This window comes from Callospermophilus lateralis, chromosome 14, assembly GCF_048772815.1.
Source record: "Callospermophilus lateralis isolate mCalLat2 chromosome 14, mCalLat2.hap1, whole genome shotgun sequence".
NCBI classification, from domain to species: Eukaryota; Metazoa; Chordata; class Mammalia; order Rodentia; family Sciuridae; genus Callospermophilus; species Callospermophilus lateralis.
In genome coordinates this window covers 20136645-20207153 of record NC_135318.1, presented here as the reverse complement: position 1 = coordinate 20207153, position 70509 = coordinate 20136645, and the positions used below count along the sequence as shown (strand labels likewise).

Below are 70509 nucleotides of genomic sequence, written 5' to 3'. Positions count from 1 at the left end.
TTTTGCTCATTTTTTAATAGTCTAAAGAAGTTAAGACTATTAAAAATTAGTAACTGGTGTGTGCTAACACAGTAAAAAATTATGCCAACACTCATCTATATTCACCCATACCCTGGAAGCTGCCTCCAGATTCCTTTATATTTCCAAGTCTAGGGCAACAGAAACTGCCCAATATAAATGGAATACCATAGGGAAAAGCAGTCCCTTAATGCCCTCAAGCACCTTTGGGAACAGAACTGTGAAACTTACGTAGTAAGAGGATGGATCACTTTAAGCATCCACTTAAATCAAAACACCTTAGGAGTTATTAAAATGCTCAGAAGTTATCCAATCGCAAAAACATCTGCGTATTTGACAGTGGGGCATTTGAAATAGGGAACGATCCATTCTGGGTGGGATGGCATTTTGAGAACGGACACATAATGTCTCAGGTGTGAGTCTAGCCATATGTATCTATAGTAAGTCAGGTGACCTACCAGCCTTTCCTGTTCAGAAAACCGAAGCTATGGACTACACACACAAACACACACACACACACACACACGGAAACTTGCTTTCACAGACTTACAAAATAATAAGACAGTTTAGAAATGAGGTGTATTATTTTTAGGTCCACACAACTGTTGGCAATCACTAGAGATGATACTCAAAATGCCCTACTGCCTACTAAGGTGTCAGTATCATTCAGAGAGGCTGTGGGGACTCCTATAATCTAAATTGATTAAAAAAATGTTGCCCTCAAGGGCTAGTTTCAGAAATGACATGAATCTTATAAGGTAAACCTAGTACATACATTAGAAGCCAGCACAGCACTTGTAACATTGTGAGGTGCTAAATTCAAAGAACTCAGCCCAGGAGCCTTAGACTGGTTATCATGGTAGGGAATGCTAACTTGTCTTGTGATGTCGCTGACCCAGCCTCCCAGTCCAACTTACCTTGAATACAGCTAGTTACAAGCACTTCCTATTCTTAGGGAATCTGTTTGTGCCTTATTGAGGAAATACCCAAGGTTCTGGGGCTCTTGAACAATCCAGCCCAGCAGGCCTACACCTTGGTTGGCCCTTTGCTGGGTAATGTTTCTCTTCTCTGGGAAAAATGGTCATGGCTAACTGTCACTAGGTAAGTAAGGAATATGCCTCACACGGGTTGTTTGCTTCCCAAGAGAAGAGGTAATTAAAGCATATAGTGCTATAGTCTTCATGACCTCACTTTGGGTCAAGCATTTGCACATTTGCTATAATCTCACTGTGGGAAAAGCAAGGGTATCTAAACACCACAAGGTGCCAGGGAAGCAGAAATCATCCTGTGAAGTTAGAATGGCATCCCTAAGAACTACTTAGATTTGAGACATTGAGGAAAGAAACCTGGGTAAGAACTGAACATGGGCCTGATTTTTATTTATGTCTCAAACAAAAACTAGAAAGGGACTTTGGTGATAAGTCCTGGGTTTGTCTCTTGGAGTCATTATCTTTCACTCACTTTCACATAAAACATTCAAGCTATTGAGGCAAATCTTGGAACGTGAATCACAGTAACAAGTCAGACAATATAGTTAGGGTAACAAGAGGAAGGGTGTCTAGCTTCTGTTGAACGATGGATGTAGACTTTCCCTGCCTGAAGCTCAAATACAATCAGTGGCTACAATCCTCAGGAGGGCAGGGGACTACTATTTTGTTGTCCTTCCCATAACTAAAATTTCTGTACAAGAACACAGAGGAAAGCTAGAAATCAAACCTGTGTCCTTTATTCCACCTAGTAGGCACACCTAGGAGCCATATGTGGACTTCTGTCTCAACAGGCTAATGGAAGGTTCCTGGGGCCCAAGGCACACAACTATCTGGGCTCTGCTTTCCAGGTGGATAGTAGGGTGGGTAGTGGAGAAACTGAACTTTGAGGCAGAGCCCCCAGCACTGAAGTGGTATGGAGAGTTGATGTTAGGTAGGACTCTGATGGGAGCGGGTAGTGATGGACCTCAAAGGGCCTTCTGGGTGTTCTGAGGTAAGATGCATTTCCACCAGGCCCCCAGATCCACTGTCAGCACATGCAGGATGCAGGCAGAGGTGAAGCTGCTGTTGCCCACTGTGCTGCTCGATCAGTCTGGAAGCCCCTAGTCTTTTTCTGTTGTAACTAAGGTTGAGACTGATAATAAAAAGAGAGGCTGTGAAACTTGCTGAGAGTCTCATCTTTTTGGAGATGAATTGTGAGATGGAGGGCAGTGGAGAGCAGGAGGCAAGAGAGTAGCATAGGTTACCAGCCCAAGGATGAAGGCCCATTGCACAGCTCCCACGAAGCTCTGTGGGTCCTCCCATGGACTTGTGGGCAGATTGAGAGATCTCAGGCCCAGCCCCTACTAAAGATGGAGGAACTGGGCCAGAAGCAACTGGCTACTTTGCCTAGGAGACAGAACTCAGGCACCAAATTAAAAGAGTCACCTTCTACCCTCCAGCAGTCTCAGATGGCCTGCCCATGACAGAACCAGTGGTCAGGAAGGCAGGGCCTATTGCTGGGATATCATGGCAAGTCCCCAGTCCAAGAAAGCTACTGTGATGTCCTGTAGGCAGAGCCAGGTCCAGTAGACAGCCTCGTTGAGCTGTGTCCTCAGGCAGTCCCAGGTCACCTCACCTCTGGGAAAAAAGCAGAATATTTTAGGGGCAGGGGTATGTGTGCATGCAGCTTTGTCAAATTACAGGGCTGTAGCTTAAACCCACAACCTTCATTCCAGAGTGGCCTGGGTGTGTAAGGGGCAGGGCAGCATGAGACTGAATAATGTCCCCGGGGACAGAAAGTAGGCCCATTAGGAGGGCCTTCCCAAGCTCTGGGTGAAGGTCTTACCTGCACACCTCATGGCAGTACTCCTGGGCCCGGGAAAGGGCCTCAAGCAGCATATGCCAAATAGGCAGCAGCACACTCTGGTAGAGAAGCAGGAACAGCTCCCTCAGATAATGGAGCAGCTGGTGCAGGGTGTCAGGAAGCTGGATCTGTAGCTAAACAACGGGGAACGGTTGGGGTCAGGGCACCCAGGGCAATGCATTCTGGCCTAAGGATCCTATCCACATTGGGCTATATCTTCCAAAGATCTCTTGGGAAGACCAGCCTGTCTCTTTTCATGCTTACCCTCTGAGAGAGGCTGGTGAGGCTGTCACTGAACCAGGCAAGGTGGGAGGCACAGTGGGCAGAAAGGAAGCTGACTGTGGCATTGGTGTGGGCCCAGGCCTGTTGCAAACTGGGTTGTACCACGGTAAGCAGGTGGGAGCCACAGGCTGGCAATGTCTCCTCTAGCCAGCTGTGGAGAAGACAGAGGACATGAAAGGGTTCTTAGCTCCTGCAGGCCAGATCAGCTCCTCAAAAATTGCTAGGGAAAGGGAGGCCTTGAGAAAGGAAGACCACAGCACCTCCTGTTGATTGCAATGCCCACATAGCCACCTGTACCACCCTGAACCCCAAACCTTCCCTCTTACACTCCTCTATCCTCCCTGGGAGCAGCTCACCTGTAGCCTTGCAGGCTGTAGGAGTAAAGTCTGGCATATACTTGCTGGCCAGCAGGCAAGAAACCAGATGACTGAAGCAACCTGCCAGTGAGGGAGGCTGAGAAAAGGAGGCCCTGGTGAGCTGGGAGTTGAGAGGGGCAGGGACTTGGATGACAGACACTACAGTCCCTGGGCAGGCAAAGTGAGGTGGGGCAGTGGGGCAGAACTTTGTGTGCTCAAGGGTTGAAAAGCTGACTTCAGTTATCTGGAGCAGGCTTGGAGGGAGGCATGTGAGCCTAGGAGGCTGAATCTTCTCTTGGGTCAGGTGAACAGGAGGAATAGGCATAAGGTGGAGTCCTGGACTTGGGTGTCAGGAAGCCTCAGGTCTGAGCATTTGCCCTTCTATTTACTAGCTGTGATTTTATTTATTTATTTATTTATTTTAGGCAGTATTGGGGATTGAACCCAGGGGTGCTCTATCACTGGACTATTCCTGACCCCTTATTTTTTATGTTGAGATAGGGTCTTGTTAAGTTGCTGAGGCTGGCCTTAAACTTGCAATCCCCTTGCCTCAGCCTTACAAGTAATTATTAGCACAGGTGTATGCCACTGTGTGCTAGCTATGATATTAAGCTAATAGTTAAATATTTCTGAGCCTCAATTTCCTCAGGAATTAAAAGGAGGTTAATACTTAATTTTTCTATGCTGCAAGTACCAGTGCACTCTGAAGTGGTAATGTCACATTTTTAGACAGAAAACAGAAAATTCTGTCTGAAAAATGTTCATTTGGTGGCATTGAGAATACATCAGGACAAATGTAGGTACTGGGGTGCTACACCTAGCTCTGTGCCCACCACCTTCTCTCTTTCTCGATTGCCAATCACCGCTTACCATGAAAAGAGTTGTGTGACCGGATGTCATGACACAGGAAACCTATGGCAAAGACCAGCAGCAATAGCAATAGCCGGGTCCAGGGTGGCCGAGGGCCCCGTGCCTGTTGCAACAAGCCCTGGTAGGAGACGGGGAAGAAACAGTGGTCAGAAGGGAGAGTCTGGTCCTTGCCTCTAGGCAGGCCTCTTCTAGGAGAAAGGCCTGCACATTAGCCCCAAGTCAGGGGTGAGGTGGGGGCAAGACACGTGGGGCAGGGGTATGATCCAGGCCCAACCCGGAGAATACTGAGAGATGTAGGACCATTAGTTGGTTGGAGAAGCTGAGTGCTAGCACCTTGCAGGCCACATCACAGGTGACAACATGCTGGTTGTTACTGCTGCCCTTCTTTAGTAGCTCCTGGTTGGTAAGCTTGAAGGACTGAATGGTTTCTTGCAGAGGCTTCTGTACCTTTAAGACAACAAAAGCTGGATTGAGAACATGAGATCTAGCCCATTAGAGAATCCTGAGCCTCCACCCTGTTTCACTTTTCATGCCAAGAACATAGGGAAAGGAAGACAGTGGCTGAAGGGCACGAACTCAGAACCCAGGTGAGGCCCAGCCTGCTATATCCTCTTAGCTCCTTACCTTCTTGGGAATCCGCTCCCAGGACTTGAGCAAGTGCTCCAACAGCAGGCTGTGGGGAAAACACACCCTTGTATTTAGGTGGCTGCTCAGCCTTCCCACCTTCTTATAACCCCCTGTGGCCCTGGCTCCTTCAGGATAAAAGACCTTCCACCCCCTATCCACAGAGAAGCAGCTCCCTAGAGGCCACTCCAACAAAACTCCTACTGAAGCTGGGTGGTATGAGCTAACAGAACAAAGACCAATGTTCCCCCTGCTTCTAGAATAAGGATGGGCCAGTCACAGGCTGGGGAGCATGAACTGGGAGGCTTCTCTGTGGATCAGAGCCCTACCCCCACCTGCCTGGATTGTGACAGGTGTTTGATGTACAGCTGCCTCCAGATGCTGGTGCTGAGGGGGTCCACTGTCAGGCACTGGGTCAGGCTGCCCAGGAGCTGCAGAAGAGGACACAAGAGAGATTGCTGGGGGTTGGGGCTGATAGAGAGGGAAAACACCCAGAGGCCACCTGGGCAGCACATCCACCCCACAGGTGTAGAAATACAATCAAGATTCCTGTAAGCTCTGAGAGGCGCTATCAGGGAGAAGAGGGGCTCCTGAGCTAGAGACTGAACTCAAAGATCGCTCATTTCTAAGGCACAGGACATCAAAGATGTCCCAGGCCTGAATATGCTACTCTTTAACAACTGTGCTCCTAAAGGCAGGTGTGAGGGAGTAGACAGGTGGCTGTGGGAGTGAACTAAGGAAATACTGGGATACAGGCTCCAAGAAGACAGGACCTTTGTCAGCAGACGGAGCTACCACAGCTGAACTGGGCAAGTGACAAGCCTGACGCCAGTTCCTCACCTCTTTCTTCATCCCAGACGGACAGTTAGGGGTGGCCCTGGACAGGAAGGAAGGGAAGTAGGTGTGCAGGGTAGATTCCGGCTTTGCTCCAAATGCCAGCACCTTCAGTCGGGGGTAGAGCTTACACAGCTGTTCCTGCAGACTGCAGAGGGGTGGGAGAAGGTCCAGGCACAGCTGTAAAAGGAGCTATGCCACTGAGCCTTTTGCCTGCCTCACAGCCCATGCCCTGGCTGAGGGGAGAGTCACTAAAGACCTTGTGATGACTCTGAATATTTTAAATCAGGACTCCTTGGAAAATCTGTTGAAAGACACAGGCCCTCTCCTTATGGAAATATCCATGTGCTAATCACATTCAAGGGTTATATAATTTTGGGGATTCACTGATTCCTTGAAATCCACCCTTGAACTTCTAGACTGTGAACCTCAGATCTTGGGCAGCTGGGGGAGAAGGGATGGAAATATAGTGCCTGGGCCTGACCTTGAACTAGGATCCCTTCACAGCAGGGCTGAGCAGGGCAGACCTACCTGGGGGACAAGGAGTTGTTGGGCATATAGGCAAAGTCCAAAAGTGGGAAGAAGTCCTTGGGGCCAATCATGCCAAAGCCCTTAGTGAGGTTGGGATGCATCCTTGAGGACAGGGGGAGGAAGAAATAGGCTTGTTGGAGACCCCTACTCAGGCCAGCTGTTTGGCCACGACCCTAGTTAGGACAATATACAGGAAAAAGGGCATAAACACTACCCCTCCCCCAGCCCTTAATGGTTCCCTCCCTTTCCTTCCTCACCATCACATTTGGAGGTGGGAGGAGCTGTCCTGATTTTCCTCGCATCTATGGAGACCAGGATCACAGCATCCCATTTTGCCGAAACAGCATCCTGTGGACACCCTGGGCCTTCCCCTTGCTGTCCCCCCATTACTCACAGGAGCAGTCGATCCAGGTATGCGATGGCAAAGGGAGACAGAGACTTGATGCCCAGCACAGGCAGCATGATCCCCAGCCACACTACAGAGACAAAGGTCAGGGAGAAGGCTTCAGCCTGTCCACTGGGCACACCAAGGGGAGTGCCCGGGCTCCAAGACTTTCCCTTTCTTCCTCACTTCCTTGTTACCTTTCAGTCCCTCGGTGAGGTTGGCAAAACCTGCTTGTCCCAGGGCCCACATGATGGTCAAGCACTTTGCTGGCCGGTTCTGGTGGGACCTCAGCAGTTCCAGGAACTGAGAAGGGATGGGGGGTTGGGACAAGAGAGATCACCAGGGCAGGGCAGAGTAAGGTGGGAAGACAGATGTCGACTGGGAGAAAAGGAGTCAGCCAAGTGACAGTGGAGCCCTATAGCAGTGTGGTGTACTGATTCACGGCATGGGCTTCACCCATACTTTGTACTTTCTGGTTGGCTAGACCTAGGAGAGCTGCAGAACCCTCTGTGCCAAATCTTCCACTGTCAGGAAGGGGTCAATAGTGCATTCTCATGCATATCAGAGAGAGTTCACAGCATCATGCACCATTCCTGGTGTTACAGGGTCTCCCTCTATCTCACTACATAGTCCAACAATTAGATTCTGAAGAGCCTCCCCAGTCCTGGCCCTGGTGACCCCAACACCATCCAAAGCTTACCTTGCTCAGATTCATGGTGGCAATCTTGGGCTTGTCTTGTAGAATGGCCTGGATGCAGATGCGGTAACCATGTAATGACTCCCCTGGAGAGACACACGTTTTAAACTGTTATACTACTTGGCTTCCCAAACCTGAAATCTCCCCTTCTGGGAGCTGTAAGCCCAGAAGCTGGACCCACTGAGTCTTAATCTCCTCCCTTTCCAAAAAGTGTCAAAATCGGCACATTTCTCTGCTGGGCCCCTCTCACCTGGTGTCTTATCGAGTTCTTGCAACATGGTGAACAGACAATGGTCAAAAAAGAGGTCCAGAGACCCTGCTGCCTTTGCCAGGAGCCCTCGGATGATCCCGCGCAGCTCTCGGCTCACCAGGCTGTAGGGATAATCTGGGGCCCGTTGGCCTCTACGTGAGTACTGGGACCAAATGCCCTGCCAGTCTGAGAATGCTGGTGCTCTCCCTTGAGAACAGTGAGTGGGGGCAAGGTCCCTGAGGCTGGTGTTCCTCCCTCTCCCAAGGAAGCCCACACACTTGCACAGCCAAGTATGAATCAGGATGGTGGGGGCACTGAGCTCGTTATGAACAAATAGCCTTTCTAGAATTTTCTTGATTTTGTCTGAGCTAAGGGTGTTGGGAAGACTAACCATGAGTATGCTGGCTAAGTGTGGGTTCACTCTGAGGAGCCTGGAGCTTGTAGTTGAGGTAGCTGGCCAGGTCCTTCAACCACACAGAGGGGTTTCCAACGAACACACTCTGGCTCTTGTCCAGTTCCTTCTGCAGAGCTGCCACATCCAGCTGCCAAAGATAAACGCCTCCATGGTGAGTTGGGAGTGAGTGGAAGGAAAGAAGGGTGGTGGTGGGGGGAATGGACAAATGATGTGGTAGTAGGAAGCAATAAGGTTTCTGTTTTTAACATAAGTATGTAGAATGTCATCGTTATGTTACATGCACAAAAAGTGTGGACGAGGACAGCTGAAGATGCTGATCTCATGGCCCTGTGCTCTTAAGCCATAAAGAGGAAAAAAACAAGGACAAGATGGAAAGTATAAGATTACTGCTTCCGTGGGAGAGGGAACCAGAATCAGCTTCTCTATCCCCTCCCTGGTACACCCTACAGATTTCCCATTTCCCTTCCATTCTTGAGCGCAAATATTCCATCTCCTTGGGGTTTTTATCTTTTCCTGAACTCCTCCTAATCAATAGAATCCCAAATCCCACAGGTCCCTAAACTGCCTGTCCCCATCTTCTCTGCTCTTCAAGCCCCTGAATCTTTCTACACCTCATGTCTAGGGATACTCACAGCTCTCATGGCCTCCTCTAGGCTGCGGAAGCGGCCCTGCTTCTGGTTTTGGTTGTTGACAGTTGCCACCTTCTTAGGCTGCTTCTTGTTGGCAGGTTTCTTAGGATCCACAGCAGGGGGTGGAACCTGTTCCTTATTTTGCCTCTTCATGATTTTCTCAAAGCCCCGTTCATAAAGGGTGCTTGTGGTCTGGATTGGAGCTGGGGTGAAAACAGGCAGAGAAAGGGGGCCACACTTAAGTCCCTAGGACCTCACAGGAATGGTGGTCTCCTCCACCATACCAGCACCTAATTCATCTGCAAGGAGGAGGTCTCCTCAACTCCTTCTTGCTGGTTGCTTAGGAGCAGGGCAGGGAGCCCTCCTGGTGGCTGCTTTTGGTCATCACAACGCCAGTCCAAGGCTCTTGAACAGAGGCCAGGCAGTTCTTCATTAGACAAATTAGAGTGTATGGGAACTGGTAGAGGCGTGGATACAGAGGATTGGCCTCTTTGGTGCGTGTTACTAGAGCTCAGTTTTTTTCCTTCTTGGTTCTGAGGTGACAAGTCTATAATCAACAAGTAACAAGAGTTCTCCACCCCTCGGATGCACTCCTGGTGGGTGCTGAGTGTGTGGCGGGTCGTCATTTCTCTCACTAGTGGGCCTCCCGATCGTCCCTCCTGGACTTGCTGGTTACTTAAGGGGTGAGGGAGCACAGTGCTGGATCCAGGAAGCCTCCGGGAGGCATTCAGACACCTGCCGACAGGCCAGCGAAGGCCGGGACAGCTGGGAGTGTTGTGTGCAGAGACCTGAGGGGCTGAAGACCGAAACCCAGTCCCCCTCGACACGGGAACCTGGACCAGCTGTCGACTCCGCTGGGCCTCGGTTTTCCCATCTATGCAGTGAAGACAGCCATCTCCCCTTGAGCCATCTGGTAGGGTGGCCTTGGGGTCAGCCCGCGGGCTCCCGATCCGAGAGCCCGCCAGAATTTGGTGCCCGGGCTCGGGGAGCTGCCCCTGCGCCCTTGCCCGGTAGGCCGGGGGCGGTGGTGGTGGGCGGGTACTCACGGGTCAGGTCGTATTTCCACACTCCGTTCGCCTCCCCGAGCGCCCGGCGGTCCCCGCCGCCGCCTCGACCACCGCCGCCGGCCGTCGGCCGCCGGCCCTTCTTCACCACCTCCCAGCGCCCCCCGCCCGCCGCCCTGGCCGCCATGGCTCCGGCCCTCCGCCTGACCACCTCCCGGCTTTCCGGCCGGTGCGGGCGCGCGCGGTGCCACGTCTGCCGCCGCCGGCGCCGCGAGGCAGCCTGGGACTCGTAGTCCCCGCCGGCGCCGCGCCGCGCCGCACCCCGTCCCCACGCCGGACGCTCGAGCCCCGGGACACCTGCAGCGCGGAGGGCCACCTGCGCTGGCTGAGCTGGAAACGGACTCTTCTTTTTTCTTGATTTTTCCAGTGGCGCTCGAAGGATGGTATTTCTCACCTGGGGAGAGTTTGAAAATTAAATGCTTTTTTGTTTTTCATTCTAGCATTCCTGTGCTAGTGATTAACTTTGGGTTTAATGGGCAAAGACTGTGGAAGAACAAAGGAGAGCGTGGGCTGGAGGGAGGGGCCGAGTGTGGGGAGAGCCCCAGGTGGAGAGGGCCCCAGGAGGAGAGGGCCCCTGGAGGAGAGGGCCCCTGGAGGAGAGGGACCCAGGAGGAGAGGGGCCCAGGAGGAGAGGGGCCCAGGTGGAGAGGGGCCCAGGTGGAGAGGGGCCCTGGGAGGAGAGGGGCCCAGGTGGGGAGGGGTCCAGGTGGAGAGGGCCCCCGGGAAGAGAGGGGCCCGGGAGGAGAGGGGCCCCGGGAGGAGAGGGGCTCAGGAGGAGAGGGGCCCAGGTGGAGAGGGGGCCCAGGTGGAGAGGGGCCCCGGGAGGAGAGGGCCCCCAGGTGGAGAGGGGCCCCGGGAGGAGAGGGCCCCAGGTGGAGAGGGGCCCCGGGAGGAGAGGGGCCCCGGGAGGAGAGGGGCCCAGGTGGGGAGGGGTCCAGGTGGAGAGGGCCTCGGGGAGGAGAGGGGCCCCGGGAGGAGAGGGGCCTCGGCAGGAGGGGGCCTCGGCAGGAGAGGGGCCCAGGTGGAGAGGGGCCCAGGTGGAGAGGGGCCCAGGTGGAGAGGGCTCCAGGTGGAGAGGGCTCCAGGTGGAGAGGCCTGGAAAACTCTGGTGGAAATCCCGCCTTTCCTTGGCTCTGGGAAACTGAGTTAGCTAGCGCCAGGCTTCCCCTTCCAGGAAATGAGAACGAGCAGGCTCTTGCTTCTGCCACCAGAGTCCATTCCAGGTTACAGATGTGGCAGGAAAGGGAGGACCAGGAGTAGTAAAAATGTGCTCATTTTGTGTACACCTGTGTTTGAAGATGAGACGCATACTTGCCATGCTGAGGTGGAGTATATAGTCTATGATAGACTATACCTTTCAACAGGATACACAACTGAGGGACTGATGAGCTCCTTAGGAAGGAGATGGCACTTGAGATGGGTCCTGAGGAATGGGAGAATTTTCAGGGTTGGGGATCAGGGTAGGTGGAGAGAACACTCCAATTGTATGAGTCCTTTGTTAATTGGTTTGAGACAGGAACTCACTGTGTTCAAAGCTGACCTTTAACTCCTAGCCTGAAGTGATTCTCCTGCCCCAGCCTTCTGTGTAACTCCGACTATAAGCACCCAGGTGTGCACCACTGTACCAGGCTAAGTCACTTTATTTATTTTTTAATTTGTTCTAACTAGTTATACATGACAGTAGAATGTATTTTGGCAGTTGTACACAAATGGAGTACAGTTTCTCCTTCCTCAGGCTCTACATGGTGCAGAGTCACACTGGTAGTGTAATCATACATGTATAAAGGGTGATGTCTGTCTCATTCCACCATCCTTCTCATCCCCTCACCCCCTCCCCTCACTGTGTCTCCCCTCTACACAATCCAAAATTCCTTCACTCTTCCCCACTCACCCCCACACACCTGATAAGCATCTGCTTATCAGAGAAAACATTTGGCCTTTGGTTTTTTGGGTTTGGCTTATTTTGCTTAGCATGGTATTCTCCAGCTCCATCCATTTACCTGCAAATGTCATAATTTCATTCTTCTTTAAGGCTGAGTAATATTCCATTGTGTATATGTAACACATTTTCTTTATCCATTCATCTATTGAAGGGCATCTAGGTTGGTTCCATAGTTCTAGTTATTGTGAATTGAGCTACTATAAACATTGATGTGGCTATAGTATGCTGATTTTAAGTTCTCTGTATAAACCAAGGAGTGGGATAACTGGGTCAAATGGTGGTTCCATTCCATTCATACTGCTTTCCATAGTGGTTGTACCAATTTGCCATTAAGTCAGTTAATTTAAGCAAAGTATAGAGGGTGGGAAGCTAGAAGAAAATTCAGTGTGACGATACTTAATGGGACTTTGGAAGTGATGAGGTTGGAAAGAGATTTGAAGCCATTATGCCAAGGGCCTTCCCTGCCGAATGTGGACTTTATCCTTCAGGTCCTGGGAATCCAGTGGGAAGGTGGCATGCTCTACTGTTTTGGAAAGCAAAGTGGCTGTGTGGAGGGGGAAAGCAGGTGGGAAATGCCAAGCTCTTGAACCTCCTCGTTTTGCCTCAAGGGGCTCTGACTTGAAATGCTTTTGTCAAGGAACCCAGTTGGGCTGATCATTATTAATCAATTCGTTTTTCAGATCAGTGGTTTACCTCTACTTACAAGACAACAATAACGCCCCCTCTTTGTTCAATTCCTTCAGTGAGAAAGAATATCAATGGTCAGTCTTATTCAGACACAGGAACCACACCTGGTTCATGAGCACTGGCATGGCCTATTTCCAGTGTAGAAGACCTTGAGGCTGTCTGTGGGAACACTTCCAGCCAACTCCTTTGTCCCAGATGTGGAAAACTCAAGGTGGGGTGAACCCAGATGGAAGTTATATGAAGGAAGGTGGGGGTGAACTTGGATGGAAAGGAGGACTATAGCCTTATACTTTACAATGCGTGCTATTTAACATACATGTTGCTCCATGCTCTGCCCAGAACTATATATAAACTCCTAAGCTGGCACATTAAAATGGATTTTTCTGCTATCAGGCCCTCTCCTGCATCGTGGGAGTCCTAGCTCTTCTTGCTTAAATAAATCCTGCTCCATTTACTCTTCCCTTTGGTGATTGCGTGTGGATTTTATTCTTTTTGTGTGTGTGGGGGGGTACTGCAGATTAAACTCAGGGGCACCTGACCACTGAGCCACATCCCCAGCCCTGTTTTTTATTTTATTTAGAGATAGGGTCTCACTGAGTTGCTTAGCACCTCGCTTTTGCTGGGGTTGGCTTTGAACTCTTGATTCTCCTGTCTCAGCCTCCTGAACTGTTGGAATTATAGGCAAGTGCCCCTGCGCCTGCATTGGAGTTTATTCATGAAAATTTGTGAGACAGGAACCCAGAGGAATTTTTTTTTGTATGTATATCTGAACCCAGGGCCTTGTGCATGCAAGACAAGCACTCTACCAACTGAGCTATATCTCCAGCACCTGCAGAGGAAATTGGTGAAGCGGGAAATCTAGTCTCATCTCAAAACTCCGGTTTCAACAGAAGAGGCCCTATTTTGGGAAGAGAAGCAGAACTGGTTTTCTTTAGATGCAAAGGAGAAGCTGCTCCATGGCAGAAACCTAAGGGTAGGGGAGGGATTTTCTTTTCTATCGCTCATCAAAATGTCTGGCAGGTTATCTGTTGGAACATGGCACTTAGGGAATAGAATCCATGCCTTTACTTATCCTGCAACATTTCCTTCTGGGTTAGGCCCTGTGCTAGGTGTGGAGCTGTGCGATAATACACCTGTGCTCATGAGGAACTTGAAGCCTGTATGGGAGACTAATGTATGAACAGAAAATTACATTTACTATCTTAAGTGTCCCAGAGGAAAGACACCTTGGTGTGGGGTAGTGGGAGGACATGGGGAAAAAGTGACTTTACATCCCTGAGCTCTAGATGTTTGAAGGGCAGCCTTAGACATTACTACAGAGGCGAGCTTGTAGGTAGGTCCTGCATGAGGTTTCAATGTCCAGAAGATGTTATGCTAAAGAGGTTAGGTGGTGTTCAGTGTAGGGACAAGAAGAATGAGGTCACTGAGCATCGTTTGCCTGTCACAGTGGTCCATTTTACCTTTTGAATATAGCCCTTGCTACTTATTTTAAAAGGAACACGTTTTCTTTTCTTCTTCTCTCTCTCTCCCTCCATAACCTGGGGGTGGGGAACAAGATTACCTTGAGTTATCTGTTCTCCAGAAGAACTAGGAGTGACTATTTCCCAAATTAACAAGTGAATTTCAACACACTATCAGGGTGCACCTAGGACCCCTTGCCAGGGTACACTTGGATGTAGCCTTGGAAGAGCTTCTTTCTTTCTTTTTAAAGATCTGAAACTTTATTTATTTATTTATTTGCATTACAATTGTTAATATACCATTATACAATAATTTATCATATCTCTGATTATATATATAAGGTATGTTGACACCAAATTCACATCTCCATATATGTATTTTGTATAATGATGAGGGTCTCCTTTCACCATCCATGCTATTCCCCTTTTCCCTCCCTTTCCCTCCCACCCCTATTTCCTATCTAGAGGCAATCTTCCTCCCTTGCTCTCCCTCCCAACCCCATTTTGAGTCACCCCCCTTATATCAGAGAAGACATTCGGCATTTTTTTTTTTTTGATTTGCTAACTTCACTTAGCATATCTTTTCTAATGCCATCCATTTCCCTGCAAATGCCATGATCTTATTCTTTTTTATTGCTGAGTAATATTCCATTGTGTATAAATGCCATATTTTTTTATCCATTCATCCACTGAAGGACTTCTAGGTTGGCTCCACAGTTTAGCTATTGTGAATTCGCTGCTATAAACATTGATATGGTTGTGTCCCTGTAATATGCTGTTTTTAGCTCCTTTGGGTATAGTCTGAGAAGAGGAATAGCTAGGTCAAATGGTGGTTCCATTCCCAGTTTTCCAAGGAATCTCCATACTGCTTTCCAAATTGACCACACCAATTTGCAGTCCCATCAGCAGTGTATGAGTGTACCTTTTTCCCCACATCCTTGCCAGCACTTGTTGTTTGTCTTCATAATTGCTGCCACTCTTACTGGAGTGAGATGGTATCTTAGAGTAGTTTTAATTTGCATTTCTCTGATTGCTAGAAATGATGAGCATTTTTTTTTTTTATATTTGTTGATTGATTGTATATCCTCTTCTGAGAGGTGTCTGTTCAGGTCCTTGGCCCATTTATTGATTGGATTATTTGGTTTTTTTGGTGCTTATCTTGTTCAGCTCTTTATATACCCTAGAGATTAGAGCTCTATCTGATGTGTTAGGGGAAAAAAATTGTTCCCAGGATGTAGGCTCCCTATTCACCTCACATATTATTTCTTTTGCTGAGAAAAAACTTTTTAGTTTGAATCTATCCCATTTGTTGATTCTTGGTTTTAATTCTTGGAAGAGCTTCTTTAAAAGCTCTCTGTTTTCCCTGCTGGGCAGAGCCACAGCCACTGGGACTGGAGTCTCCCCGTGTTTCTTCTTTGCTAGCAAAACAATAAACCTTCCTTTTGCTTTTACTCAAAATCATGTCCTCATTATTAAGTTGGCATGAATTGGCATTGGGAACAAGGATCAGGCTTTTAGTAACATACCCATTGCATTAGTTTCTCCTTACTTCTGTAACTGTCACAAAGCTAGTGCTTAAAACAACACAAATTTATCATTTTAGGATTCTGGAGGACAGAAGTCTGGGTCAAATTTCCCTGGACTAAAGTGGAAGTTGTAACAGGGTCCTCTTTCTGTTTTAAATATAGCCCTTGCTGCTCTGACACTGCAACTTGTTTTTTTTTTTTGAACTGGGGATTAAACTCAGGGGTACTCGACTGCTGAGCCATATCCCCAGGCCTTTTTTGTGTTTTATTTAGAGACAGGGTCTCACTGAGTTGCTTAGCCCCTCGCCATTCTGAGGCTGGCTTTGAACTCGCAATCCTCTTGCCTCAGCCTCCTGAGCCACTGGGATTATAGGCATGCACCACCACGCCTGGTTTGCAACTTATTTTTAAAATGGACGTGTTTCTTTCTCTTCCTCTCTCCCTGCTCCTCTCTAATCTTAGGGGAGACAGGATTGCCTTTTTTCCCCATCTTAAGCAGATTTATCTCTCCTTGAGTGCACTTCTGCCATGGGAATGAAGTAATCCAGACTTTGAGAAAGGTACCAGAAGATCTTAGAAATGACTTTCCCCCAAATTAACAAGTGAATTACAATTCCAGACAGAGAACACATGGAATGTAGCCTTTGAATCACTTCCTTAAAAGCCCCCTGTTCCTGTTGATGGGCAGAATCACAGCCTCTGGGATAGAAGTCCCCTGTGTTTCTCCTTTGTAGAAAAGCAATAAACTTTCTTTTTTCCTTTTTCTCAAAACTGTGTCCTCGTTATTGGATTGGCATTGGGGATTAGAAAGGAGCTTTCAGCCACAAGATGACTGTAGGGGTGTGTCCTTGGAGGCGCCAGGGTAGAAGGCAGTTCTGCTTTCCCAGATGTTCCAGGCTGCCTTCACTCATGGCCCCTTCGATCTTCAAAGCCAGCAAGAGTTGGTTGAGTGACTTTCACATGATATCATTCTGACCTTTTCTACCTTCCTTTTCTACCCTTATGATACTTTTGATTATATTGGGCCCCCTGGGTAATCCAGGAATCTCTATACTAAGGTTGTTCAGTTGTACATAGTCTCAAATCCATCTGTAATCTTAATCGCCTTTGCCATGTAATCTTGAATATCCGCAGGCCCTGGGGATTATGATGTGGGCATCTTGCTGTCTACCACATACATTCACTTTATGATCAGGGTGATCTTGGCCTGAAGATGAACATTGGATAGTGAAGAATGACCCTACCTTTTTATAGCATCTACTAGAATAATGGAGGGAAAGCCTTTTAATATTAGGGAAGGGGATTAAGCATCATCAAGACAAATAAAAGCAAGCAAGGAACTTGTTGGAGAAGAAAAAGAACAAATCCAGAATTATCTATGTATGTGGGAATGGGAGTCAGAAGGTAAAGGAATGAGGAATGAACAGATGGGAATGGCTTATTTATGGCTCTATTGGGATCATTAGAGGAAAGACGGTGGTCTGGGAGGAGGGGCTTGGGGCAGAGCACTGAAGAGACTGCCCAACTACATTTTGGTCATGGGCATACTAATGATGTCGAGGAGATATCTGCCAGGGCTGACCTGAAACTGGAGGAGCTTCTGGCCCACCTCTGTGGCTCTGAGGATGAGCACTGTGCCATGAGTCAAGAGTTCTGAATTGTAGTCTGTTTCTACTACCTCGTTCAAGTTGTGTCACCTGTGGGCCTCAGACCTCAGAGCTGGTTTGGGTAGCTCCAAAGTGCTCACATTGACATCAGCACCGTTGGTCCCTGTTGGGTTTCCAGGCCCTTGGCTGTGATGGCCCTGGGCTGGGCACACCCTGGGGCCATGTGGATGCTGTGGCAGTGTCCTGACTCCCTCTCTTCCCATTACTGCTTGTTTCTGTAAAGGAACCACTGGGACATTGCTGTCTTCCTGGGTTTTAGTGCTCAGACTAAAACTGCTTATTCTCTATACCCTTCTAGCTCTGTCACATGAGTCCCTGTCCTCAGCTGCATCACTGTTGTGAGGTGTGTGAGCTTTGACAGGTGCAGGGGGCCCACATGCAATCCAATTTTGCCCAAAGGAGACTGGAACAAAGCACTTCTTGACCAGCTCCCCACCACTTGATGGGGCTGCCATCATCAGCCATGGCTCCAGACTTTGTTCCTCCTCAGGGAAAAGGGCTTGGGCCCCCATGTCTTCCCTTAGAAGTCTGTCACCAGTATTGAGAGTTGGGCCTGGGTCACAGCCCAGTGCCAGTGGTGGTTTCTTTTTCTTTTTCTTCTTCTTTTTTTTTTTTTTGGTGGGGGGAGGGTACCAGGGATTGAATTCAGGTGCACTCAACCACTGAGCCACATCCCCAGCCCTATTTTGTATTTTATTTAGAGACAGGGTCTCACTGAATTGCGTAGTGCTTTGCTGTTGCTGAGGATGGCTTTGAACTTGCAATCCTCCTGCCTCAGTTGCTGGGATTTCAGGTGTGCTCCACCACACCAGGCTGCCAGTGGTGGCTTCTGATGGCAGTGAAGCTATGCTGCATGATCGTCACTTCTAGAGAGGAGGGGTAGCTGGAAGGTGACAAGCCCTGAGACCCAGGCTGTGGCTGGGTTGAAGGAGACATGGGACAGACTTTTTACCACACGAGTTTATTTAAATAAAAGTGAACACATATGCAGGCTGGTGCCCGAGGGGCAGGGAAGGGGAGGCTGGCGGGTGGGCGGCAGACGTACAGTGAGGGCCAGGCAGAGTCTGTGTGGTGTGAACCAGGCTGCAGGAGGGAGTAGCTGAGGGCCTTGGGGCAGTACTGGGCTTTGGTGCTGGAACAGAGGTCTTGGGTGAGTGAGCCCAGTGCCAGGAAGTCACTGCTGTCCCTCGCATGCTCCCCTCCCTCTCCCTGACCCCTGGGGCCACAGCACTGCCTCCTCAGTCCCCTCCTTCTCCTCACATCAGCCTTCCCCCTCAACTATTGGGAAGTCAAAAGACAAAATAAATAAGAATCAGTGAGTCCTGCCCCGGACTGGGCCAAGGGGAAGGGGAGCCAAGCCAGGCATGCTGCCCCCAGCCCCACTGTCAGCCCTGGAAAAGAACAGGTAAAGTGCAAGGACAATCCAGTAAGTAAAAATATACCAATGACTTTGTCAAATATACAGCTGCTGGCTGTTGGGGGAGCAGGTGGCTGGCTGGGTGGGTGGCGGCAGCACCCTGGGAAGTGTTGGCCAACACAGCATAGAGACAACGGAAATAAATAGGGGTGGGGAGTGGGCAGGGGTCCTGCTCCCTGGGCCAGTGCCACTGGGGACCAGGACAAGGCCTCTGCCCGCTCACCTGCCCCATCCCCCAACCCCCCTCGCCGGGCTCCCCAATGCTGCGGCACTGACACAAAGCACCCGGCCGGCTGACTGGCTGGAGGGAAAGAATTATAATGTAGGGGTGGGCATGGGGGGAGGCACGGAGCCGTGCAGTCAGCCAGGGCTGGAGCCGCCCTCAGTACTCGTCCTGGTCTTCTTGTTGGTGTTCTTCAATCTCATCATCCTCAGGGGGTGCAAATCCTTCCTGGAGAGGGCAAGGAAGAGAGCTAATGATCCAGGCAGGTCAGGCTGAGGTGTCAGGTTTGATATGGTGGCGTAGGAGATGGGGCTGAGCACCCAGAAGCCCCGAATTATAGTCCTGCTTTTCCTGCTACTGGCTGTATGTGACTCTGGGCTAGTGACTTCATCTCTCTCCTTATTAGTAAATGTTCTCCAACGTCCCTTCTGGTTCTACCATGCTTCTGGTCTTAGGGTGGCCCACAGGCCCGGGCCAGTAGTAGGCGAAGGAGCACTCACCTCAGTGGCATACAGAATGCCAATGATGCCTGAAATGACAGGGCTGTTTTCACTCTCGTGTTCCTGGCAGATGAGCTCGATGTCACGCAGTTTGCTGAAGTAGAAGTCTCGCTCCTTTTCCAGCCCGTCCACTGTCAACTTCAAGTCCAGGAGCTGCTCAGGTGGAAGGTGGTGTTCAAGCTAGAGTCCCTGCTTCAGACTCCCCTGCCCACCCCTTCTTGACCTCCTGATGCCCAATGTCTTGGCCTTTGTACCAGGGCTATCTCAGCTACCCTTTCCCATACCACTTACCTGTTGGTTGAGTTCAAGAATTTGGGCATCAGTCTCATGGCCACCATTTCGGGCTGATGGGGGATTCTTCCGGAGGATGCAGGGTGGGGCCACATTGCTCAGTCGGCCAGAGGTCTGCATGTTCTTGGGGCCTGTGGGGGATGTCCTCTGTGGAACTGCCCAGAGGAAAAGAGTCAGATGTGGCCACAGGAGCCCATAGTTCACATGGCACAAGACAGCGAGGTGTGAGGACTGCGGGGGCAGACCCATGCGACAGGCAGACACACCCCACTCAGGAAGGGCATCTACATCTAGGCTTCCAGCCTCGGCCACACATGACACTACAGCAGCTAGGCAGCCCTTTGACAAGCCTGGGAGAGCAGGGACCACAGGGAACTAAAGGAAGGTGTGAGAAGTCAGGGCACAAAGAGAGCTGGCCTGAGGGAGGACCGAGGTGCTGGGGCTGTGAATCAGGGAAGTGGAGCTGGGAGAGTTCAAGGCCCTCTTAAACTGACAGCAGGAACCCAAGAGAAAGCAGTTGGCTCAGGGTTCCCCCTAACACAAGCAACTAGCCCAAAGCCACCCTCCCTGTGAAACCTGTCCCACACCTCCTGGGTCCCTGTCTTACGATGGGCTCTGTTGCCCTCTGCTGGGCTGGACCCTCTAGCCACACAGCTGGGCAGGGACCCCAGCTCCTCAGAGCATAGCCTGCATGCTATGGCCACTAGCTTTCTAGCCACTTCACCTCCCTAGATAGAGCAGCTGCTTCTAATGCAAAGCAAGCAGGTGAGTGGGGACAGGCCCAGGCGGGACAGCAGCGCAAACAGAGGAGGCGGCTCTGCTATGACGGGTCAGATGTAGGCTGGGGCTGCTCCTCTCTCTTCCTCCCCAACCTTGCCGTCCCCCCAAAGGCCCTATTGCTTCTTCCCCTGCCCCTTTAGCACCCAGACAAAGGCTCGTTCTAGAGGTTCATCTCTTGAGGACTTCGCGCTAAGGGCCTTGGAATGGGGGGAGATAGGATCCAGCTTGGCAAACTCCTGCCCCTGGGTATACAAAGGGCAGGGACAGGAAGGGACTATGGTGCTGGTATAAGGCCTTGGCCTAATGAACTTGGACAGAGAAATCATGCCACTTTGCTGCTTGTGATCTTGAAAGCAAACAAGTTAGCTCATACTAGGATAGGAAACAAAGTCCCCTGGGCCTCAGGTGCCACTGTGCTGGTGCAGGTGGCTTTCAGAGTGGGTTTTAGAGCCCTCTCACCCCTTCCTGAGATTCCCAACAAGCAGGCAGCAGGTGGCGACATCTGAACTCCGTGATAACAGTCTCCTCCAGGCTGGTAAGGCCAGGCCGGCGGCCCTGGGGGCACTCCTGGCTGTTGAGTCCTGCCGGCCTGGCCCCCCAAACTCCCTCCCCCAGCTCGGGCACGTTACCTGCTGTGCCAATGAGTTTCTTGGATTTGTTGAAGATCTGATCACCTGGGTTAGGAGGTGGTGCTACGTCCTGGCCCTGCCGCGCCAGCAGAGGGTTGTAATCCTTTCCATCATAGTTTGCGTCAAAGAATTTCTTAAACCACTGAATAAACTCAAAATTATCTTGGAATTTTCCTTTCACTAATTTTTCTACAGGAATGATCTGAAATAGACCACATAAGCAGAGCACTTTAGCCACCTGCTGCGCAGGGCCGCCTTCCTCTGTGAGAGGACCGCTGCTCTCAGGAAAGCCAGCCCTGGGCTGCAGCATTGCCCACCTTCTCCACCTGCCCCCCTCCCATGGCACCAGAACAGACAGGCAGGCTTGCAGGCCGGCCAGTGATCCAGAAGCCATCCTTCTCCCATCGGCTCAGGAAGGACTGTGTATGGATGTCTCTTGGTTCTGCTGCCTGCACATGAGCTGAAAGCTCAAGACCCCACAGCCCTGGGACTATTGAGGTGGGAAAGTGAGCAAGGAGATTTCTGCAGCCCTCCAGAGACACACAATAGGAGTGGTGTACAGTGCCTGAGTATTTAGGGGTGTGGGGTCTGTGGAGGAGAAAGGGATGGCAAGTGGTGGTGGGTCCCACTGTGCTTTGGGCTGGGGAAGCATTTCCTTTGGAGAGTTGGGTGGAGAAGGGAGTGGACACACACACACACACACACACTGGAGTGACCCAGGCAGCCCATCACTCCAGCTGGGGGGCCATCTTCTTCCCTGGGTACACAGCTCCTCAGGGCCCCAGAGTGGCAGGCACCTACTTTGTCAACACCCATCTTCTTGAAAGCTGCTTGCAGCACCTTGAAGTTGTGGATGTATTCATGTTCTAGTTTGGCCTGGAACTTGACCTTCCTCAAGTGCACACAGCCAGGGAAGAGCATGTCCATGAACTGGCAGTAGGCTGCCCCTGTGGAGAGGCATGGCTGACTGAGGCAGGTCCCAGCTGCTCCCCTTCAGCTGCTCTCTCACCCCCACAGGCCCTGTGCTGGTCTACTCCCCTGACCTGGACCCTCATCTCCTTGTCATGGGGTGAGGCCAATCATACTACTTACCAGTTAGACACAGCCAATTTCCCCCCAGCTTTCTAAGAATATGCCTATTTGTTACTATTGCTGCATACTGTATGCCACCACCATTCTGAACACAGTGTAAATGTGGCTCAAACCTAACAGTGACCCTAGGTAGATAGCTGATGGGATTGCCACTGTACAGATGAGAAAAATGAAACCTTGAGAGATGTAATGATGTTCCTAGAGCTGCACCAGCAGTATAGGAGCTGAGAGTTGGACACACAGCAGCTACACTGACCCTGTGCTGTTAACCTGTGGCCTGTTTTTTGACCCCCCCATGGGCGCCTCTCTGCCTCTTCACTTTTTCTGCTTGTTTCCTGGCTTTAGCTTCAAGCAGTGTGACTACTTTGGCTCTCCAGCTCTTCTTCATACTAATGACAAGAAACTTTATTTGCTGTACTCTTCTGCCTTCACACCCTGGCTTCCTTTCCCTGCAGCCGGGCTGCTCCCCATCCCCACCTCCTACCTGAACAGAGCTGTTCTATCTTGGTATAGTTGAGGTGCAGGGAGTCATTGACCCATGCAAGCATATCATGGCGACTCAGATTTTCACTGGTCACAGATGTGGAGTACACATTGACGGCCATACCCCAGCTGCAAAGAAAGAACAGAGGTGAGGTCAGACCTGGGGCCCATGCTGTCCTTCAGCAGCAGACAGAGGAGGAGCTGGATGCCCCCTGGGGAAATGAGAAAACACACTGCCTTCAGACCAGCTTTGCAGTTCACCCTCCTAGAGAAGGGGCACTTATTCTTTAAACATTTAACTAGTGTCTTCTATACACCAGATCTGTGCTAGGATGTGGTACAAAGTTAAGATGTGGTCTCTGCCTTCCAGGAGTTTAGATGGGCAAATTCCTTCAGCAGGGAGAGATGGGGCAGTAAAAGAAGCATATAAAAATTCAAGAATGGCACAAACAAGGGTGTGCTCACTTCTGCTTGGCAGGGTCAGTTAAAGGTTCAGAGTAGAGATGTTGGAATCTGACGGGAGTAGGAAGTTTCCAGACACTCAAAAGGATGTGGTAGAAAGGCATCGCAGGCCTAAGGACTAACAAGAACAAAGACACAGCTTATTCCTGGAACTTAGAGTTGTTCAGCAGGCCTGGGGAGCAGGTTTCTGTGTTGGGGTGTGGCACACTGAGGTTGGCAGACACAGATCTGGAAGGGCTTTGTTTACCAGGATGAGGAGTCTGGATTTTCTATTTAGTCAATGGGAAGCCATCAGAGGATATTAAGTGATAGTAACCTCACCAGATTCTGTGTTTTAGAAAGCTAATTAAGCTTTACCTCTGACTTCAGACTCCCTACTCCCATGACCTATTGGCTAACCCAGAGGCACCTAAATTCCACTTGTCCAGAACCTTCTCTTAAAGCATGTTTCTGTTCCTGTATTTATTATTGTGGTGAATGTCACCCTGGTCCCCAGTCACTTGATTTGGAAACCTGTCGGGTTGCCCCAGCCAGTCTACTCTCCCTCCAGCACATTTCTGCTCATGCCTTAACCCTCCCTCCTCCAGATGCCTAGATGTTCCCACCCTGGAACTTCTCTCTAGCCAAAGCTACCAGGAGCCTCCTTAGAGGCCTTCTATCTTCCAGCTCCTCCCTCCCACAATCCATCCCTGACACTGCTGTGGTCAGAATCCATCTAAAAGTAGGCCTGGCCATCCATACTCCAGCTTTAAACACTTTTAGCCAACAGTTGTAAACAGGAAACTGTTGGCCTCTTCAACCTCATACGCTTGAACTCTTTAGTACTCACAGTGTTGGAAACAATTTTGAGTTAGTGTCCAATATTTTAAAGTTGGAAGCTTCACACAAACAATGTGGATTTCTGGTTTTTGGCAACTGTGGGCCTGTGTTCTGGCACCACAACCAAGCTGGAGCTGAGTAGGGGTGCCCACCTCTGGTCATCAGGTGGACTGCTTCCCTATCCCCCATCCCCATCCCCACAGAGAGGCCAAGTGTCTGCTGTTTGTCACTGTTAAGAGGGAACCATTTCTTGTAACTAAGTCTTTATCAGAAATGGAGAAACAACATAGACCAAAAGGACCTTGTATTCTGAGAATTGTGATAGTTCATTTTTCTAGGGTGAAGAATTTCCCCCCATGCGTAATATACAAAGTATCTCTGTGAAGTAAGAATACACATAGCCCACTTCCCCATAGGCAACCCAGTCCCCTGTAAGCAGCTGAATGTGACCCCTTCTCTACCACTTATCCAACTCCTAAATAAACCCCACCACTCCAGCCTTAACTACCACTTCATTCCCCCAGTGAGAATCTGGTGGCCACTCCCCACTCACCCTGTCCACGGTGCTGCTCCCACTACAGAGTCCATTCATTCATTGCTCCCCAGTCCCTGGACCAAAGCCCTGGGGCTACATGGGCATCTGCTTATTATAACTCCAACTCCTGCACCCTACCCCAGACCCACTGAATCAGAATCTGCCCTGGACCAAGATACCCAGAAGGTCTGCAGGCACAGTCCGGTGTGAGAAGCGTGCTGTAGAGAAGGGGCCCAGCTTGGCATCCTCTGGACTTGCTCCCCTCACACTCCCTCTCAACCCTAAGCATATTTATCCCATGAAACCGCCTAGGTACATTTAACTTAATATAATTCTTTTGAATAAAAATCATGATGAAAATCCTCTTATTTATTCTAGTCATTCTTCCCTTTAAAAATAAGCCTTGTCCTTCATTGCCCAGAGAAACAGAGGCCAAGCTCCAGTCCTGGGAGCTTCTAAAGACTGAGGACTTGGCAATTTCAGAGATTTCCCAGAGTAATTTTGACAGCATTTGAAGCTCCTCTTATACAATGGCTTTGAGCCCACTGCCCTGTACCCTGAGCTTCACCTCACACCAAAACTGTTTACATGACCACTTCCCGAGAAGAAATGGGGATTCTTCTTCCTGTCACAGGCAAGGTGTTCAGTAATGTTGTTGAAGGGTTGAGTGACACACGTCCTCATGTCTTCTCTTTCACCAGCTTCTGGCCTGAGTCCCCCACCTCCCCTCAACCTGTAGGACTTGGCTTCTCCATCCTCTCCAGAAAACCTCCTCTGAGGCCCGGTGGTTCTCTATAGCACTTGAAACCCAGCTCCTCGTGGCATTTGTCTGATTCTCTCAAAATCGTCGACGATGTCTCTGTTTTCTTCACCTGTGTGTGAGCTGTTCAATGGACAGGCTGTTTCATTTAACTTTGGACTGAGTCTTGGTGGAAGGGAATGGTAGAGTTAGGAGTGCACTGCCAAGCTCTCAGGGCACTCATCTAGAGAACCAGCAGTGGGAGCAGATGGGAGCATGAGGACACTATTCTTTGAAAGAGGGGAGGGTCAAGGAAAGTGCATTTTATTTCCATATTTATTTCATTATGGACTGTGAGGAATTGAAAAGATCGTCCATCTTCAAGGAGTTTATAAATCTTACTGGGGAGACACACATGAGAATAGAACCAAATGCCCCAAGGTGTGGTGAGGCCTGCTACAGGAAGTCAGGACAGAGGGAGAGTGCAGATCAGAGTGAGGTTTTTATGAATGGTCCCAAGTATGAGTGGTCAGACTTTGCCAGATCTGCAGTGGGTCTGCAGAGGCTGGCCAGGCCTGCGTGCGGTGGATATAGGCTATTCTGGTAACTGTCCAGAATGTCTGGAAGCTTTCCAAGACTCAGAGACTCATTTCTTTGGAAGGACCCAGGGCCATTTTTGTCCCTGGGCTTCTGGAGGCAGCATGATTCAGGACCAGCTGTGGCTGACATTCTGCTAGGCCTCAGAGGGTCTCAGCTGGTTGGGGGTGGTTCTGGGGGACTAGCGAGTTCTTAGGGTGGTCCTAGGAATTCCTGAGCCCCTTTAGGGATTTTGTTCTGTTTAATGGGTATGAGTTTCAAAGGCTGCTGCTGCTTCTGATGATGATGATGATTTTTCCAGTACTTGGGATTGAATCCAAGGTTGGTCTTGGTCTATCTCTGAGCTACATCCCCAGCCATTTTTTATTTTTTATTTTAAGACAGGGTCTTGCTACATTGCTGAACCTGCGATCCTCCTGCCTCAGCCTCCTAGGTTGCTGGGATTACCAGTAGGAGAATCTGCATCTTTGATTATTGAAGAAAAGCAGAGGCAGTAGTCCTAGTCCAAGGTTGTGCTGTGGATTTTGACTGAAATTATTTGAGCCTCAAAGATACTCCAACCTGAGTATGGGCTCTCTGGGATTGAATACATTTCAAAGGCTCCTTGATAGAAGCAGCCCAAATGTGTGTGTGCACATGTGTATAATAAATGTTAGTGTAGATGTGTGTATGTATAATAGGTATATACATATTATGCTCACACTCCAGGTAATTTTGATGTACAACCAGTCATTAGAACCTCAGCCCTCACTGGATACATGGGCTTAGCTGGGATTTACTGGCCTATGTTGCAGTGGCATAGGTGGGGATGCTGGGCCGTCTTGCCCTCTCCCTGGAGGTATGTGTTAGCCATCTTCCTTCTTGGTACCAAGGAAAAATCGTCAGTTTCCCGGGAGTTTAGAACACAGATGAAGACCCTGCTATCAGGAGTTACCAAGAGCTACACAGCTATTTGGAAAATGCTCAGGTCTTCTTGGGTTGGCCAGAAACTCCCAGTTTTGTCAATGCTTGATGATGGGAGGGCATAGATCACCTTTGATCAGTCTGAATCTAGGGTCCCAAAGTGGCCACAGTGCCTGAAAGAAGGGAGCTGAAAGAGACTACCCCTTTAGGGTCTACTAGTCTGTCATGCTTCACCCCCATAGGGTTTGGGGGAAGGGGAAACAGCTAGTACTAAGACTGGAGCCATTGTCTGGACTCAGGACTGGCTCAGGTTTGCTCTCACAAGTGGTGCTACTTTCTGCCCTGGTTGGGGTCCATCTTGACTCAAGAGACTTTTCTAAGGCACCCCAGGATCTCTAAAATGACCCTCTGTCACACTTTCTGGAGCTTCATGAAGAAACCAGCCTTCCTGCTTCCTCACCTCTTGTCTCACTAGGGAGGGCAGTGCCCTTTTAGTTTCTCTTTTCCTGGGTTTGGCCTTGTGCATGGAACTAAACATGACCAGCAGGTGGCACTCAGGTCCTGAACAAAGACTCCTTCAACCCCTTCCCACATCCTCCAAACCCCTTTCCCTAGCTCAATTTAGAAAAAGGAAAACTCCTAACTCTGGCTCCCCAGAGAAGAAGCTGGTTTCTACCAAGACCCAGTGGTGTCAGGGAAGGGGGTTGAGTGCACCGAGTCTCAAACTCCAGTTGAGTCTCCTGGTCCACATGTTCTCTCAGACCTGGGCCTGCTGGAGTGGTCTGGGTATGAAGTCTGCTCTAATATTTTGGACTGGACTAAACTAGCCTCCCTTTTCCCTAAAGCCACAAGTTGAACTCATAAACTGGTCCAGATTCTGATGGTCTTTTGAATTGGGCATTGACATGGGCCTGGACTCAAATAAGGGCAGTTACTGGGCAGAGGTACAGAAAGCATTTGCCCATGTATCTGAAAATAACACATTTGTTGCCAGGTGCAGTGGCGCATGCCTGTAATCTTGGTGGCTTGGGAGGCTGAGTCAGGAGGATTGCAAGTTCAAAACCAGCCTCAGCAACTTAATGAGGCTCTAAGCAACTTAGCAAGACCCTGTCTCAAAATTAAAAGTGGCTCAGTGGCTAAGCATCCCTGGGTTCAATCTCTGATACCAAAAAACAAAACAAAACAACCCCCTCTGCCAAAACAAAACAAAACAAAAAACAACAAAAACAAAAACAAAAACCCCTCACTTGTTACCAAGAGCTCTTCACCTCCCTGAAAGAATGGTAGGGAACTACCAAGATCAGGCAGGTCCTGTCTTAAGGGCTGCACTAGCAGGGCCTTCCACTCCTGTCTCTATGTTTCCACTCTCACCATTGGTACATGGTGACCATCAAGAGTAGGAGGAGCTCCTGACTGGGTTATAGCATGACACCCTCCAGGTTGGCTGGAAACCCTATTTAAGGATCAAGGTAAGATGTTGAGTTTGGGAAAAGCCTACTGTGCAGGGACTTGACTCCTGCTAGTAGGTCTGGAGATGGAGCAAACTGGAAGTTGAGGGGGTTTAATCTGGTGACTTTGTTAAATCACTTCCTGGGCTAGGACCATCAGGCTTATGGTGTAGTCACCAGCAAGGAAAGGCTGCTATGGTTCTCACTGGGAGAGGGGAGCTGCGGAAGACTGAGAGCTTGAAAATGGTCATCAAAAACCAAATCTTGATATTTCATAGTCAGAAGAGTTCCCTCCCAGACACCAAGGCAGCACTTATTTAGGCAGTTCTATTCCTAAATCTTAAAGATGGTCAAAAAATTTGCATAACTCTGAAATCTCACATTCTAATATTGAATGATCTTAGCAGCAGCCTAGATCTAATTTCAGAGATCTAATTGTAAAATCTATCTTCCACAAATATGTCTTAAAGACAATGTAGGGCCCCTCAAACTTCCCTAATTCTCTAGGGCCCTGGAGAACCCCCTGCAGATCCCATGTCACCACCTCCACCCTGTGTGGCTAGCAAAGGCATACAGGTATTCCAGAACTGTAGGTGGTGGCTGGCATGCCACCAGCCAGCTTCAAAATGTCTGTGCATTTAGAGGTCTGGATCACCATCAGACCACTTAGGTTCAACTCCTGACTCTACTGTGTCCTGTTTGATTTTAGGCCTCAGTTTCTTCATGTATAAAATGGAGACGGTGACAATTCCCACATCATAGAGCTATTTTGGAGACTAAGTGAGCCATGCATACAAAGCACTGAGCACAGCACCTGGTACGCAGCATTTGCTAAGTGCTTTCAGCATCACTGGGAATACAGTGAGAATCCAAGGGGACTTGTTTGAGAAGTAAGGTGTCTGACACACTGTCAGCTTAGGGCCTCTGAGACTATGGAATGGAGTCCAGAAGGGAGACACACTATAAAATTGTGCTTTTATCTGCCCCTCGTATCTAGAACAGCTATTTGGGCTTCTTAAAGCTGCATCTCTGATCACACTCCCTCCCCAGTTCCACATTTCCCACGTCTTCTCTGTAGATGTCATCTTACCGGCCAGGGAAACCAGAACAGATGCTGTGGGATCAGAGGAAAGAGTTCTGCAAAGCCTGCCAAAACGTGTCTGCTCCTGAGGTGGGGCTATGCCCATTGTCACTGGGCTACCCCTTCCAGCCCAGGCCCAGGGGGGCTGAAGTCACCTGTTTGGAAAATCTGCAAAATTGCTACCCTTTCCCCCCTTGGCTCACACATCCAGGTTGTTCTGGGGTTGCATGGAGGCGATATGTAAAAGCAGGGATGAAGGGTTCTGAGGGGCTGGAGGAGCCCTGCCAGCGGGTCACAAAGCCCTGGCACATGCAGCCAATCATCTTCTTCCATGGCTGAGCAAGGACCTGACTCATAGAGAGGCTTAAAGCTGAACTGGTTAAAGGTACAGATGGGACAACTGGGGTAGTACCAGGGTTGGCTGGGGGACCGGCATGTGTCTACTTCAGCAGATCCAGGACAAGGGATAGTTATAGGGTCAGGTAGGGACTGGAACTTTTCCAGGATTCTGTTCTCATGAAACTTTCAGGTCTTTTACCTCTTTCTCAAGATCCTAAGCCCGGCTGAGATCCCAGACATTGGTTCCTGGATGTGTCCCTGAACACAATCTGAACTCACAGAGGCTTCCCCAAGCTGGTCTGGTGATGCTGCCATTCCCCTGGTATCCGCTGGTTAGCGGAAGCCATGCTCGGGGAGAGTACCAGATGGTTGCTCTATCTGACCTGACTCACAGGCTTAAGGGAAACCTGGAGTGTAGTAAACAGAAATCCTATTGCTAAAATTAATCTCATTTAGTAGGGCCTGGCTAAGTGGGCAGATAGAAAGGCAACACTTTCTTTCTAAAGGTTCTTCCCTGAAAGTCTAAGTTCTTTAAACACTTATGTGGGTGTGTTGAGGAGTAGGGGGTGGCACTGGGGATTGGGCACAGGGGCATGCTAACACTAAGCTACATCCCCACCCTTTTTATTTTGAGACAGGGTCTTACTAAGCTGCCTGTGCTGGCCTTGAATTTGGCATCCTCCTGCCTTAGCCTTCTGAGTGGCTGGGATTATAGGTGTGCACCACTGCGCCTGGCTAAACACCTACTTTTAGGCCAACAAACTTTCATGGAGCCATCATCAAACCAAGGCTACCAGTAGTGGCTTCTGGAGCCTGCAGTGTGGCGAGACAGGGTTTATGGCAGGTGTGGAGCTTGGTTGTGCGCTTTGCCACTTTCTGCTTAGAGACTGTGGGAAGTGGATGAGGGAATCCATGCCGCAGTTCTCATATCTGAAGAGTCTGAATGGTGACATTAAGGAGAGTACAAGAATACAAGAGACGCTGCCTGTGGGAGCCACAGTCTCTTCATCACCTTGGAGGCTAAGCAACTTCAAGAATCATATTTAACTCACATTCTTCTCTCCAGCACCCTGCAGCCCCTCTGACCAGGGTCCTGGGTAGGGAGAAAGCAGGAACAGGCTTGGCTTTCCATTCTCTGCCGCCTGATCTTCATGGCCCTTTGTAACTTTTGGAACTATACCACTCATTTCTCTTTTCAGTTACTGTGGGCTCTTCTTGATAAGTAAATCTTGAATGAAGGGACAGGTCACCAGGGTGGGGTCAGATGGCAGGTGGACTCAGAAAGGGCAGTTTTCTTGTCTTGTTTCTGTGTGTCCATCTGGAGGAGGTGCTGCTGGCTATGTGAAGGGGTGAGCAGAATGCCAGCTGCATTCTCTATCCTGCACAACCACATGCATTACAAAGCCTGGGGTTCTTAGCAAGAGACTCAAATGTCTCCTCCTCTGACGCATGGACCATGGTGCTGCCAGATTCCTCAGAGCAGGGCTTAGCATGGTCCCAGAGTGGAACCTGCTGGGAGTACCTCTCTGCCTGGCCTGCTCTGGGGGTGGGTAGCTGGCCCATCTGCAGCTGGCCTGAGGACACAGAGGGAAAGCAGCTGCAGGAGCCACTGTGATGTGTTGGGAAGGACTTCCTTGTTTCCAGTAGCCCTAGAGAATCTCATACTTCCTTCGTGGTCCTTCATGCTCCAAAATCATGGCTGTGTCTTGGGGGACACATACAAGCCATGTCATTTTATGTTTCTTCAAAACTCTTTCTTCAGCAGTCTAGTCGGTCTGTAGCTGCCAGATGGGCTAAGCAGCATGTCCTTGCCCTTCTCAAAATGCCTGGAGTCCATGTGCTGTTTAGCCTGCTTCCCTCCATCCCTACATGTGGCCCCTTCTCTGCTCTCATCCTTCTTTCCATTCCACATTCATCCCCTCTCAGATACCTCCCAGTTTTATTTCCTTGCCCTTGTGACAGACCCTGACTGCTCATTTATCCTCTAGCCTGTCCACCAGAAAGTCTGACCTGATGTCTACAACAAATGTACTTAAGATTCAGTGTTATTTGATTCTCTGTCCTTCCTCATGACCCCAAGTCCACTCTACCTGCCTGTCCAGCAGGACTGACTTCAAATGGAGACAGTCAGCACCCCCTAGTGGGGACACACACGGAGGGCTTGCCTCCTTTCATGTAGCTGCTTTCCTGGCCTGCTGCAGGGCCACCCGCAGTGCCCCTCTCATGGGTTAGAGCAAACATCTTCAAAAATCCTTAATTATGAACTCTTCCGAGTTATATGAGGAAATAAAAACAGGAGTCAAGTGATTTGTCTAAGTTCAAGATCAACCACTGGCACAGTCAGAGCTGAGCCCAGGCCATCTGAACCCAATCCCATGCTCTTTCCATGCCAGCGCACTGTGGCAGGAAGAGTGGTTTGATTTTACAAAGCTCTGGTGTAGAAAGAGGAAAAAAGAATCTCATAGATTCTTCTTTATCTCTCTCTAAGTTACTGCAACACTGGCTTAATTAAAAAAACTTTTTGTAGTTGTAGATGGACAGAATGCCTTGATCTGTTTATTTTTATGTGGTGCTAAGGATGGAATCCAGTGTCACATGTGCTAGGCAAGTGCTCTGCCACTGAGCTACAGCCCCAGTCTTTTTAATCAAGTTTTCACTGACCACTGTCACAACATGCTAAACACCAGCAAGGCACCATGGAGCCTTTTAAGGGATCATTTTAAGGCCTGGGTCTTATCTTTAAGGAGCCTTATACGGTCTGAAGAGAGAGGGGTAATTCATAAAAGAAGAAGGAGCTTACAAATTGAAATATAAAGTACTCAACAGTGAAAGTACATTTGACATTCAAATGTTTCAGTGTGCAAAGGATGAGTGGGGGCTCAGTGGGTAGATGGTTTCTGGGGAAAGGCAGCATCTAATTTGGGCCTTTAAAGATGACAGGATGTCAGGAAGAAAATTTGGGTCATGAAAACATGTTTACTATTACTTATATTTGAAAAAGTGAGCATACAACCTGTGACTAAGTCTTAGGAATGTTAGGGCATGCAATCAAGGTAAGGAGGGGAAAGGGAGGGCCCTGTTTCATGGAGGATGACATCTGCCCTGTTTAATGAAGCTGCCAGACCTTAGGTGGAGAAATGTCATTAGATTGTGAAACAAGGAATGACAAAGCTCTGAGTGATTTTGTTGAAATGTGGGGACAGAAGCTACACATGCAGACAGTTAGGGTGTTCCAGACTATTTGCCCAGAGGATGCTGAGGAGGGAAAATAGAGCTTGTTATAAAGACCATTCATATCTGCTGCAGCATTTTGGGTAGAGTGGCTGCTGCAGGGTGGAGAACAGCTTGATTCCTTTTTTTTTTTTTTTTTTTTAAATATTTATTTATTTATTTATTTATTGTTAGTTCTCGGTAGGCACAACATCTTTGTTGGTATGTGGTGCTGAGGATCGAACCCGGGCCGCACGCATGCCAGGCGAGCGCGCTACCGCTTGAGCCACATCCCCAGCCCCAGCTTGATTCCTTTAGTTAAAATTTAGAGCAAAAGAGAAATTAAACATAGGCCTGTGCTCTTAATATCCTCCCATCCTCTTGCAGAACCCACAGCCTCCCCTATGTAAGTTCTAGAACTTATGTCAAGGAGCCTCATGAGCACAATCCTCTGATCTATGCTTAGCTGCTTAAAACACTGTGCCAAGAATGAAAAGAAATAATGGGTGAAATGTTAATATAATAAAATCTTAACTAAGTTGGTTATCTGAAAAACAATGTTTTAAGTATTAGTTTACTGCTCTATTTAGCTGTGGTTAATCAGAACCCCTTTGGACCTTTAGTTTTGTTGGAAATTACTGTATTAAGACAGAGAAGGGGGGCTAGGAATATGGCTTAGTTGGTAGAGTACTTGTCTTGCATGCACAAGGCCCTGGGTTCAATCCCCAGTACTACAAAAAAAAAAAAAAAAAAAAAAAAAAAAAAAAAAAGAGAGAGAGAGAGAGAGAGAAGAATAAACAAATTTGATTAGGAAGAACTTTGGGGTCCTCAGATGTCCACTCACTCACTCATTCACTTGCCATTTACGGAATGCATGCTCCAGATACAGTATTGTATACCAGGTGCTGTGCTAGAACTCAGAGGAAGGAATGGGACCCAGTCTGGGCCCTTGAGGAATCCAAGGACAGGGTGAGAGCTAGATGCATGAATGAAATAAGCAAAGGTCAATATACTTCACTTCAACCCCCAGAAGCTGCTAAAGCCACTTTGCTTCTTGGTTAGGGATAGCTTCAGAAAGGAAGCATTGCTTGAACTGAGAATCAAGAGAAAGGAAATGTATAGGGAAGAGGGAGAGACCTGCAAAGAGTTCACCCCAGAACACATGTTGTGAGCAGGAGATGTGGCTAAAAAGGTAGACAAAAGCCCCATCACCAGAAGGGACTTTTGTACCCATGGTCTAAGACTAATTTTACCCTGGAGGGAAACTCACCAAAGGATTTTTTTATTTTATGTATTGTAACAACACAAAATACTTGTATAGTTAAAATAACAGAGAATAACTTCCAAATCAAAATTATAACAAATGAAATCACAGTGCTTGGAAACTATATTCAATTTATAATTCTTCAGAGTCTTTATTTTATATTCTTTTCAAGTTAATATTGAAGAGAATCCTACAGAGCTGCTGCATAAATCTGCACCCCTAAAATTTTCGTAAACTTTTTGAAATAATTTCAGATTCAAAATTCCAAATAGAACAAAGAATTCCCATGTATCCTCATCCAGTTTTCCCCAGAAACATCTTATGTAATAGTTATTGAAATCAGCAAGTTGGCATTTGTATATTATTATACTACAAACCTTATTTGAATTTCACCCATTTCTACATGCACCTTTTTTGTTTTTGGTGTAAAGTCTGTGAAATTTTATCACATGTAAAGACTCATGTAATTATAGAATTGTTCTATAACCTCGAAGAAATTCCTTAAAGCTGCCCTGTGAACTGCGCCTCCTCCAGATTCCAATTCCCAACATAGATCTGTTCTCTACCACTCTGATTTTGTCATTTTGTGAATATTATATATATGGGATCATATAGTAACCATGTGAGATTGGCTTTTTTTTCTCTTCAGCACAATGCCTTTAACTTCCATCAACACTGCTGTATAGATTTTTTTTAATTGCTGAGTAGTATTCCAAGCAATGGAACACATGTGGATGTATCACAGTTCATCCATTCATTCACAGAAAGATATCTGAGTTATTTCCCATTTTTGGAGATTATAATAAACCCTATGAAAACTCCTAGGCTTCTCTTGCTTTGCCTACGAGAGTCTAGCTCTGGGGGTAATCTCTCCAGACCTTTCTGTCCGTGGGAACCATAAAGCTAGGTGAGATGTGTAGTTCAAGACCCAGGCATTTGATCAGGAATCAATAGGAGGTGCAACTCTTTGGATTGGCTGTCCCCAGAACTGCACTTTTGTCTTATTTTAAAACCTAAATCTGTGCCCCTCCAGGACAGACTCCTGCTTCTTACATGCATTTACACTATCACCTAAATTTGTGACCTTATATTTCTAGATGGCATAATTTCATCAAGGATAATTTAGAATTATAGTGCCTAGTTCAGAGAAACTTTGACATAAACAAAATTTTTTGAGAGGCACTTTAGAATAACAAAGTTTTTGTTTATTTTGTTTATTTGTTTGGTACCAGGGACTGAACCCAGAGGTGCTTAACCACTGAGCCACATTCCCAGCCTTTTTTTTTGAGACAGGATCTCACTAAGTTCCTTAGGGCCTCCCTAAGTTGCTGAGGCTGGCTTTGAACTTATGATGCTCCTGCCTCTGCTTCCAAGGCAATAAAGTTTTAATCATTCAATTATTCACAGAATTATTTGGACTTAATTCATCAAGGTTCAGAATGACCTGTCTGAATTTCTATCCAGATGTGCACAACAACCTCTTTAAAAAAATTTTTTTTTTTAATTGTAGTTGGACCAAACACCTTTTTTTTTTTTTTTTTAAGGTGTAGGTGGATACAACACAATACCTTTATTTTTATGTGGTGCTGAGGATCGAACCTGGGCCCCGCCCATGCTAGGCAAGCGCTCTACCGCTGAGCCACAATCCCAGCCCTGACAAATACCTTTATTTTATTTATTTATTTGTATGTGGTGCTGAGGATCGAAACCAGTTCCTCGCACGTGCTAGGCGAGTGCTCTACCACTGAGCTACACCCCCATCCCTACAATACCCTCTTAAACCAGAGCTAAAGAAGGACTAAAAGAGTCAAAAGCATGATAGAAAAGGAATAATGGTATCTCGAATAAGTCCTTATAGGATCCTGACCCTCTGAGTCAAAACTCCTATAGCTGGATATATGGATTTGCTAAGGGCACTGGAGCCATAAGTAGAATAGTCACTCCCCCTACCAAAGTCAAGACTGTTTTATTTTCAATGCCTCCTAAGGCTGCACTGCAGATACATACTCTGTTTCTTTAATGTTCTTTTACAGCACATTAGTCAATATTTGCTTGCCCTCTCCTGGGAGAATAAGCAACCCACCTAGACTGTTCTGCTCTGAGGATTTACCTAGGCCCCTATTTTTAGCAAGTCCTCAACTAGAACCTCAAGGACCCTGTCCTTACCATTCTCCTCTTACCCCACACTGTATGGTTTTTGTTGTGTCCTGAATATGAGGGGAGCTCTAAGACTAAGTCATCTTTTGTTTTCTTTCAGAAAGGACAGAGGTTTTCAGAGGAGTCACATTTTTTTTTAATTGAGCTAAAGGTAATTAACAGCAAACAGAGGAAAAGCCTTCTCTATCCCCTGCTTTTCTGACTAAAGGTAGGATATAAGTTCCCTTTTACCATAGACAGTTCTTACCAGCCCAGAGACCCTCCAGAGGAATCTGCAAGCAGAACTTACTCCATGAGTTTCTCCCCATGTATTTACCTTTGCCCAGTTTCTCACTTTGGAAGAGTAAAGTCTCTTTCTTTTGTCCTGTCATGGCTCTACAGATTCACTGTTCTTTGTTGAAGATGTTGAGTCAGATGCTAAGCCATCACCTGAGGCTTCTCCTGCATGATGTGCACTCCAAATGTTAATAAACTTGCTTGTTTTTCTCTTGCTAATCTGTCTTTTGTTGGAGGGGTCTGTCCCAATTATGAATTTATGAGAGCCAAGAAGAAATTTTATTTCCTTCTCAACAATGGAAGTCATCCATATCAATAAGCTAAGTCTCTCTTGGTCCCAGTGCAAGGCTTACTCTCCTGGCCTGACAGCCATGGATTCTGTGCTAGTGGAGGCTCTGCACATCTGGTTTTGGAGACTCCTTTACATTTCATGGTTCTCCTTGTTGTACACTATTTGGTATTCACTGAAAATACACAGCATTTCTAACCACCAGTGTGCATACCACAAATGAAATGCTGGTCCTCCCTCCCTCATAGATTTCTATTCATTGTAATCATTCTTTGAGTCCTGTTACTCCGCCTTCACATGTCATGTTCTCAATGAGGCTATGTGGGCTATTGGCTTCTGCTCTAGGAAAAAGAAATTGTTAGGTAACTTTATTCAAGGACGAGAAAAACTGAGCCTTGATTTAGGAACCCAACCCAGGGGCATTCAGAATTGCTTTATTTTCTCTTTAAATTCTTTCAGTTCATGCTTTACAAAAGGCCTGGAAGTAGGGAGGATCCTTTTGAATGTTCAACTGACAGGATTTGCTACAGGGTTGTGGGATGTGAAAGAAGGAGGTCAAGGGTGACTCCATGGTTTCTGGCTCAAGTCAATGGAAAGATGGAGAAAACTGCAGGAGGAGCAGGTTTGAGTGTGGAGTGAAGACCAGGAGCTTCTAATATTAAGTGATTAATATTGTGGACATTAAAGAATAGTTAAGGAAATTTGGAGACCTGCATTTTTTTTTCAAGGTGCTGCATATGCTAGGCAAGTGCTTTACCACTGAGCTATATCCACAGCTCTGGAAATATGTTTAATAGGGCATAATATTCTATGCTGTTCTTTAATCATTCTCCAACTGTTGGATAGTTTCAATATTTAAATGATCCTATAACTAAAATCTTCAAATGTTTAATTTTTGTTTAAATATATGACTCTTTCCTTGAGCAAGGAATTACTGGGGCAAAGGGCATAACACTTTTTTTTTTTTTAAAGTATAATAGCTTTCCCAAAAGAATGTGACTTTCATTTGTCTTTCAGAAGTTTCATGATCATTTCAACAGCTCTCACCAACACTGAGTGATATTTTTTAAAGTGTTGATTTAATAAAAATAATATTATTCTTTTAAATATCTTTGATTACTGGGCTGGGGCTAAAGCTCAGTAGCAGAACACTTGCCTAGCATGTGTGAGGTACTGGGTTCCATCCTCAGTACCACATAAAAAAATAAATAAAGGCATGATGTCCATCTACAAGTATTTTAAAAAATCTAAAAAATTGATTACTAGTGAGGGAGAACATATTTTCATGCTTATTACCCACATATACATCTTCTTTTGTGAACTGTTTTGGGCTGCAGAACTGGTGGGATGGTCATGTCTAACCAATATCTGGAAATCCATGTTCTCATGTCTAATGAATATCTGGAAAGCCCGATGATGAATTCTTCACCATTCACACCTTCCGCTGAAGATTGAGGAACCTGGGATAAATCTGTACTGACCTCAGTCATAGCCATGGCATTTATGTTTTGCTTTCTTACTAAATCCCTATAATTTCATGTAATTTATTCTAAACCTGAGATGCTAGAAAATGTCCTAATACAAAGGTTTTTGAAAATTCACCTAAGGTAATTATTAAAAGAAAAGCAAAATCCTGTTGCCATATTCCAGCTATCCTGAAATGTATTTTGAGATGGAAAAAGTGGAAGTTTGGTAACATGAAAAATCGAATTACCAGGGGACCAAGACAAAGCTGGACACCATCCAAAACACTCCCCCTCATACTTTTGCCTAGAAAATCAGGGTGGCAAAAAAGGGGAAATAGCTTAGGATTTCCCGAGATTCTTCAGAGTAGGGGAAATAGAGGATTCAGAAAGGACACTTTAATTATACTACCAAAATATCCTTATGACATACTTCCTCAGAGATGCACCAGCATGATTAGCTGTGTTGACCAGCAGAATGGTGAACGAGGAAGAGGACAGAAAGATGCCGAAGAGCCGCCATGCTCTGGACAAAGGGGGCCTCTCTAGGCCTGAGTTATCATAAAACAAAAGTGCCTTTTGACATCGCTGTGGGTATGGCTCAGGAGCACAGAAACTCTGAAAGCTAGCTGACTCATGGAAGAGGGAATGAAAGGGCCAAGGACACAGGAAACATGCTCAACTAATAATTTAAAAAATACCTGTCGCCAGACTGTGGTGAAGGGTAAAGCCAAACTAGGTGGAGCAGCCATCCGGAGCTCAGCATTAGGCAATTCAGGTTAGGGATGGGCAGAAGTCAGAGATAGTTAATGCAATTTAGACGAGGAATTTTAGAAAATCTTTGACATAAGGGCCAGAAAGACATGATTACATAGGGAGAAGGAGCTTGGGGCTACTGTGTTGTTAAATAAGGTGAGTTTTGTCTCTCAGAAGTTCCATGCTCATTTCAACAACTCTCACCAACACTGAGTGATATTTTTTAAAGTGTTGATTTAATAAATGTGAAAATTCACATGTGGGGAATGTGAAGGATTTGGGGAGAAGCTGTGAGCTGGGAATCTGACAGCAGTGACAGGACAGGGTATCATGATCTGAACCTGTGGATGCACAACAGTACTTCATAAATTTTAGTTTCTCTTCCTTTTTATTCTGTAGTGGTAGTGACAACGGACAGAGAAGTATTAAAACCATACCCCAAGGAAAGCTCTCAGAGAGCTCAGTTTCCCGGAGGGAGTGTTTTCTATATTTTCAGCATCAACTCTCAGGGCAGAGGGTAAGGTACTGAGGGGACCAATAAAATAGAATCCTTGTTTTCCTCCTGGAATCGGGATTCTGGAATTTTCTTTTTCTCATTTTAGAGGGATGATGGTGTGAGTAGGGTTCTATGCCTGCATTCAGCTCAAGTCCTGGCTGGATTTCCCATTCCCTGTTTGTTCACCCAGGACAGCTCACACATGGACACTGAGCACCTGCTGTGTGCACAGCATGACCTGCGATTGTCCAGGGGAATACTCCTCTCGCCCCTGGCTGACTCCTCATTTGATAAGGAGGACTGTACACAGTGGCTAACTGCTCAGTAGTTAATAAGTGTTTCAAAGAATGGTGACATCCAGGGATAATTTACTCTTGACTGCTTCCCCAGGAAATTGCAGCAAGTCACTTTGGCAGCTTAATGTGATCAAAATATTCCCAGAATCTACCGATAGTGTCTTCTCAGCCTTTGCTTTCAGATATGCCCAAGGTTCTTTTTCCCCCTTGCTTTGCACATGCAAGGCATGCGCTCTACCACTGTGCTACAACCCTAGCCCACCACCACAGATGACAAGAGACCTGAAGTGGCTCAGGTAAGAGGGATTGTGAGGCTTTAGGGAGAGCTGTTTCAGTGGAGGCTGGATCCCAGGAGCATCTCAATCTAAACAGAATGGCCTGAATAAGGACTAAGATAGGACAGCAGAAAGGGCTGTCAAAATATGGATGGCTGAGTGGGGTACACTCTAACAAGAACCCGAGTCTTCCTCAGCGCACAGCAGGACAAGGCCTGCGCCAGCCTCCCTGTGCCCCCAGGACAGGCAGCCATGGACAAGGACAGGGATGGGCTGGAACTCACAGGGTCCCTGATCTGGGTTCCAAGAGGCCAGGGAGCTGTTTAGAATGTGGCCAGGGATAACACAAAGTCAAATCCACAGCAACTGGATAACTGTTGTGGGGTGATAGCTTAATGACAAAACAAACAAAAAAATCTGTTGTCAAGGGTGTGGGGAAATGGGCTCTTTTAAACATGATGGGTGAGAGGGCAACTTAGTATATCCTTGCCTTTTTGGAGGGCAATTTGATAAACAAAGAAAATATTAAAATATTTACATTTTATACATATTCTTTTTTTTTTTAAAGAGAGAGGGAGAGAGAACATTTTAATATTTATTTATTTATTTTAGTTTTCAGCAGACACAACATCTTTGTTTTATGTGGTGCTGAGGATCGAACCCAGGCCGCACACATGCTAGACGAGTGTGCTACCGCTTGAGCCACATCCCCAGCCCCTTTATACATATTCTTTGTCCTTAATTCCATTACTAGGAATTTTATATTAAATCACTAATTATGGTTATGTACAAAGCATGTTTACATAAACGAAAAACTAGCAACTAAAATGTCCAACAATGAACTGTTAAATACATTATGTTACATCTAAACTGTGCAGCTGCTAGAGGAGAGAGATTCTAGAAGACTACAATGACTCTCTGGCACTGCAGGCTGGCTGACTCAGCACCCATCCTAACACCTTCTTCCCTGTCTCCACCAGAGGGGCCAGAAAAACAAAATACTTGCATTCCAAGCCTCCTAGAGTTAAGAGCCACCTTGGGACCATGGGGTACCACAACAGCCTAAGGGAGCTGGAATGTGCTTGACAGGTCCTTGAGCTGTTCTACCAGCCTAGATTCCCTACTTCCAGACTCCTTTCATATAAGCAAAACACCACTGCCATTAATAGTTCAATTCACTGTTAATAGGGTTTGCTATGACTTCTATTAAACACAATTCCAGCTGATGAAGCCATAGAGATAATAAATGCACATGTGTGAGTAGGCAGAGAGGTGCACAGCTCCAACGAGACAAGCAGACACAGGAGAACAACATGAGGGCTCTAAAATTGCAACTGTCCTGATGGTAGAACTGTAGAGGATTTTTATTCTTTAGATTTATCTGTTTTTTCTATGAAAATCACCATTTTCTAATGAACATATAATACTTCTGTGACAAGAAAAAAACCTCAATAAAAATATTTTTTTTCAATATTTTTTATTTTTTAATTTTTTTAGATGGACACAATATCTTTATTTTTATTTTTATGTGGTGTTGAGGATAGAACCCAGTGCCCTGTGCATGCCAGGCGAGCTTGCTACTGCTTGAGCCACATCCCCAGCCCCTCAATAAAATATATTTTAAAAAAATCAAACTGGGAAGAGAATTAATGGCTGAAAGGCTGTGGTCAGGCAGTGAAGTCCTTGACAACAGGCACCAGAATAACCAGTTCAAGGCTGTTGCTGATTCTGTCCAGGTGGTTCAGACTTTCCAGCAAATTCCCTGGATTTAAAAGGTCCCTCTGGACTGCAAATTGGTACAACAACTCTGGAAAGCAGTATGGAGATTCCTTAGAAAACTTGGAGTGGAACCACCATTTGACCCAATTTTAAGGACTTAAAATCAGCAGACTATAGTGACGTGGCCACACCAATGTTTTATAGTAGCTCAGTTCACAATAACTAAGCTGTGGAACCAACCTAGGAGTCATTCCACAGATGAATGAGCAAAGAAAATGTGGTATAACCAGGTGTAGTGGCACTCGCCTGTAATCCCAGCAGCTGGGGAGGTTAAGGCAGAGGATTGCGAATTCAAAGCCAGCCTCAACAAGTTAGCGAGGCCCTGTCTCTAAATAAAATATAATAAGGGCTGGGGATGTGGCTCAGTGGTTGAGTGCCCCTGGGTTCAATTTCTAATAGAGAGAGGGGAGGAGGGAGAGAAAGAGAGAAAGAGAAAGAGAAAGAGAAAGAGAAAGAGAAAGAGAAAGAAAGAAAGAAAGAAAGAAAGAAAGAAAGAAAGAAAGAAAGAAAGAAAGAAAGAAAGAGAAGGAAGGGAAGGAAGGGAAGGAGGGGAAGGAGGGGAAGGAGGGGAAGGAGGGGAAGGAGGGGAAGGAGGGGAAGGAAGGGAAGGAAGGGAAGGAAGGGAAGGAAGGGAAGGAAGGGAAGGAAGGGAAGGAAGGGAAGGAAGGAAGGAAGGGAGAAAGGGGGAGAGAGAGAGAGAGAGAGAGAGAGAGAGAGAGAGAGAGAGAGAGAGAGAGAGAGAGAGAGGGAAAGAGAGAGAGAGAAAGAGAAAGAAAGAGAGAGAAAGAGAGAGAAAGAGAGAGAGAAAGAGAGAGAGAAAGAGAGAGAGAGAAAGAGAGAGAGAGAAAGAGAGAAAGAAAGAAAGAAAAAGAAAGAAAGAAAGAAAGAAGAAAGAAAGAAAGAAAAGGAATAGGGCTGGCTGGATCTGGCCTCTGGGAATAACCCTCCTCACAGCCCACACATGAGGGCTCTGAACTCTTCCTGGCAAAGCTCTCTCCCCAGTCCAGACCTGGACTGCCTGTCTCTCATTTCTGGCTGTCTCCAGCTTCTTGGAAGAATCAAATGTGATCACCTCTCTGAAAAGACTTCACACATCATATAAAGTGTAGCAAAGGGGAAGTTATCTTCTTCTAACATCTCTTTCTTCCTCATGCTCTTCTCCCCCTGGTTGTAAATCTTCCACTCTTCACCTCCCTCTTCTTCCTTGGTTCCTTTTCCTGCTCTCCTCCTCCCTCCTCACCTGGCGGTGCTATTTGAGGACCTTGTACCCCTGTCCTCCCTGGCAGACCCAGCACTAGACTTCTCTGTCTCGGGCCTCTCCCCGTGCTCAGCAGTGAGCTCCCATGTCTTTCAGCCCTAAGTGCCACCTTGCAGTACTCACCTGCTGGAGGTTCGCTTGATACTGCTGAGTTAGTTTCTTGACTGTTTTATCTGGATAAAGCATAATGCTGACACAACACACATACTTTTTTGTAAAATCAGTCATTCATATAACTAAATGGAAATCTGTTTCTGACATCTTAAAAATTAAGGTCTTGTGAATCATTTTTAAGAACCAATAACTGAGAATTGGTGGAAAAACTTAATTTTTTCTTCCTAACTACAGTTTAAAAATATTGAGCTATGTGCAGTGGCCTGGTAAGATGCCTAGTGCCAGAGAGAGAGAGAGAGAGAGAGAGAGAGATATTTCCAGAATTGATATACTAGCATTAATAATGATAAAATGATGAAATGTTTTACCATTAAATATATTAATTTATATTTTAAATCTATATTATCCATTAAAATGCTAACGAATCTGCAGTGATACATGAAATACCACATTAAATTTGGCCAAGTTGTCACCAAGTCATTGATTTTCTCATTCATCTTGTCCCTTCCATCCTTGTCCAGTATTATTGCCTCTAGTCTCTTTTCTTGACTCTCATTGTACAACAAATTTTCCCAAGCCACTGCTTTGACCACCTACTACCCTCCCAGGGGCACTTGGTACTTTACAGATCGGACAGTGTGAAGGTCAAACTTCTGGCCTGTGTTCACAGTTTCCTTTACTTCGTTTTTCCCAACCTCTTCTCTGACTTCTCTATCCCCAACCCCTCAGCTTCAGTTTGTTGTCCTCCCTCCTGCCGACCCCCTAATACTGACTACTTCCTGGCTCTGACTAGTACTTGAATGTTGCCCTCTTAAGGTCACAATCATGTTCCACCATCTCTACGAGCACTAGCTGATAGGAGCTGGGTCCTGAATCACTGGGACAGGCTAGGATAAGAGCCGAACCCCTCAAATAACAGTCACATCCATTAATTTCCCTATTGTGTAATATAGGTGGCTTCTTGACAGTAGCAGCGTAGTTTTTATTGAGACCATTCTGCCTACATGGTAACATATTTTCTAATTGGCTTGGTCCTGGTGGCGCACACCTATAATCCTAGTGACTTGGGAGTCTGAGGTAGGAGGACTGCAGGTTTGAAGTCAGCCTGGGCGACTTAGTGAGGACCTGTCTTAAAATAAAAAGAGCTGAGGGTATAGCTCAGTGGTGGAGTATCCCTGGATTCAATCCCCAGTATCAAATGAAAATTTTTTACTTATAGAAAGTGCCTGCTTATTCCTGCTAAGAACTAGCTACATGATACAAACAGGGTTACTGCTCAGGAGAAATGCTGTGATCTGGAGATATTGTAAAAACAACTTATGTCTTCCTAGATGTGACCAGGTAGCCCTGACTTAAAATTTGTCAGTGTAAGAGCAACAAATTTGGAAAACTGCAACATGGTATGATGTAGAATTTGATTGTAATGGCATTGTTAAACAGGGTTATTATGGAATCTAGAAAAAGTGACTGAAAGGCAAAACTATGTTAGTGTGTAGTGTTTTGTTTTTTTTTTTAAAAAAACACTGTCCAATGTAGTAATATCCTGGTTGGTTGGAATTGGTATTCTGGTCACTAAGATGATGTTCACCTAGTGAAGAGGGGAGCATTAACCAAGTTCAACCATGGTATAGACGACACACCACTTCTTATTGTTTTCCAACTCTATTTGCTCTTGTCTTCATGCTTACAAAGCAAGCTCTGATTATCTTTCTGATTTTCAAGGCAAAAACATGCTTACAAAGCAAGCTCTGATTATCTTTCTGATTTTTCAAGGGAAAAAGTGCATTCTTTGCTATATTAAATTGACTTTCTGGCACAAATATACCTGAGCAAATAAATGAAAGTTAGTTTTCTTAAGGCTCAATGACCTTAAGACATGTTCAACAGTCAGACATGGTGGCACATCCTTGTAATCCAAGGGACTCAGAAGTCTGAGGCAGGAGGATAGCAAATTTGAGGCCAGCCTGAGCAACTTATCAAAACCCTTTCTCAAAATAAAATAAAAAGGGTTGGGATTGTGGCTCTGGGTTCAATCCCCAGTACCCCACTCCCCACCTAAAAAAAAAAAAAAAAAAAAAAAGGAGGAAGTGGTGGAAGAGTAACAGCTGACCATTAAGTGGTCAGATCTAAAACCCTGAGAGGCTAGGATTCTGGACTGTGTAAGCTTCCTCAGAACACAGCATATAACAAAACAGTCAAGATGGATCATTCTTACATTTCTTTCAAAAGACAGATGTAAAATTATGCTGAAATGTTGGACAGCTCCTACCTGCAAAGATTAGGCTCAAGCCAAATTGGGGCGGGTGGTGGGGGGATCCTGGTAGCATTCCTTAATGTCAATGTTCTCAATCAGTCTATTTCCAGAAAGAAGTCCACCCCTTACTCAGAGGAGCATGGTTCTCAATACATCCCCTATGAATTTTTGGACCCAACATGTGGTCACAAACCAAATGGGCCTACAATGATTAATAGGCTAAAGTATCAGAACTATTATATTTCTTAAATCTAGCAAGTATCACAGTTGGGAAGGCTGAGAAGGGGACAGAGGGCTCCTCAGCTGGCCTTCAGCCTTGCAAAGGGACAGGGCAGCAAGCTTCATCCACACACCACGAGCTCAGACACCACCTGGAGAGCTCAGAGGTGTCTACCAGGTGCTTCCCTGGGATCTCTGCGTACTTTCCCATAGGGAAGCTTTTCTATCCTTGGGAATGACTTCTTTCTATGTCCTGGAGAAGGACTTGGGCTCTGACTAGAGAGAGGGTATAATCTGGTGGGGGAATCTGCAAATTTGACACCAAATGCCCTGAAGTGACTAATGATAGAATAGATGGCTAAAAAGTGATGAGAAAGGAACTGCAGCAAATCAGTTTCTGGTTTTATTTTAATAAAGCTCAACATTTCCCCTCGTCAGGGTCTTCCCAGTGCACATGCATGGTATTTCCAGAGGAAGGAAAGTGGGAGCTGTGCAATCCTTATGAATCCATGGAAGCCAGCCCCTTTGGGGAAGGTGGCGAAATAGGAAAAGGGTGTGAAAGTACAACATATGTAGTAGGAAACACAGCAGAACCCTGGATTTCTCAGGAGAGAAGCAATACGTTATACAGAATCAACACTCCATGTGGGGAAGGGAAGGCTTTCAAGTCATCTTCCCACTCATGGCCTATACGGTGTCTCAACAAGGATGCGCTGAGTAGGTACGACTGATTCTTATCTGACTCTAGTTTTATGGGACATATGCAGCAGTTTCATAATTATGGCAGAGTATATTAAAACTGCATCATGAATTCAGGGGAGTGATGGGGTAGTATCTCCTCATACATGTCTCTCTAATTCCAAAACATAACCAAAGTAGATGCTTAATGTTCATTGACTAATCTGCCTTTTCTTACCTTCAAATATCATCCCCCAACTCCTATAGTAAATCAGTATTTTAAAAATTTTTCTAAGAACATTACTGAGAACAGCGCCTTGCTTTCCCTAAAATATGGCTTTAAAACTTCATTTTTTTAAAAAAGGTTATTCATAGATGGACACAATACTTTGACTTATTTACTTTTTATGTGGTGCTGAGGATTGAACCCAGCGCCTCACACGTGTGAGGCAAGCGCTCTACCACTGAGCCACAATCCCAGCCCCAAAAACTACATTTTATTTTATGGTACTGGAGATCAAACTTGGGGCTTGGAGCATGCTTGGCAAGTGCTTTACCACTGAGTTACACCCTCAGCCCTAAAATCACACTTCTGTCAAAAGGTATTGCTCTAGCTTTTAGATATAACAAATATAAACATATATTATTTGTTGTTCTTCTTTAGTTATAGGAGTCATAATAGTTTCTGATTTCCCCAAATCAAGAGATTAAGAAGTTATTCACACCCGATTCCTACCAGGAGGTTGGCACAAAGACTGTGTATGGGTGGTGATGAAGGCCAAGTGTGTGGCCCAAGGAGGTCAAGGTGAAAAGCCCAGCTTGACTTAGGACAGTTATTTCAGTAAGGATGGAGAGGAGTTACTGACTGCCACTAGTTTCCTTTAGAGTTTGAGTCTCATCTACAAATGTGAGGCTGAGAGTAGATGTCGAGAAGGTGCCAGGGCCTTCCAGAGAGATCATTTAGGCAATCTCATGATGCAGGATTTTTGGAGTTAGAGATTGAAAGGGGGATATGACACTGTGAAAATGAGTCCATTTTTCATATTCTACATAGTGAATGAGGAATTTATTGTTTTGAAAAATAATAGGAGGAGCTACAATAGAGCAGGACGACATGGGTCATAAAATTGGAGTCATGACTTTTAACAAGGTGAGTGGCAGTGACCCACAGACCATTTACAGCCACTTGCCACCTCAAAGATGTCTTCTTCCTACCACCAACGTCAAACTCTTTTGTGATGGAGGTGGTAGACAATATTGGTTCAACCACCACAACCATTTCCTTCCTGCTATTGCTCTTCTACTAGGACTTAGAAATGCCAACTGACCATCTGCTGTGCCTCACTGATCATCCCCAAGAATGATCAACTGACTTTCTCCATAATGTGTTTTAGATTGCTTAAATCCAGTAAGTAAGCACTGTTTACTCTTGAAGTGTCAGGGACAGGGCTGGGCACTGGTGATGGGCAGATGAATAGCTCCAAGGAGGTCAGGACTGGGCACAGAGCAGCATACCTGAATCCCAGCAATTTAGGAGGCTAAGACAGGAGGAGGGCAAGTTTGAGGCCAGCCTCCATAATATACTAAGGCCCTGTCTCAAAATAAACTAAAAAGGGCTTGTAATGTAGTTCAGTGGTAAAGTGCTAAATGCTCCTGGGTCTAATCCAAGTATTGGAAATAAAAAGAAAAAAAAAGCTGAATAGTGGAAAGAGATGTGCACAATGATAACATGATACACAAGAGCTATAACAGCAATTGGTTTTTACATTGGTAACTATTTGAGCAATTACTCTTTGTAATTACTTTGTTAGTAAACTTGAAAAATCCATAAGAAGTATGAAAATTCAAATAACACAGATGTGTATAAAATTAAAAAGTAAAGTTTCCTGTTAATAGGTATGTGTATTCTTTAAACACACACATATACAAACTAATATACTAATATACTTTACAGCTGTTTAAAAAAACATAATCAAAGTATAAATATCCTCTTTTTTCCTCTAAAAATATGGTTTCTTTTCCATCCGGGGAATGGAGATTTGCCTCATTCTCCTTGATGTTTGCATGGTATTTTTTCATATCTGGGAATAATTCCTTCCTTTGAAAAGCTTCCTCTGGAAAGGTTTTTGGGCAAAAGGTGACTGCAATCTAGCTTTGGAGAAAGAGGTGGGTTCATGCGTATGATGCATACATGGGAGGGGACTGAATGGGAAAGGGGACTCAGGGAGTGGGGACAGCATGAACATATAGAAGAGGCATGGAAATACACAGCCTCTTTGGGAATCATCAGTAATCTGGTGGACTATGTTGCTCTTCAAACTTTGGTGTGCGTTAGAATCATCTTGGTAATTTCTTAAAACTATAGCTGCTCCATCTCCAACCTCAAGATTATGATCCAGTAGGTTGATGAGCCCCAAAGCCTTTGCTCTTAACCATGACACTAGGCTGCCTCTCCTTACATGAGTGTATGCATTCATACCCTTTTCATTAGACAGGCAGGTGAATGAAGGTTCCCAGAGTCCCCACAGCAGCAGAGTGAGACATTCTGATTTTCTCATAGCCATCTCATTTGCAGTCTTCCAGCACTCAGTCCTACCACAACTCTTCACTTTGTAGTTTTATATCAGCTTTCATCTCAGAAGTTCAAAGTATTCCTAACACTGACCTCATGCTTGGGCAATGGGAACAGGTAATAACCTAATTTTATAGAAGGACAAGTAGAGGCACCAGGAACTTTCCTACCACAGTAAGTCAGTTAACACCGAGGCTTACAAACCAGAGTCCAGCCTGATGTCATCGTTCATGATGTTATTGTCCTTTCTCCTGAATTACACAGGTCCTGGATGGCTTTTCTCATTGAGCCAGTATATAGAAAGCTTCCTGTACTGTGACCAGCTCATGAAGAGATGAGTCATTTCTCCTCTTGACCACACCCAAGCAGGGACTTCCCAGGGTTCTGGAGCTTAGTGGTATTTCTTGATGTTTTACAAAACCACCATCAGAAATTCTGTGCTATCTTTTCTTAAGGTGTCAGGAAAAACTTCAGAATGTCATCACACAACAAAAGAGGCAAAGATGGGTGTAACTCTAGAGTTGGCTTCTGAATCATTTCAGGGCACAGGGTTCTGGATTTAATGGCTATTTATGAAAAAGTTGAGGTGGTAATGAGTAATAAACACAAAATTTCCTGGTATTTAGTGCTGAGCTAGTGCACAACTCTTTCCTGGGTCCAAGGGAAGAGGAAAAGAGATCCAGGATTACTTTCCTGCTAAGGAGTGGCAGAGGTCCTTTGAGACTTTGGGTAAAATTTGTCAAGCCAAGATTGACCACAGGTACTTCAAGAAGGAAACCCTCCTTAGAGTAGAGGTTGTCAAAATGTAGGGTGTATAGGAATCACCTGACTGGATTATTACTAAAGCAGGTTCCCAAGCACATCTCCAGAGAGGGACAGATGCAGAGAGGCTTAGGACTATTTTCCAAAGGCTCTCCTGGTGAGCCAGTGGCAGGACTATGCCTCAGAAGCCCTGCTCCAGAGAACGCATACAAAATCTCTGTGCCTGTCACTGCTGATCAATCAGAGGCCTGAGTAGTAATAAGCTAAGCCAAGGCAAAGCATTTTTGTTTTGTTTTGTTCTGTTTTGTTTTTTTTTTTTGAGGTATAATCACATAACAGTTTTAATACAATCATCAATCGTCACCAGATAATTTTTAACACTCTGTACCTGGGCTAGCAATATCTTGCACTGTGATATTCCTATAAATGCATAAGCATTTTATTTAGTACAAGTGTTAAAATTAGAGTAACACAAGCAATTGCTTAGACGTGTTAAATAAAAACATGTTTTTTTACCTTGTAGTTTTCCTTCATCTCCAAAAGGTTGGATTCTAGAATGTTGTAATAGGATAAAGCAACTTGGGGAATAAATATAATGAAATATACTGACTTCCTATATGGATGCAGAAAAAAATTTTAATGATGGGTCACAGCTACTAATGATCACTTAGATAATTGGTTTCTTCTGCCAACATTTAGAAAGCAGCTAAATGTGCACAGTGTTCTTTTTGATGATCAGATATGCAAATTTTAAAAGAGAGATAGAGACAAATGCTGATGTCCTTATATACAAAAACTGTCAAGGAGGAGCCTTCTCTTCCATCAAGTCCAGATGCTGGTCCCATAGAATACATTGGTGTCACATTACTGTGGCTGCTCAGATCAGCAGGCCAAGAGATACACCATGTAGCAACAGTCCCAGTGGTTAGAATCTGGCCTCTAGCAGCCGGCTGCCTGGGAGGTGGTGGCAGCATTGTCTATAGAGAGGTGGTCCCAGGAGGACGTGTTCTTTTTGGGTGCTTTACCTTGAACTGTGTGCTCCACCAAACAAGCTCCTTTTAAAAGTGCAATTCATTAATTGGAGTCTCAAACCTTTGTGGTATAAGAAGAGCAGCTGACGCAGAAGTGAGCAGTAATTATTTGGCAAGGTTCCAAGTGTCCACCATACTTTCTCACTATGTCTCACAAGCATGTGGGAGGTGGCTGTTTATTGACACCTTCGTCTAATGCCTTGTCCTAGAAATGAGTTGGGTGGTGAGGAACACACACATTTCTGTCCTAATAGGCTCCTCTCTGATCCTTTTATTTGTTGTCAAAACTCTCTTTGAAATTATCAACTTTATATTCAATCATGAGAAAAATTTTCAAAATGGCACGAGTGTTTTCTAGTAGATAATTTTAACGTTGAGAATTAATTCTCTTCCCCAGTCCCAATCTACCTCTTTGAAGTCAGCATGCCTTTCATCTGTAAATATGAAAATAAACATTAATAATGAATGCTTTCTCATCCTCTCCAAGGAGGAAGTCTCACTTACATCTGAGAAAGAAATCATCATTTTCCAGAGCTAAGGAGACAAGCAAGAACATAATGGGGACTTGGCTTTTGACAGTCTTGATTCAGACTTTCAAACTGCCTCAAGTAACTCCATCTGCCTTCAATAGCCACTATCGCTGGGCGGCTTCCTCCTGAGCTCTTCCCTCTGGATGGAAGTTTCTTTTTTTTCCCCCTCACCTTTATTTTTAATTAAATTAAATTAATTTATTTATTTTAATTTTTTTGTGGTTTTGGGTTGGAACCAAAGGGTACTCTATGACTGAGCTACATCCACAGGACTTGTTTATTTTTTATTTTGAGACAAAGACTTGCTAAGTTGCTGAGGCTAGCCTCCAAACTGGGATTCTTCTTCCTCAGCCTCCCAAGGTACTGGGATTAAATGCTTGTGCCATTATGTCAGTCCCATTTCCAATCATTAAAGTCAACTACCATAGAAACACACTGGGAAATCTGTTGGCGTTGGGAAGAATGGGCCCAGAGCATAGGAATAAAAATGTAATTTTGCATTGGTGGAGAGATGTGCTGTAGTTTATCTGCATTAGCTTTGCTTTGGCAATTCACAACATTACCAGGTAGAGTTCCAAAAATGGTAGAAGAGGGAAGAGAGATGAGGAAACAATTCCTTCCCTGGCCTGAGACATAGGGTTGGCCTCCTGAGAAGTCCACTGGGAAAGGGTATGCGTGTGAAGGCACTTCCTAGGGGCAGTCAGGAAATCATCAGTGTCTATGCAGACATAGTCAGGCCTCAGGCTGGAAGGAAGTTTCAAAAGATGACTCCTCAGCTTCCCACCCACCCTTCTGACCCACATCCCCACAAACCAACTCCATCTTTTATAGTGGGAACCAATACACCCCCATGCTCTGTAACTCTCTAATTAAGAGGAACTTGCCCATCACCTCTAGCCCCTGTGCCCTGTATCCTTCTTGATTCATCACTAGTGGCTTGTTTCTCCACAGGCATCAACATTATGATTGATGGCTCCACAAAATGTTTTTATTGAGCCAAACTAAAGGCCTCTTCAGCTCAGTTGACCAGATAAGCACTGGAGGTACTGCAGAAGTCATCCCCTTCCCCCATTATCACCTCAAAAGTTTAAAAGGAGCACTTTATCTTACCAGCATACTTTCATACCCCATCTTTTTACCAGTGCTGACCTAGATCCTTCTGTGATCTCTGCCTAAAGGAAACTATGAGGGGGGCTGGGATTGTGGCTCAGTGGTAGAGCACTCGCCTCGCACAGGCGGGACCCGGGTTCAATCCTCAGCACCACTAAAAAATAAAGATGTTGTGTCCACCGAAAACTAAAAAGTAAATATTAAAAAATTCTCTCTCTTTCTCTCTTTCTAAAAAAATGGAAACTATGAGGAAATTATGGAGTTGATGCATACTACTTCTCCATCAAGAAGTATTTTCTTTGGTCTGAAACAATGCACCAAATGCCAAGTGGGTTTTTAAGGCTAGATTGATATCTACAGCTTTCCCTTGAGCTAAGATATTTTTTCAACTGCATTGTTGATAAAAACTTTAGCTTACAAACAGATCTGTGCTATTTTTAGCATGAAATCCACACTTAACTTGCCTTTGTAGCACTATTATAAATGGAAAATAAAACCAGTCCTGATTAGTTAAAATAAAATTATATAACCTCATTAAAAAGTGTAATTCAAAAATAAATCTAAAAAGTAAATGATATAAAAAAGTCTTTTCTTTAATTTTCCTTTTTTTCAATCTTCAAGGAGTAGCATCCAATCAGAACTGGGATGTGGTGAATAAATCTGCCATTTTTACCATCTACCTTTTGGGATAGACTTTTTGTAGGCTCCTAAAGATACCTATGTTCCAGCCTGTGAATATGCTATCTTAAATGGCAAAACAGACTTTGTAGATGTGAATAAGTTAAGGATCTGAGGATGGGAAGATTTTCCTGGATTATCCAAGTGGGCACATTATGGCTTCTTTTTTTTTTTTTCTTCTCAGTATATTTTTAGTTGTCAATGACCTTTATTTAATTTATTTATATGTGGTGCTGTGAATCAAACCCATTGCCTCGCACATGTTAGTCAAGTGCTCTACCACTGAGCCCTAGCCCCAGCCCCACATTATGGCCTCTTATGAGAGGAAAGCAGGAGGTCAGAGGAGGGGATGTGACAAGGGAATCCGAGAGATGCAGCATTGTGAGCCAAGGAAGTGGGCCACCTCCAGACACTGGAAAGGGCAAGGAAATGAATGGATTTTCTCCTAGGTTTCCAGAAGAAACACAGTTCCACCAACACCTTGATTATGCCCTACTCTATGAGTTTCCCATGGCGCCCCATAACAAACTATCACAAACCAAGTGGCTTGAAAAAACAGAAATGTGGGGCTGGGGATGTGGCTCAAGCGGTAGCAAGCTCGCCTGGCTCAGCAACACATACAAACAAAGATGTTGTGTCCGCCAAATACTAAAAAATAAATATTAAAATTCTCTCTCTCTCTCCCTCTTTCTCACTCTTAAAAAACAAACAAACAAACAAACAAACAAAAAAACCAGAAACGTACTCTCTCATTGTCTTGGAGGTCAGAAGTCCAAAACCAAAGTGTTGGAATGGTTTCGCTCCTTCTGAAGGTTCTAGGGAAGTCTGTTCTTTACTCCTCTTTTAGCTTCTGGTGGCTTCAGCTATTCTTTGGCTTACTGCTTACTGGCGATGGCTTTGGGTGGGCAGTGCTAAAGCCCATCTAAGCCACCCCTAGGTACCACTTCTGTCTGAGTGGGATAATTAAAAGTGGTTTTAATTTTCACATTTACTCTTTCTCTTTCAATTTTTCTATAAATGAAAAATAGTAAAGATCCCGCCCCCCTCTCTTTTTTTCTTCCTGGGGAATGAACCTAGAAGTGCTTTTACCACTGAGTCACAATCCCCAGCTCCTCATCTTTTTAAAATTTTGAGACAAGGTATCACTAAGTTGCTTAGGGCCTTGCTAGTTGCCCAAGCTGGCCTCAAACTTGTGATCCTCCTGCCTCAGCTCCTGAGTCACTGGGAATGTGCCACCTGTGCCTGGCAAGACCTCTTGTTTTTAAAAAATAAACATGGTTATTGTGCATACAGAAAAAAGTTTGAATAGTTAAAAAAATAGTGGCGGTGATTCTCTTTTGCGGACAAGATTATAAAGGACTTCTATGTTCTGCCTTATTTATTTCTGCAGTGTTTTCATTTTAAAGGTAATTTTACATTATATTTGTTACTTTAAAAGGAGGGTTTTGGTACATTAAAGACATTAAACACACATTGCTCTTAGAAGTGTCTCTGAGCCAGGCATGGTGGTATATACCTATAATCCCAGCTACTTGGGAGGCTGAGACGAGGATCACAAGTTCAAGGTTAGCCTGGGAAAGTTAGTGAGACCCTGTCTCAAAATAAAAATAAAAAGGGCTGGGAATGTGGCTCAGTGGTAGAGCGCTTGCCTAGTATATACAAGGTCCTGGGTTTAATCCCCAGTACCATGCCCTCCCCACCAAATTTTTTTTTCTCTGAAAATATGGGCAGGGTAGTGATTTGAAAATAATCTTTTTATTCATTTTTTAAGTTGTAGTTGGACACATACCTTTATTTATTTATACATGGTGTTGAGGATCGAGCCCAGTGCCTCGCACATGCTAGTCAAGTGCTCTATCACCAAGCCACAACCCCAGCCCTTGAGAATAATCTTTTAATTTTTGTTCTTAAATTCATGGGAAAGCTAATACATGGATACACACATAATTAGAGTGAGAGTGAGTCAACTGATGCAACATGCTCGAGAGTGTTCCCTGGAGGGTAACTGCAGAGCTGGCAGCCATCTGAGAGATGCCTCCCAAACCCCAAGTCCCCAACATGGGGAAGGGGCCCATGGAGCAGGCAGCTGCCATTCAGGAAACCTTTGAGGCAAAGGCTCTCGGGTGTTTCTCTCAGCTTGCCTCCTGCCTCCAGCAGCCCAAGTGGAGTGGCATTCCTAGTGCCACTCCCAACCTGGAAGTTATGAAATCAACAGATTGCTCTTCCTAGTACTTTTATTGGTTACAGATACATAGGAGGACTTTTTAGTTTATTATTGAAATCATTATCTATCCACTCCTAGGAACCAGTTCACAGAACTAAGGACTGACAGCAACAAATTCATTCAGCAATAATTGCTTGAGCCCCGGCTCTCGCCAGGTCTTATTTGGATAAGTCAGCCAGTTATGGTCCCTGCCTCATGAGATGGTTAGCTAGTGAAATGGATGAATGGTAATAAAAGAATCATGCCAGCAACTGTGTAACTATTAACAGGTGCTGAAGCACATTATGTGCTCTACAGGAAAAATACAAGGAGAGAGTGTTTTTTTGCTTTTGTTTTCAGTGCTGGGGACTGAACCTGGAGCCCCGTTCTGCTAGGCAAGTGTTCCACCGCTCAGCTACATTTTCAAACTTAGGTTACAGGATTTTTAAAGCAGAGACTTTCAATCTATTAGTAAAAAATTACATTTTTTAACTCAGCATATATAAGAGAGTTAGCTAAAAGGCCAAGAAAGAATGTTCTAAACAGAGGAAACAGTATGTATAAAGATTCCTTATTTTACAGAAAAGGAAATAGATAAAGATGTGAATTGCTCAGGCTGAGGCAGGAGGACCACAAGTTCGAGGCCAGCCTTGGCAACTTAGTGAGGCCTTGTCTCAAAATAAAAAACAAAAAGGATTGGGAATATAGTTCAGTGACAGAATGACCCCGGGTTCAATTCCCAGTCGGGGGGAGGTAGAGGAATGTGATTTGCTCAAGGTCCCATAACTCAGTACTCTAAGTCCAGCTCTCCGGACTCTGTAAGCTTAAGATTCGTTTTTTTTTTGGTTTGTTTGTTTGTTTGTTTTTGTGTGTGTATGTGTGTGCGTGAACACAAGCATACAGTTCTGGGAATTAAACCCAGGGCCTTGCACAAGCTAAACAAATGTTCTCTACCACTGAGTTACATCCAATCACTTCTTATTTTATTTTGAGATGGGTGTAGTTAAGTTGCTGAGGCTGGCCTCAAAATTGGAATCCTCCTGCCTCAGCCTCCTGAGTCACTAGCATTGTAAGTATATACCACTGTGTCCGGCTAAAGTTCAAGATTTTTTTTTTTATTGCCCTGAAGCCTATCAGCTCTAGTGTTCTTTTTCATTTTATCTAATTATAGGCCAAGGACTAATTATTCTCTCCTCAGGTGGCTAAGAGAAAAGAGAACAGCGGCAGGAGGCTATGTTTACAAAGAGCCCATTTAATTCAACATGCAAAACAATGCACCTCAGCTCTTACCCCACCTGGCTTCATGCCTGCTCTGCAAGGGTTTGTTCCTTCCTGGTAGGGACTGGCAGGGAGCCACCTTCTGCTTAGGTCCTGACTTTTATGAAAGGACATTTACAAAAATGTCCAGGCAGGGTTTAGACTTGGTTTAAAGCTCAGGAAAGGAAGTCGCCCAGCTTTTCTATTTCCCCACATTGATGGCACACCTGGCTGCCCACACGTTCCCACAGTGTCAGTCTCCTGCTATCGTCCCTGTGACTATGGTGCATGGTTAGCTGCGTAAATGGCTTCAGCTATGCAGTATGAAGGTAATGTAAGTCCAGCAGGTGAAATAAAGCCCACAACAAGGAGGTCAGTCAGGGTCAGGATGGAATATGAGAAGGAGAGGGAGCCAGGTGCAGTGGCACATGCCTGTAATCTCAGTGACTCAGGAGGCTGAGGCAGGAGGATCGCGAGCTCAGAACTAGCCTCAGCAATTTAGTGAGGCCCTAAGCAACTCAGAGAGACCCTGTCTTAAATAAAAAGGAGTAGGGATTTGGTTCAGTGGTTAAGTGCCCCAGTACCAAAGGGAAAAAAAAAAATAGAGGGGTCAGAGGAGGCAAGGGCCTTAGGCCAATTTCAAAACAAGCAAGAGAAAAACAGGATGATTATATACAGTTGTACAGTTTGTACACTGTATAAAGAACCCAGTAGAGTGGATGAGAGAGGCCTGGAATCCACACCTAACTCACAAATTGGAGGACACAAAGATGGTCCTCCTTTGCTCTCAGAGGCCAGAGAGGAATGGCTTAGTAGGGCATCTGGTCAGAGAGTTGGAAACAATCAACACATACAACAGCACATCTAAGATCCCACCATTAAGCCTAGCAAGGCCAGCATTTTGGGTTTTATACCCTACGGGCCTACAGCCAGATAAAGGCTGGTGGTTGGTGTCACTGTAGTGGTGACAAGCTGGGATCATAGGGGCTACTGGCTGACAAGTGGAGGCTCCTCAGTTGCAACACCATATCACAGCAGATCCACGATCCGCCTCCATCTTCATTCTCCTTCATTCAGGGTCAAAGCAATCCTGGTGCACCCTGAAGGTCAGCTCCCCTCCTGAGATGGGAACCACTAAGTTAAAGATGCTACTGGTTACATACACCCATGTTAAAATCCAACCCTGACACAAAGGTAAACAATTAAAAGTAAAAACAGCCTCTGCCAAACTAAAAAATTAAAATCCTTCTCTGTCAATGACCTCCTCGCTGCGCATTGTCATGTTCCAAACCTGTTTGCTTCTCACTGGAGCCTGTAATTACTCTGCCCCTCATCGGGCTGATGACCAGTACCGTCCTTATTTTGCAGCCCTCCCTCCACCTCTGGCCTGAGGGCCAGCTGCTTCCTGCCATCTTAAACTCTGTCTTCTCAGAAAGCTTGCCCTGAACATGCCAAGCCACCCTGCTGCCCGCCTCCCACTGCTGCTCCTCCAGGCCAGCGGACTTCAAAGACTCAGTCCATTATGAATTCCGGGGTCAACTTAGCCCTCAGCCATGCTCAACAAAACTTCTATTCATCTCCATACACCCAGGCTCGTTTCTCACTGTGGTTAACTCAGGCCTTTAAGACCTCAGTCTCCCGCTTCCACCCGCTCACCCCTCATCAGCAGTGGCCTTGGCTGTTTTAGAGGAAATGAAGGTTTTTTCCTTAGTAGGAACCCTAGTCATCACCCCTGAACTTCACCCTGTAGGCTAAGTAGAAAGAGCCATACCTGTCCCCTCACCAGTCTGAGAGGAAGGCAAGTTTCCCCTCCTTGCAGTGTTACCAGTTTCCTAGGATCTCAAAAGATCATCCATTTTTTTCTACCTTTCTCTCTCGCACCAGGCTCCTTTCCTCAAATACAGCTGTCCTTTGGTTTCAGCGGAGGGACTGTCTCCAGGACTCCCCACTGATACCAAAACACATTGATGCTCAGGTCTCATAAAAAATGGCACACTATTTGCATATATCCTATTCTCCTTTATACACTAAATCATCTCCCAATCACTTATAATATTTAATGCAATGACTACATATCCCTTCATTTCCATGGATTCAGCATAGTACTTGGCACATGGCAAATTTAAATTTTGCATTTTGGAAATTTCTGGAATTTCCTTGGAATATTTTTGATCTGTGGTTGGTCAAATCTGCAGTTGAGGAACCTGCAGATATATCCTCTGCCATTAAACATGGTCAAACTTCCTTATTATAAAAAAATCATTCTAAGTTAATACCAAACTCTAACTGAAACTTGGTTGGATCACCATGGAAAAACAACATGGAATGGTACAGAGTCTTTGCCTCTGTAATTCCACTTTATGGAATATGCCCTGGAGAAATAACCTACAAAAGAAAAGAAAGCCACTTGCACAATAATGTTCAAAACAGAGATATTTACATGTGCAAAATGTTAGAAATAGCCTGATTTTCAAAAACAGGTTGACAGTAAAGCATATTTGGTATCAATGCAGTGGGAAATCATAGAAGTAATGAGATATTTGAAGTGACAGACATATGAAGTAGATTGATATAGAGAAATCAGTAGATGAAGCACATTTTAATACATAAAATATATATTTAAAACCACAATTACAAAACTTACTGAAAAAACTTATTATAGTTTTATGTATGTTTGCTGATAAAGAATAATTTTATAATAAAAATTTTTATCCTACCTTATTGTTTCTTCTGATTGCCACTTTCCTCCCCTGCCCTGTTGCCATTCTCGGGTGACCACCGATCATCTTTATTTTCTTTCTCCCAGTTCCCTCCTTTCCCCTCTGTGATTTGGCTTTCACCTCCAGTGTTTTACTGAACTGACACCCTAAGCAATCATCAGGACTTTCTTCTAGTTAATTCTGAATTTACTTAAATTGGAGCACAATTGGGTCATGGTCTTCAACTCTGCACCCAAAACCTCTGGGGAGATTCTGTCAGGCAAGCCAACCCACCTCTGTGTTGTTGACTCCAAACCTACCGCTCCATCCCCAACCCCACCTCAGCTTCTGTCCACCTGGACATCCTCATTGTCACCCAAAGTGTATTCTTCATAACTAAAACTAAACCACTCTTCATAGTGTCTCTTTAAACTTCCTAATTTCTAGATAATGTCACCAATATGCTCCCAAACTCAAAACAGCTCACACCCTCATTCTAGTTAGGGTGACCAGCTTACAGTCACCCTAGGGTCATCCCCTTGCTGATGCTGCACCTCACCCCATGGAAAGCCCTCTCTGGTGTTCTGTCTATTCACAGCTTGCTCATCTTCAGGGCAAGGCCATGTTCCACTTCCTGTGTGAAGTCTTTCCTAATTACTCGAGTTCACAATGATTCTTTTCCTCTCAGAATCCTTCTGGAGTCTACACAGCATAATCACAATGGCACCCAACACACTGTCCATTTCTTTTGCCTGACTCTTACTTGGCCATTCACTGGTGGGCTCCCACATCATCCTGCACACCCAGCTGCAGTGTGTGTTTCTCTCCTAAGCCTTCCCTGGCTCTCCCAGGCTCAGAAACCACTCTTTGGGCTGGATTACCAAAGCATCCATTCCCATCATTGAGTTTCCATCCCCTTATATTCAACTTACTCACTAGAATGTTCCCTGAGTTCCTTAAGGGCAAAGATTATGCTTTCTACAATAAGGCACTAAAGATATGTTGCTGACATGCAGTACTGTCACACATACTCATCGTCCCACACATCCATCTTCCACTCCAGACTACTGTCTCCTCATGGACAGAGGTTGAATCTCATTTCCTTTACATCCCATAGCGACTACAAATAAAAATAGAAAAAGACTTTGGCAAATATATGTTGACAGTCTACTTAAAATAAGGATTTGTGAAGACAATATGCAAACATGAATAACCTATAAACCTGAAAACTGTACTTTCTGGGGAATACGGTCTTATCAAGTTGTCTTAAAACACTGTACCTTGCTATTTTGGGGCCTGCATAACACGTCTCTGTACTTAACAGTGGTTCTGTCACTTAAAGGTGTTAATAGGATGCCCAAAGTGGAAGTTTTCAGTTGTGAATGCCACCCATCTAAAATCAGAACAAATCAGAGATGAAATCAGCGTCCTTGACAAGTGGCAATAACCTGCAAGGAAGGGGGTACAGGTGGCTGGCTGCCAAGAGTCTGGTGTTGCAGAAAAGTCTGGCTACACAGTACATCTTACACCATCCGAGATAAGCCTTTGGCACAACTTTCCTCATATGGGAAGGGATATTTATTTTCATCCAGTGGTCCAAGACCTGCTCCTTTCACATGGCAACAAGCACGTTAGTCTCAACTATAATCTTGCTGACTCAGAAGCAGCTAAGGTTTCATTTCTTTACCAGTCAGGAAACACCATTACAAGGTGACTAGGATATTTTATAATTATATTATATTACAAGGTGACCAGGACAACAATACTCTCAAGATAAGATGTCTGTTTCTCTGACAATCACCTGGTGGTGGAGCTTCACCAGCCAAACATACATGACAACTTGTTCACTAATAATTCCAGGCAGCAGGGAGGGCATCCGCCCCATCTGGGACAAATGTTTGGGTAGTCAGAACCATTTGGAGGAAGAGGCAGATCTTGCTTAGCAAACATTTATTACTGCATAATCCGAGCTGTGCGACAGGCCATATGTCCCTCAAATCCAAGTTCTGGATCCTCAGGAGGAGGCTTTGCCAGTGCTGAGTTGGGCAGACTCCACTGCTGGTAGAAGGCAGGTGTCAGTCCCACGGGACTAGAAGATAAGATTGATGTGTGGCGTGACTAGTCTATATGACAACATGATTTCAGTATCATGTCTTTGGTGCTTTATTGTGTCTCTACCCTTAAAAAACTCCGCTAACATTCTGAGGTGATGTATAGTGTATGTGTAGAGGAAAGATGAGAGAGGAAGACAGCTGCCAGGTCATCCCCTCTGACTGTGAGCAGCTCCAGAGACCTGGAGTAGCAAAGAGCAAGGTGCCTAGGCCATTCCTGCTCAGGGCATCTTCCCAATGGGCAGTTACCTGACAATCATCATCTTGGAGGAAAAAGGGGCCTCCTAGTTGAGAGCCAAACAGAATGTAACTGATGGAAAAGGAGGAAGGAGGCTTTGACAGGCCTGGGCACAGCCCTTTAAAACAGCTCAGATACGAACACAGACACCCAAATACAAGGTGAATTCTCCAGCTGGCACCTGCTACCCTGGGGAACCGGGAATCCAGAGAATCTGAAAAGATCCAGGAGAAAGAGAGGCTACGCAAAATAAAGCCCTGCAGTATGGTTCTGATATATTTAAACAGCAAAAGTTAAGAGGCAAAGAAAACTATCTTAAGACTTGCTTTCTTTTCCTAATTTTTAAATATCTTATTTGAATCAAGAGAGACTGCTTCATTTGGATGAATGGACTCTGGGGTTTCTGGGCTCTGTTTTTAAGACACACATCCAAGCACTCATACTTTGGGCATGCACTCTTCAAGAAGAAATGAAGAGGCTGTCTAAAGAAACACCTCTGAGAAGTATTTACCATTAGCCATGACAATAGTGAAACAAAATAAGCATTTCAAACTAAATACTTAGTGATTTTCTTAGAGATTACAACATGGAATCTGAATGTCACTGGTTTAATAAAGTTATGGTTGCTTAATGCAGGAAAGCTCAGAAAACACTGAAAAGCATATGAAGAGCCATTCACTTCAAATCCATTACTCAATGACAGTCATCCATTATTTGGCATAAGCTCTTCTAGAATATTTTCACATTTTTCTTTATTTTATTTTACTTACATGTGGTGCTTAGAATCAAACTCAGTGCCTCACACATGCCAGGCAAGAGCTCTACCACTGAGCCACAATCTCAGCCCTCATATTTTTCTTTATAAAAATGGTATCATTCTTGATATACTATTTTGCATTTTTCTTCATTGATTATATAAAAATTTCTGCTATCAACAAACTTCTATAAATGTTCTTAATGCTTTTGCAGTAATTTGTGTGAACCTGACCAATCCCCATTTGCTGACCCTTTTGATTGTTTTAAATATTTCATATTATTAATCATGTTGTATTAATAACATATGTACAAGTATTTTTAAATACACCTCTGATTTCTAAATATCCCTAGAATAGCAATTTCTGTCATTTTAAGGCTTTTGTTATATAGTCAAAACTACTGGGCAAATCTAAAATATGTTCTTATTCAGTTATTTTAAATATCTCATACAGTAGTATGTATCTCTTCTATGTAGGAAACAGTTTTGTGAAAAAATCATTTGCATGGAGTCAAAACATTTCAGATAGGCTAAGTCCTTATTTACTTGAGGCAAATGGAACACCCAGAGCTCAAAATATTGATGTTTTGATAAAAAGTTGGGTAACAACATCCAGCCAGTTTAGCAAAGGTGGTAGGGCATGGAGCTAGTGAAAACTAGATCCAGGGCATGGGCCAGGGTTGGCCAGACAACTCTCCATAGAGGAAAGCCCATCCTTGGCCAAAAGATGCCTCATTGACCTTGGCCAACTGTCACACAAATTTGTACTCTTGGCCAAAGGGGAGGTTGGATGATGGAATGTGAATTACTCAGCAAAACTCATCCTAACCGCTGGGTAAGCACCCAAAGCACATGTCCAAATGAAAGGTGTGTCATCTTTCTATAATAGACAGGATATCTGGCTAGAAAATACAGCCAGCCAGCTCATGACAAAATTAAAAGTTCAACATTACTTAATGATCTTATAGTTTATCAGTAATTCCTATCAAAAGCCCTTAATAAGTTGCTATGTAGAAAGTGTGCTGGTATCAGCCAGGTCCGCTCTAGGCCACAGCTGTAACAGAGGGCACCAGCACTCCAGGGGTCCCCTGGAAGGTTAAGCCCTCTTGATGATAAATTAGAGACACATATCTTTCATAAAGGTCAAACTGGCCAGATAACATTTTAGTCAGTAGTTTAAAAAAATAGTTATTAGAAAGGTAATGTGCTTCAGTTGGTCAAGAGGAGGAGACTATTCTCAAAAATGGAATGAAAAGATTGGGAAAAGTGGTGGTCCATGAATTATTCTGGGCTGCCCAGGAAGCAGCCACATTAGAGGAGCCTACCTTCACTTAGGAGCCTGGTTTGGTGGACACTGGCTTGGTCTGCCAGAAGGAAACAGTCTAACCCCGTGGGCTCCACTGATGAAGGAGCCAAGTAAAGGCAATTGTTTATTTTGTACCAAAATATATTTACTGAACAATTACCACAACCAACTCTACTTGGTCTTCACCTAATTACAAAGCATGCATGCATCCTGTTTAACAAGTCAAGCACTGAAGCATATAAAGTAAAAGTTCCCCTTGACTCTCCTTTTCCCTCCCCACACATAAATCCCACTTGCCAGAGGTAAATAGCTGAATTTATCTTTTCAATCCTTGATGCTTATCCATGGCATTCTCCCACTTAAGGAAATGTACCTAGGAATTCCCCCACCTGAACGGCTTGCCCTGGCTTCTTAGTTACTCACTAGTCTCTGCTTTCTATAATTGCTCCTATCCAAAATGACCTCCCTTTGCCTCTGCTCACTTGCAAGGAGGTTTCCTCCTGAGACAAGTAGTTCCTTTCCCTGTCCTTTATGTCTCACGTGTGCAGAGCTGATCTGAGCAAAGTCACCTACCTATTCAAACTACATCTCTAATGGTAGAGAAAGTGACTGAAGGCCAGGTGAGCTTTCCTCACCAGCAAGCACTGTGCAGCTTTTCCATTTCAAATTAAGATCACTCCTCACACTGGCCTCCCCCACTGAAGGACTAAAGGCCCCCACAACACAAAACACACCAAGTCTGTCCTCTGCTACAGTCAACTGCTCGTGCTCCACAATTCTTTCTGATAACCAGGTCAGCTGAATACATGGAGACAAAGGGGCATTTCATATACACGCTGTTCCTATTTTGGCAGTTAGAAATAATACTCCAAATGCCAAGTCTTCACAGGACAAATCTCTCTGTGCATGTCAAATGCACTAAGAGGGCTCCAGAGAAATGGAGGATATTGAATTTGAGGGCTGGGGATGCATTTAAGTCAAGATAAAATTTGAAAGTATTATTTAAAAAAAACTTTAAATCTTGGTAAATATGAAATGATTGCTATCTCTTATTAAGTGAGTATTCTATATACTTCCATTCACTTAATTCTCCAAATAATCCTGTAAAACAGATGGTCATTATTCCAGGCACTCAGAGTTTATATAACCTGCCCAATGTCACACAGCAGGAAGTAAAAGACTGGGATTTGAACTCAGGTCTGTCAGCTCCAGAGGCCAGACTGCCTCACTTCCCCAAGGATAGGCTTAAAAGTCCTCATGGCCCCCAAGATCTACAGAAGGTTACATCTGGTGGAGCTGGAGAAAATCTTGCAGCCATCCAAGGTGCTTGCTCCTCCTGTCAAGCACTGTCCCTTTCCACTGGCCCTCTGGAATGCCACAGCCCCATAGACAGGAAGTTGAGACTCAAATTCCCAACTTTGCATTGTTTTTTGTTAGTTGGTGCAAATTTTAAAAAGAAAAAACCTTTCTGAGGTTGGAATGTGTGAGGAAAAATAATTATTTTTAAGGTGGCGAGAATAAATATTTAATTAGACAGTTTGAGACTAAATTTTGCCTGGCTTTGTAGTATCTAAGACAATAAAACAAACCCTCAACTACACAGCTAATTACAGACTACTAAATTATTTTTATTAAAACCCTGTGGACTATTAAATATGAGAGATGAAGCAATGTGGTGTTGTAAAATAGCTCTAGTCTAGAAATTTGGACTCTAATTCTGACTCAGACACTAGTAACCACCAACAATCATTTGCATGGTGTATGAAGTTGGCAAGGTGTCTTTACATACTTTCTACATTAGTTTGGTGACCTCAGGGAAAGACACTTAACTCTTGGTGTCTCATGTCAAAATCTGGAAATAAGAACATTAAGATCCCCTCCTCAGATTTATAACATCCTAAGAGGAGGATATGTACCTTACAAATATGTCTTTTAACAATTCTGGGAAGATGTATTCTGGACATAAAAACTGTATTTTCTGTTCAGTTTCTGAAAAATATTACTTGGCTAAATTCAGGTATAGCTCATAAAATGTCTGCTACCAACTACTTGCTTGGTTTCTTGAAAGTACCATATTGAGGCCCTGGGTTGGATTCCCATATGGGAACTTCCCTCTGTTCAACAGCCACTATCATGCCTAACACTAGCAGATCATCTTACAAATACAACCTCACAAAGCAGATGGGTTTGGAGGAAGGACTTGAAGAAACCTGCCTTCACAGGCCCTCTGAGCAAAGTCACCTATTCAAACTACACCTCTAATGGTACAGAAAGTGACTGAAGGCCATGTGAGCATCACTCTCAAGAAGGTATGTCAGTACCTGCAGCACCACACCATTCTTTCTAATTCTAAGTCACACAAATAACTCCTTCAAGGATTGCCACTTCTGACTTTTTAATGTTTCTGAAATTAGAATTCACCTTGGAATCTATAAAATTTTGATCTGGCAGCATTATTTTACCTAAAAGTTGTTGTAAATTTCTGGTGTGTCTTAGAATCAAGGTAATATAGTCCTACAAAACCATAACATCCATTATATAGATTTAGATTTAACTTGATTCAAATCATGTCTCTCTCCCTGATTGAACAATTACCTTTAATAATGGCTAAATAGGCAATATATAAGAGGGCTGTCAGTCCTGTTTCCTAAGAGAAGTAGTGTAAAAGGCATTCCATCATTATCTCATAAAACACAGGTATGGATTTCAAAGGCAAATTAACCCATATAAAAACCACTCTGATGCTCTGAAAAGGTACCATCCCACAGCAAACTGGAAAGGGAACATTTTACTCACACCCTCCTGATCTATCTAGCCTTGACACATTTTCTTGCTTAATTCACAACCCTCCAACCCAGTAATATCACTGATTCCCAAAATACACTCAGCCCAGGAGGAGCAGCTCTCCAGCACAGCTGTCTTCTCCTGCCCTCCTCGGGTATTTCGGTGAGCTATGTGACACAGAGAGGACCACAAGAAAGAATTTAACTCTCAGGCCCCATAGCTCCCATTGCGCTACAGGCAGGTGCATCCCGCCAAACCCCAGACTGGCATTTGAAACAGAAGAAACTGCACTGCTGGATGGGGGCTGTAGTTTTCCTGAACTCCATCTCTATGTTTAAAACTAGGGCGACAGCCGTCTTTGCTACTGTAAACTAATCTGATGGGCATGGGGGCAGGGAGTGGCTCTGAGAAGGCTGCCAATAGGCCATGATTGAGCAAAGTCAAGGAGTGAAATCATTATTTCTCACTGTTTGCAACCCCAGAAACTCCTTCACTAGGATTTTTAGAAGTGAACCATCCCACTCCTTTGCAGCCCGGAGTAAAAAACCCAAGCCTCTTGTAAAGTAGAACTAGCTTTTGTTTACATATGCTTTCTAACAGTACACTGAAATCTGGAAGAAAAAAAAAAAAAAGAATCAAAGGAAAGTTGACAATGAGGTACACACAGTAGTTAGGAGCCCTCAAGTTGAGGCATGTCTATTAAGAGTTCCTGGCTGTGAGCACTAACTCTGACTTCAGCTCAGCTTCTGGAAAAAGAAAACAATTTGGGGCTCTCCTCTGTTCCAAGATCAAGGACTGCAATTGGATGGGTAGCAAACGACCCAGAATTGTTCAAACATACTAGAAACCTTGCTGGCATCTCCCAGCAAGACTCACAGCTGTAGGAGGCAGGGATACAGGCAACAGACCTACATCATGGAGAAACCTCAATTCTCCTCCTCTCCACTCGGATCATGCTGTCAAAACTCACTATTACCCAGTTGGTTACTTCATGGAATTTACAGTATCAGAAATCAAGTCCTACCCATTCCCCTAATATAAACAGTAAACACTTGCTATGGACTGTTTCCAAACCTCACGTTGTACTAATTTGAAGGTGATTTTTTTTTTTAAAAGGCATTTTAAAGAGTACTGCAACATGGTTATTCACAAGGACGCACCGGAAGCCCAAGAACTTGAGCTCCCAAACGCAACCTTTTCTCCCCTCCCTTTTCCACCTCTACTCCCCTGCACAGCGCGGCCAGGGCAGTCACTCAACCCTCTGGGAGGCCACCGTGCTCCAGCAACGATGTTCACTAAACAGTAGCCGATCACGAAGGGTCTGAACCCTGATCGCGAACCTATTCTGAAAGCCCCACAAGCTCTCAGCAGCTAGAACTGTCCAAATCTGCTTCCCCAAACTAGCCAGGGCTGCAGCATGTGGGTTGAACCCTGGGGTCCCAAGGTTTGGACAGGCAGAATGTCCCCCTCCCCCAAGTCTCCCCTCGCTCTCTCCCTTGTCACTCTTTCTTTGGCAAATCACTGGGGAAAACCAGAGAGGCCAGGAGATGTCAGGCCCAGGAGTAAGGAGAACGGAGGAGGGACGAGGAGCGAGGTGAGGTAGTTTTGAGGGGAAATATCAGGCCAGGGCAAAGGAGCGGCAGCGCCACATCTAGGGGGTAAGGACCCCGAGGTGGGTTCGGAGGGGGGGAAGGAGGGAGGAAGGAAGGAGGGCATGGGAGGAGTGGCTCGGGGGGCCTGTCTACCGGCCGCAGGGAGCCCCAGAGAGGGACGGAGGGAAGGAGGCCGGCGGGGCAGACGCGGCTGGGGGTGGGGGCGGGGGCGGCGGGGATGGGGAGCCCGGTTCCCCTCCCCCAGCCCGGCCCGGGCCTCCCGCTGACTCAGCCCCACGGCGTCCGTCGCCTCGGCCCGGACTCACAGTGCGCGAGGCGGCTCCGGCGGAGGCGACTGGGGAGGGGGGACGGGCGGCGGGGGCGCTGCGGCTGAGGCTGCGGCTCCGGCCGGCGGCTCTGGGGCGGAGGGTCCTAGCAGAGGCCGCCGCGGTCTCCGGCTTCAACGCACAGAGACTGCGGGGGAAGAGAGCACTGCGCAGGCGCGATGCGGCCACCGCTGTCAGTCCGAGCGGGGCGGGGCCAGCGCACCCGCCGTCTCCAAGGCAACCGGGTGGCGAGCGGAGGACAGCCCCTACCTCCACCACTTCTTAGCAACTGCGACGCGAGGTGCGCGCGACGAGAACAGTCCCGCTAGGTCGCCATAGCAACAAGAGGAAGACACTGTCTCGTGAACGTGCGGCGGTACCGAGGGAACGCTCTCACCTTGTCACCACGGCAACTGGGAACAGCCCCTTCCCTTGTCCTTAGCAACAGGGCAACAATTCCTCCACGTCCAGTCACAGAAGGAACAAGCGTTTACACCTGATTCTGTAGCCTTCGGGTTCTTTTCTCTTATGGCTTCTGAAAAGGCAAACAGACTATTTGCTCTCTTCCAGAGACGTGGACGAGCAGAGGCCACGTTTGATCGCCCTTCTTGGTTTGTGGCTCCCAATCACAGCTTGTTACTTTAATCAACCAAATTAAGTTTTCTGCATTTTCCTACCAGAAAGTCTGGGCCTTTATTTTTAAATCGAGCTAACGAAATCATCCCTACCCAAATCACACGAGTTTTTACCAAGAGTGTTGTCCTCCCAATTAATTTGTTAACGACTTTTGTTTCTTCCTCTGGCCCACTCTCCAACGTAGATTCGACTTCCTCACAACTAGCTCCTTCTTTGATCTGCCGGTTCGATTTTCCCACTCTAAGTCTATTTTTATCCTCTCCATCTCTCCTCTTCCTTCTCTTCCTCCCCACTGCTCTTCCCAGGGCTCCAGATGCCCACCCTCATTCTGTGTTCATTTTCTTGGTACAGATGGCTCCTGGATCTGAGACCTTGACCCTGACTCCCACGGATGTCTGGATGTCACCTCCCTACCTACCTTGTACATACTTCTTTTATTACACACATCTTACAGTATTGTCCTTTGTTTACAGGTCTGTCTCCCCGTTAGACTCTCCCTGGTGGGCAGGAATTCTGTCTTACTCATCCAGCCCCCTCAGCATCTAGCACAGAATGTGACACATTGTAGAGTTCCAAAAAAATGTTTATGTAATTGAATCAAGAGAAGACAAAGATTTTCATTCTTTCTGGCCTAACCGCTTCAGACTCTCAGTCATCATTTTCCTCATTATTGATATACATATTTTGTCTTTAAGTATGGCTGCTACTATTATAATTCTTCTGAGCCCTTTGCTCTCAATCTTAATGCCAAGACCCTAGTCCTCTATTAATCAAGACTGGCATTCTCAGTTTCATGAATCCTCGCATCTACACTATCCCAAATGTTTCCACTGAGGAAGATTTCCTCACTGGGTAATGACCTCCTCTGTGGCCCTCTCTAATCAATGTAAACTCTCTTCACATCTTACCTTTCTATCATTCCCTAACCCAGCCCTCATCAAACCCTCTTGGTGAACATCACTGGATTTGGCTGGGCTTGTTGACATACCAGAGATGCTACATTCTCTTCAAGTGACTCAGAAGTATAAACTTGCAACCTGGCATTTTCCCCCGAGTCTCTCTATCTAGCTCCTACAAATTCCACCTCAGAACTATTGGTATCAAAACACCCCAAAAGAGTCCATTTTCTCCAGGAAAAAGAAGGAGACAAATTGGTAAGAAAAGAGGGACATAGCACATACTGAATCTATGCCCTCTCCTCCCATCTACTGCCATTCTCTGGAGAGGGTTCTAGTGGACAATAAGTTTCAAGACAAATCAGTGGTTAAGATAATAGAAACCCAAGCTACACTTATTCCTAGGAACAAAGGTGAAAAACTGAAGCTGTTCCTAACTGCACCTACAAGGTTTCTGGGAGCTCTAAAGAAAGACAATGGAGAAAATTCAAGCTCAGATTATTTTTACTTCCTTCCCCTTTCTGAAGTTCCAGCTCAACTCAATGGTTGTATATGGAGAGTTGAGAGGTATAGACTTCCCTGAGTAACTCTGAGAAGAGGCAAAGATCCTCTTATCCCTAAAAAGTGGAGGACCATTCCACAAAGAATCACTATATACCAGTACCTTGACTCTTCACATGTTCACATTTTAAGCTGTGCCAATCATCTATTTCTACAAAATGAATCACTCAAACTTGTTGGTGTAAGACAACAACCATTTAATTATCTCTATTTCTGTGGGATGGGAGTTCAGTAGGAGCTCAGTTGGGTGGTTCTGGCTCAGGATGTAATTG

At 45.5% G+C, this 70509-nt stretch overlaps 2 protein-coding genes across 4 annotated transcripts in view; both read right to left on the bottom strand.

The window, feature by feature from the left end:
* The window catches only part of Tmem214 (transmembrane protein 214), an 11086-nt gene extending 1140 nt beyond the window's left edge, over positions 1-9946 (bottom strand). Inside the window, exons 1-17 of one of the 2 annotated variants that reach the window (XR_013088627.2) lie at positions 9770-9946; positions 8727-8926; positions 8071-8221; positions 7680-7814; positions 7433-7515; positions 6930-7035; positions 6742-6823; positions 6348-6449; positions 5823-5964; positions 5322-5413; positions 4983-5031; positions 4692-4805; positions 4359-4476; positions 3489-3585; positions 3115-3283; positions 2833-2984; positions 2433-2624 (exon numbers count right to left, since the gene is read on the bottom strand). Coding sequence is in view for 1 of the 2 variants with exons in the window: in XM_076833367.2 (XP_076689482.2) it covers positions 2498-2624; positions 2833-2984; positions 3115-3283; positions 3489-3585; positions 4359-4476; positions 4692-4805; positions 4983-5031; positions 5322-5413; positions 5823-5964; positions 6348-6449; positions 6742-6823; positions 6930-7035; positions 7433-7515; positions 7680-7814; positions 8071-8221; positions 8727-8926; positions 9770-9914 (2064 nt within the window). In the remaining variant the exon portion in view is untranslated. Of the gene's footprint in view, positions 1-1722; positions 2625-2832; positions 2985-3114; positions 3284-3488; positions 3586-4358; positions 4477-4691; positions 4806-4982; positions 5032-5321; positions 5414-5822; positions 5965-6347; positions 6450-6741; positions 6824-6929; positions 7036-7432; positions 7516-7679; positions 7815-8070; positions 8222-8726; positions 8927-9769 lie in introns of those variants that run through there. The other variant, XM_076833367.2, reaches the window with a different exon arrangement.
* Positions 9947-18020: 8074 nt separating this feature from the next.
* Positions 18021-68326, bottom strand: Mapre3 (microtubule associated protein RP/EB family member 3). 2 transcript variants are annotated; one of them, XM_076833403.2, is made up of 7 exons: positions 68145-68326; positions 22486-22613; positions 21711-21856; positions 20910-21111; positions 19501-19655; positions 19210-19362; positions 18021-18937 (listed from the first exon to the last, which is right to left on the bottom strand). In XM_076833403.2, the coding sequence occupies exons 2-7, from the start codon at positions 22604-22606 to the stop codon at positions 18869-18871; spliced, it is 846 nt and encodes a 281-aa protein (XP_076689518.1). In that variant the 5' UTR covers positions 22607-22613; positions 68145-68326; the 3' UTR covers positions 18021-18868. The 2 variants fall into 2 exon arrangements, with proteins under 2 accessions (XP_076689518.1, XP_076689520.1); XM_076833405.2 differs by having other exon boundaries at positions 20955-21111.
* Positions 68327-70509: the final 2183 nt, after the last annotated feature.

Coding starts and splice junctions, on each gene's coding strand:
- Mapre3 (XM_076833403.2), bottom strand. CDS start 22,606: ATGGCCGTCAATGTGTACTCCACATCTGTGACCAGTGAAAATCTGAGT. Junction 21,857..22,485: donor GATAGAACAGCTCTGTTCAG/GTAGGAGGTGGG, acceptor GCCTCTCCACAG/GGGCAGCCTACTGCCAGTTC. Junction 19,363..19,500: donor TTCTTGAACTCAACCAACAG/GTAAGTGGTATG, acceptor CCACCTGAGCAG/CTCCTGGACTTGAAGTTGAC.